The 71,754-nt window shown below is 45.4% G+C and overlaps 3 protein-coding genes and 1 pseudogene across 4 annotated transcripts; 1 reads left to right on the top strand and 3 right to left on the bottom strand.

Moving 5' to 3' along the window:
* Positions 1-18,318: 18,318 nt before the first annotated feature.
* Positions 18,319-20,873, bottom strand: LOC130387977 (craniofacial development protein 2-like; annotated as a pseudogene).
* Positions 20,874-24,968: 4,095 nt separating this feature from the next.
* On the top strand, positions 24,969-28,416 carry LOC130386975 (heat shock protein 67B1-like). Its single transcript, XM_056595897.1, has 4 exons — positions 24,969-25,756; positions 26,027-26,090; positions 26,172-26,292; positions 26,476-28,416. The coding sequence occupies exons 1-4, from the start codon at positions 25,390-25,392 to the stop codon at positions 26,992-26,994; spliced, it is 1,071 nt and encodes a 356-aa protein (XP_056451872.1). The 5' UTR covers positions 24,969-25,389; the 3' UTR covers positions 26,995-28,416.
* hspb8 (heat shock protein b8) lies at positions 27,427-35,226 on the bottom strand. 2 transcript variants are annotated; one of them, XM_056595901.1, is made up of 4 exons: positions 35,126-35,226; positions 34,508-34,922; positions 32,323-32,386; positions 27,427-28,845 (listed from the first exon to the last, which is right to left on the bottom strand). In XM_056595901.1, exons 2-4 carry the CDS (start codon positions 34,914-34,916, stop codon positions 28,668-28,670), a joined length of 651 nt encoding a protein of 216 aa, XP_056451876.1. In that variant the 5' UTR covers positions 34,917-34,922; positions 35,126-35,226; the 3' UTR covers positions 27,427-28,667. The 2 variants fall into 2 exon arrangements, with proteins under 2 accessions (XP_056451876.1, XP_056451874.1); XM_056595899.1 differs by having other exon boundaries at positions 34,508-35,189.
* Positions 35,227-35,327: 101 nt separating this feature from the next.
* Positions 35,328-58,247, bottom strand: LOC130387976 (serine/arginine repetitive matrix protein 4-like). The gene is made up of 14 exons (XM_056597269.1): positions 55,876-58,247; positions 49,348-49,500; positions 46,684-46,795; positions 46,225-46,250; positions 45,048-45,125; positions 44,897-44,923; positions 44,637-44,687; positions 43,940-44,023; positions 42,349-42,496; positions 39,072-39,358; positions 38,755-38,946; positions 38,053-38,154; positions 37,803-37,958; positions 35,328-37,587 (listed from the first exon to the last, which is right to left on the bottom strand). Exons 1-14 carry the CDS (start codon positions 55,950-55,952, stop codon positions 37,353-37,355), a joined length of 1,728 nt encoding a protein of 575 aa, XP_056453244.1. The 5' UTR covers positions 55,953-58,247; the 3' UTR covers positions 35,328-37,352.
* Positions 58,248-71,754: the final 13,507 nt, after the last annotated feature.

The following is a 71,754-nucleotide window of genomic DNA, read 5'->3' as shown; positions in this document are numbered from 1 at the left end:
GCCAGCCCTGTCCATCAGGCCTTTATGTCCCACAAGGTGGATTGTACGCTCACCTGCTCACCGTGCTGTTCTCAGCCAATATGGGATGGTACTAAGTGCACTAGAGGAGATGGCTGCAAGTCATTCTGAGTCTGCAAGCAGGGCAGAGGGCTTACATGTTCGACTGCAACAGGGTAATGTTGTACTGGGACTTCTGCTTGCTTTAGATGTGATCAGTGAACTAGAGGTTCTAAACAAATCTCTCCAGAAAAAGACTCAGACAATGGAGGGCATGCTCTCTGCAGTCTCCTTGGTCCAAGACAGCTTAAAATCCAAAAGAAACACAGAACACTTTGAGGCAGTCTTTAAGGAGGCAGACGGCAGGTGTGGGAATCTGTCTCTAGATCCCATTGTTCTACCCCGCACACATAGGCCCCCTAAAATATAATCTGGGCAGGCTCCTGCATACACACCTGGATCAGCTGTGGATTTTTACAGAGCAGAGTTCTACCATGTCCTAGACACAGTAGATACACAAATTACTGAGGGGTTTATGCAACCAGGCATTCAAAGATTAAAAGAACTGGAAAACTCACTCCTTACTCCCATTCCAAATGATGCAGCAGTTCGCAAATATCCTGAACTGAAAGAGGAAGACTTGAGAGTCCAACTGGCAATGTTTAAAAACAAGTACAAGGTCAACACAACTGCAGATGCTGTGCATGCTTTGCAAGAAATGCCCCCTGAAGTCCGTGGCCTGTTTGATCAGGTAGAGACACTAGTGAGATTGTTGATGGTGGTGCCCATATCATCTGCTGAGGCAGAGCGCAGTTTCAGTGCGTTGCGCAGATTAAAGACATGGTTGCGATCAACCATGACGCAAAAAAGACAAAATAGCATTGCTGTGTGCCATATTCATCAAGAGAGGCTTGACAGACTGGACAGACAAGACATTGCCCAGCAGTATGTTCAGGGTAATCAAAGGAGGAGAGATGTTTTTGGGTCCTTCAGTGAGTCTGCTTAGAGAGTATATTTTTTGTCTTTTTTCATTTATGTAAATATGTTGTTGTTTACACTTCTGAGTGTTATATACACAAATGCTTAAATAAATATTTTGCATAAAGTCAAGTAGGCCTTTGTTTAACAATGTTCACTGTTGTTTATCCATGATTTCAATTTAGAATTCTCCAATGGCTTTTTAGTGCAAACCATTGGCCCATAGGCTATTACGAAAGTAACTACTTGAGCGCTAGTTAAAGCCCAAATTACACAAAAATAACTTAATGAGTTGAAATAATTTGCTGACAGCTTGGTCCCCCCCAGTTCAAAAATCCCATCTGCGCCCCTGGTGGAAAGGCATGATCCAGTAAGTGCCCGTCGCGGGAATAATGGCAGAGACCGTGTTAATTGTGTTGCAGTCTCTGGCTCCCCCTGGTGGTTTTATTGGGGTAAAATACGTTTGTGTGGCGCATTAGGTGTGACGTAATAGAACGGGTGTGTTGTGGGTAGTGTAAAACGAAGGATCACGCGGGAAATCAGTCGGAGTCTACAGTGCGAACGGATAGTAGCCTTTTATGCTTTGTTAATGTACCATTGTGGAAATAAAGAAAGCCTAATTCATTGCTGCAACCCACCAACGCCTCACTGTTTGTGCTTCGGCTATGTTAACCGGACAACTAGACAAGCAAGTTACCTGCAACGAGCCAAGTAATATAATTCAAAACAGCTCGCTCCCAACTACGGTTCGGAGCAGGGAAGCTGAGGGAGGTAACACTGGGGGCTCGTCCGGGATTAACAAAGCAAGAAGAAAGTGAGAGGACGTCGGACGGTCGGACGCAGACTGAGCTAAAGCTAAAGGTACCGTTAATGCTTGAAATAGGAGGCCTGTCGAGATGGAGTCGAGATGGATAAGCACCAACCCATTTTTAATAGATGTAAGAGACACTGATATGGACCCAGTTAACCACATGGACGGCCGATATGCCGACGGCTTTAACCCCTTCACGGCTAGCATCCCTCCGTCTGCGTTAGCCGCAGACGGAGGGATTGTTCACGGCCATACGCCGTCGCTCAACCGAGCATTCCCCCCCACGCCACCGCCATCACGGTTGACTAACCTGTTCAACCCCGTGAATTGTACGGCACAAAACCCTTTTGACCCAACCCACTTACTGTCCCCTCAGTTCACTTCAACACCTTTTCCACCCTCTATGCCCCAGCCCGTGGAGCGTTGTGGAGTAAGAAGCTATGAGGATAACTATGCCCCACACCGCGACACCTACCAATACGGCCAGTCAGCTGCGAGAAGCGCCAAGCCGGCGCCACAGTCATCACACACAGCGCCAGATGTTGTAGCGATGGACAACAGTGACGATGAACATTATGGATATAGAGAGAGAATTCCAATATTGAAGCCAGGCCATTTTGATGGAATGGGCTCCTGGAAAGACTTTATTCACCGGTTCGAAAGCTGTGCAATGGCAAATCATTGGTCAGATGCAACAATGGCAGTGCAACTGAGATTCAGCCTGAATGGCGCGGCTGGAGCTATCGTCCATAAAAATCCCAGATCTGACCGTTGGAACTACCGGCGGATTGTGGCTGAAATAGAGACTGCCTACGGGCCGCGCTCCGAGCATGCGGCAGCCATCGGCATCGAATTGAGACAGCGGGTTAGGGGGCAGAACGAAGCGCTGCACCTCTTAAGGGATGATATTTATGAGAAAGTGTCCATTGTGTATGCTGACCGTACAGAGCTGGAGCAGGACGCCATCAGTGTGGAGGTCTTCACCAACGCCCTGGCCGACGCCGAGGTGGTGCAAAGGCTACTGGAGAAGCAGCCGCGCACCCTGGCCAGAGCATATGACATCGCACACAGCTATGAGACCACCAGGAGGGCCGCCAGAACAGTCACACAATTCATGCAGCCTGGCCAACGCAGCTTTGTAAATCAGAGAGCCAGGGCCGCCACGGTACGTGAAAATAACAGCATGCCAGCTTGTGTAGAGCCTGTGGGGGTAGCTGTCTGGTCCATCGACTCACCAGAGAGGGCTCCAAGATTTAGTCCGCAGTGGCACCAGAAGAAAACCACAAATGTCAAAATGCCTATGGGGGATGTTCAGTGCCACAACTGCTCCGGTCTAGGGCATATGATGAGAAACTGCCCTTCTCCCCGTCGACCCAGACAGCAAGCTCGGACAGTCAATAACAACACAGCCCCCGACACAGGTATAGTGGTCACCTGTACTGCAAGTCAGGAAGACGACATGTGTGTTCAAATATTGATACATGGATTGGAAATGTGTGCTCTGCTTGACTCTGGTGCTCGGAGGAATGTGTTGCCCCTCCATCTCTTCAACGCCATTCCCACAGAGTCCAGACCCCCAATAGAGCCATCTGTCGCGGAGGTCCTGCAGGGCATCGGCCCCGGTGGTCTGGCAGTGCTGGGGGAAGTCAACCTACCAGTACGAGTTGGGAGCCGAGCTACCAATGTGAACTTCATCATGGCCGACACAGCAGAGAGCACCGAGGTTATCCTGGGGCACCCTTTCCTACATCAGACGAGTGCCCAGCTGGACTATGGTCGCCGGGAGATAACCCTATGCGGAGAGAAGGTACCTCGTTTTAACCCAAGCCATCAGTCCCGGGTGCACATTGTCAGAGTGGCCCGCACAACAGTGTTGGAATCGGGGTGTGAGTATGTAGTCCCCGGCACCGCCCACCTCCGCCACGCTGACGGAGACCTGATGCTGAGCCCAACTAAAGGTTTCATCGAAAAACACCACGTACTAGTGGCTCACCTCGTCGTACAGGCGCAGCGGTCCACCAACGTTCCCATCAGAGTCTTCAACCCTGGAGCCTTACCTGTCACGTTGAAGAGAGGCGTTGTGGCAGGGATCCTACAACCAGCAACGGTGTTAGGGAAGCTGGAGCCCCAGCCACCCCTCGCCCCACCGGCCTCCGAACCGATTAACTCTGTCTCTGCTTCTTTGCCCAGCCACCTGCAGGTCCTGTATAATGAGAGCTGTGCTAGTCTGCCAAAGGGGGACCATGAGAGGGTGGCCTGCCTGCTACGGTCATACAGTGACGTCTTCTCCACGGGGCCCACTGACCTTGGCCGTACTGGCCTCGTGCAGCACGATATCCTCACCATCCCTGGTCCACCTGTGAAACAGCAACCACGCAGGATGGCTGGAGACAAACAAACTGCAGCGGACCAGCAGGTGCAGCAGAGCCTGGACACTGGTGTGGCCCAACTCAGCCACAGCAGCTGGGCTGCACCAATTGTTATGGTAAGGAAGAAGGACCAGACTTCGCGGCTATGTGTCGACTACAGGCTCTTAAATGAGAGGACCATTAAGGATGCGTATCCACTGCCCCGCATCCAGGACACCTTAGACACATTGTCCACCGCCAGGTACTTCAGCACGCTGGATTTAACATCAGGGTACTGGCAGGTGGAAATGACGCCGAGAGCCCGAAAAGCCGCTGCTTTCTGCACCCGTAAGGGCCTGTTCGAATGGAATGTGATGCCTTTCGGACTGTGCAATGCGCCGGCCACATTCCAGAGGCTCATGGACCGTGTCCTGGCCGGGCTGCAGTGGGAGACCTGTTTGGTGTACCTCGATGACATCATTGTCCTGGGGCGGGACGGCACCGACATGTTGGAGCGGCTGAGCCAGGTGTTCAACAGACTACGCGCCGCCAACCTGAAACTTAAACCATCAAAGTGTTTCCTGTTCCGAGAGCGAGTGGCTTACCTGGGGCACATCGTCTCCAGCAAAGGTATCGCTACTGACCCCCAAAAGATCCAAAAGGTGACTGAGTGGCCCGCACCCCGAAACGTCTCTGAAGTGCGTCAGTTTGTCGGCCTGGCCTCGTACTACCGACGCTTCGTCAAGGATTTCGCCACAGTTGCCAAGCCCCTCCACGAACTCACCAAAAAGTATGCACGCTTTAACTGGACGGATGAATGCCAGGAGGCGTTCGAGCAGCTGAAAAGCCGGTTGACGTCAGCGCCGGTGCTGGGCTATCCCCTCGACAGTGGCCAACTGCTCCTCGACACAGACGCCAGTGACTGGGGAATCGGAGCAGTCCTCTCCCAAGTGCAAGAAGGTGAGGAGAGAGTGCTAGCCTATGGGAGCAGGAGAATGTCGCCCACTGAGCAAAACTACTGCACCACCAGACGAGAACTTCTGGCAGCTGTCGAGTTCACCTCTCATTTCCGGCAGTACCTACTAGGGAGATCATTCATCATACGGACTGATCACAGCAGCCTGCGCTGGTTGACTCGGATGAAGGAGCCTGAGGGTCAGCTTGCTCGCTGGCTTGAGAAACTAGCAGAGTACGAGTTCCTGGTGATCCATCGTCCAGGGAGACACCACCAAAATGCGGACGCGCTCTCCAGAAGACCCTGCCGGACGTCATGCCCATGCACAGTGCCGGAGCCTAGCCTCAGTAACCAGTTCCAGCACAAGGGGATTCAGTGCAACATGGCCGAAGAGGATGAAGAGGATGCCGTGGAAACTCCTGCAGAGCAACCTCCAGTGGGGGTAGTGGTGCCTGAAGAGGATGCCGTGGAAACTCCTGCAGAGCAACCTCCAGTGGGGGTAGTGGTGCCTGAAGATAGCTATGGAGGCAGCCCTGCAGTTGAGTCTAAGCATCTTCCAGTGGGGGTAGCGGACGTTTTCAGTAATGATCAAGCTGGCTCTCTGTTCCGACCAGGTGTCTACAGGGTGAGTGAGCCAGCCCAAACCAACCTGTTCAGTGGTTGGACCCAAGAGCAGTTAATCAGTGCCCAAGAAGCTGACCCAGACATAGCACCAGTGAGGAAGTGGATGGACGAGGGGAGGAGCAGGCCACCCTGGGCGGACATAGCACCCTACAGCCCTGCCACCAAAGCCTACTGGTCGCAGTGGAAAAGGCTCTACCAGAAAGATGGCGTTTTGCTGAGGAAATTCTACTGCACAGATGGAAAGGTGTTCTATCCACAGATCCTGTTGCCTCAAGAGTACCGCACCTCAGTCACGGAGCAATTGCACGATGGCCCAGTCGGTGGCCACTTTGGAGGAGAAAGGACACTCGCACGTCTCAAGGCCCGGTACTACTGGTACAATATGAGGGATGACGTCACTCTGTGGTGCCGCACCTGCACCAGCTGTGCTGCAAAAGCCCGCCCGAAGAAAACACCTCAAGCCGCCATGGGCACAGTGCGAGTTGGTGCCCCCTTCGAACGCATCGCAGTCGATTTAATGGGACCATTAAATGAAACTGAAAGGCGCAACCGCTACATAATAGTAGTACAAGACTACTTCAGCAAATGGGTGGAAGCCTACCCGGTTCCCAATGAACAAGCAACGACGGTGGCCGAGAAGATTGTTTCCGAGTGGGTGTGCCGGTACGGAGCTCCACAGTGCCTACACAGCGACCAAGGTACCAATTTCGAGTCGGCTGTGTTCCAGAGAATGTGTGAACTGCTGGGAATCGACAAGACACGGACCACGCCGTTTCGGCCGCAGTCAGACGGCCAAGTAGAACGTTTCAATGCCACCCTGCAGAAAATCATAGCCACCACTGCGGAACGATGTCACTGGGACTGGGACATCATGACCCCATATGCAGTCATGGCCTACCGGGCATCCAAACACAGCTCCACGGGCCTGACGCCTAACATGATGCTGTTCGGGCGGGAAATTACCGAGCCAGTGGATCTTGTTGCTGGGTTGCCACCTGACCCAGACAACACTACTACCCCTCCATCCTATGTTGTACAGCTCCGGGAAAGGCTCGAGCTATCTCACCAGTTGGCCCGGGAGGCGCTGGGAAAATCTGTCGAGCGTGCCAAACGGCAGTACGACAAAAATGTTTGCAGAGTCCAACACAAAGTTGGTGATGCAGTATGGTTCCTAGTCAAAGGCACCAAGAGGGTAAAGGATAAAGTGCGGAAGTTCCTGCCTTCCTACGAGGGTCCGTACTTCATTGTGGGCGTACTGGACGACTTGGTCTACCGGATTAAAAAGGGTCAGAGGATGAAGATGAAAGTCGTTCATCACGACAAACTCAAAGCTTACCATTCCAGGACAGCACTAGACAACAGCTGGACATTTCGGGAGGCTGGAACGTGGGCACCAGTGGAGGCGCCACCCCCGTCGTCAGACCCCAGCCCTTCAGAAATCGACAGCAGTCCCCTTGACCTTTGGGGCACGTCACCAGAGACGGAGGACCCTGTTGTGGAGGCCCTTCCAGGCCTCTTCTCTCCACCACCATCACCGAGCAGCAGCCAGCTTCCTTGCCACCCCGCTGAGCCTTCGCTGGAGGAGGCTGGGACCTCGCATACGGCCAGGGGAGAAGCTGGTCGTCCTCTTTTGAGCTCCACCCCTCGGCGTCGACCCCGGAGGGTCCGCAGAGCTCCTGACATGTTTGGTGACTGGATTGATCACTGAGCATAGTTGCCTGAGGTTGGGTGTAGGCGGATCGCTGCCCTCCTCAGAGAAAAAGAGTTCCAGTAAAAGACAACAAAAACAAGAGTTCCTGTGTTGTCCAAACCAAAAAAAAAAAGAAGTTCCAGTATTGTCAAAGCAAAAGAGTTCGAGTATTGACAATAACCAAGATTGTATTTCCAGTAGTGTCATTGCAAGGTAACTCGCCTATGTTGAGGTTAAAAATGTGAAGCTTTATACGATTTAACGGTTTGATATTGTTGTTTGCTGTCACCAGTCGGTGGTTTGAAAACTAATGGTGCGCATAGTTTTATTGGAGCATCCTGGGTATGTTTACCGTTGAGGCACTTAATGGGCATGCGTGTGAAAAACGATTTGGAAGAAAGAAAAATGTTATTTGTATAATAGAAAATGTTGCCCTATTTTTGCACTTGAAATCCTACACCCTGTAGTACGCTATTGCACTTGAAATCTTACACCCTGTAAATTACGCTAATGTATGAGTGTTCATGCCATTTGCCTACATGTACGAAAGGAGTGGGGAATACGCTTTAATTTACGTTTATAGGCATTGCCTTTTCACCTTAACTTTCCACTGGAAGAGGACCCCTTCAGGGCCTGTGGGAAACACATGTTATGGTTGGATGCTTGTATAATGACGGTCTAATTGGTATTTTCCTGTGTACAGTGTAGTGATGCTGGAGATATGTTAAGGGTTTAAACATTCTCCAGAGTGGGGGTAGTGTTGCAGTCTCTGGCTCCCCCTGGTGGTTTTATTGGGGTAAAATACGTTTGTGTGGCGCATTAGGTGTGACGTAATAGAACGGGTGTGTTGTGGGTAGTGTAAAACGAAGGATCACGCGGGAAATCAGTCGGAGTCTACAGTGCGAACGGATAGTAGCCTTTTATGCTTTGTTAATGTACCATTGTGGAAATAAAGAAAGCCTAATTCATTGCTGCAACCCACCAACGCCTCACTGTTTGTGCTTCGGCTATGTTAACCGGACAACTAGACAAGCAAGTTACCTGCAACGAGCCAAGTAATATAATTCAAAACAGCTCGCTCCCAACTACGGTTCGGAGCAGGGAAGCTGAGGGAGGTAACACTTGTCACCGGCTGCCGTTGTATTCCCTGCGCACGAGGGCTACTGCATCTGCTGATCACCACAGTAGTGAGCGCTACAGAAGCGCCAAGTGCCATTCAGGCTTACATGGGGATCAGATATGATCAGATGAAAGTGAACGATACATCACCTGAGGGGCCCGACCCTTTCCAGCTGTAATATGTAGAATAGTCAACACCTATACTATTCTAGTAGAAGCACCTGTGTCTAAAATAATCAATATCCTGGATTTACTTGAATAACTAATTATTGAACCACCAAGACGGGTTGTGTTTGTTAATATATAGTATTGTTTGGTTGCGAGTGCAACCCGTTATTTCTGTATCGCTGCATTGATAATGGTACTGTTGATATTCTTTGAGACGGTTGTTTACAGATTTCCTGTTGCTGACACGACGACGATTGAACGCCTGAAGGAGGCTCCCATGATGTGAAAGTAACCTCTCTGTGAGCTGAGCCCTTGACAAGGAGGGACGAGTCTTGGGTTCATGAATTACAGGCCCCCACGGCGACAGAAGAAACAATGGCTGCGATAATAACAACGTCCAAAACCACCCACATGCAACAGCGCACCAATACACGAAGATCACCTGAACCACCCAAATCCATGCTAGCCTATCAATAATCTTGAATCTTTTAAAAAATGTATTATGCACATGTTGAACATTTTATGACCTTGTTGCACATAACCAAAAAGTATTAGCTTAGGATTTATATGGATACTTTAGTTTGTGTGCTGTTTGACCATATGATTGTATGATAACCAGGATATATGTTCATTGTTGTATTGTTAATATGACTTGTATTACCTATGAGACCCATCAGGGCGAATGCCGTTACAGTGTTATGGTAATCCGTGGTGGTTTTTACTCTGTAAAAACCGAGTTTTCCCACTCGGTTGGTGGTGTTGATGATTTATCCTACTTTGACTATGTTTCGATGTGGTAAATGGTGTTTATGATTTAAAATATTATTGTATGGTCATCTGAGATGACCAAGGAGGGATTGTTAAGTATTTTAAGAAGCTGCATTACCCTCACATAACCACTAGGAAGCAGGACCAAACATATAAGCCGTAAATACTATACATAGCCACAATGGGAGCAAGACCTTATTGAAGGCTTCTCCCTCCACAGAAGGCATCACCTTTAGTTAGGTGAAGAAGCCGAAGCCATTACGTCACCCCGGCCACGCCCACTACATAGGACACGCCCACTTGACGTCCCCTAGCTGGTGATTCGAAGCTAGGAGCCCAGAGATCAATAGGTAGACGGCAGAGAGCCACCGGGCCTAAGCCCGGGGGCTTGAAGTAGATCACGGTATTTTCCTCTCCACGCGTTAGATACAATTCCCTTCCTTAAGCTTCATAGTTACCATACCGAAACATGCCTACTTTATAACAAATAAAGTGAGTTAAAAGCAACCCGGGATTGGACAACTTTCTTCAAGAATACTGCAATAATATATATATATATATAGCATTTGTGGTTTTTGCATAAACATAACTAGGGTGCAATGTACTATCTGCGCACACCCTTTCTGAAGCCTCTCTCTCGCTCTCTCTCTCTGTCCCTCCCTCTCTCTCTTTCTCTCTCTCTCTCGTAGCGTTTTGTGGAGCACGTTAATTGTCTGAGAACACTCCCATTCAGAATGCATTGGTTTATATATCGTTCTGTGTAGCACGAAATAAGTCGGACTATCGTGCTCTGGAACACGATTCAATAGATTAACGTTCGTGAGCTAGAGCACGAAATCGTGTGATACCGGGTTGCACACACACACACACAGCGAGCAAAGACAAATCTACACTTGTGTGACCCCCAGGGGGTACTTGAGTCTACAGTTTAGAGAATGGTTAAACTAGACTATCCAACTATATCCAGGTGTGTCCAATGAAGGCACAGAAATGGGACTGATGCAATCAATAAACATTTATGCAATAATCAAAATACATGCTGATTAGCAACAAGGGCAAATAAAACTCATGCAGTTAGCAGCAGATGAAAATCAAACACTAAAACACTGCAAACAAATACTGTTCCCACAAGAGATGGTGAAAAAATGCCCATGGGCCACACAAGAAATATATAATAAACAAAAGACAAAACAACTTGGGTTAACGGGCTACCACTAGCCGGCCTTCCCCCTACTCTCCCAATTAGCCCACGATACGGGTGCCAGATGTCTATAGCACTCGTAGGTTACAATCAAATAGATAAAAGTAGACATTCGGTCCTGGGAAAAACAGTGGCTGGTCGAACAGACGACGGCAATCCTCCTGTAATTAAGAATCACAATCGACACTAGAGTTGGCGCTACCTCCTCTCATAAGAATCCTAGTGTTAGTATAGCCATGATTAGGTGGAATAAAAGACTAACTAAAGTGGATAACTTACGTGTTTGGGCCAGTCTAGATGAACTAGACCTAAAACTCCAGTACCAATGCGTTTACGTGTGGATGACGCGAAGCAGTGCACTCTCACCGACGTGAGCTTTCTGTTCCCACACAAATATTGAACATGAAATGTTAAATGCTAAAAACACTACGTCATACATTTGTACACTGCTCAAAAAAATAAAGGGAACACTAAAATAACACATCCTAGTCCTAGATCTGAATGAATGAAATATTTTTATTAAATACTTTGTTCTTTACATAGTTGAATGTGCTGACAACAAAATCACACAAAAAATATCAATGGAAATCAAATTCATTAACCCATGGAGGTCTGGATTTGAAGTCACACTCAAAATTGGAAAAAAAAAGTGGAAAAACACACTACAGGCTGATCCAACTTTGATGTAATGTCCTTAAAACAAGTCAAAATGAGGCTCAGTAGTGTGTGTGGCCTCCACGTGCCCGTATGACCTCCCTACAACGCCTGGGCATGCTCCTGATGAGGTGGTGGATATTCTCCTGAGGGATCTCCTCCCAGACCTGGACTAAAGCATCCGCCAACTCCTGGACAGTCTGTGGTGCGACATGGCGTTGGTGGATGGAGCGAGACATGGTGTCCCAGATGTGCTCAATTGGATTCAGGTCTGGGGAACGGGCGGGCCAGTCCATAGCATCAATGCCTTCATCTTGCAGGAACTGCAGACACACTCCAGCCACATGAGGTCTAGCATTGTCTTGCATTAGGAGGAACCCAGGGCCAACCGCACCAGCATATGGTCTCACAAGGGGTCTGAGGATCTCATCTCGGTACCTAATGGCAGTCACGCTACCTCTGGCGAGCACATGGAGGGCTGTGCGGCCCCCCAAAGAAATGCCACCCAACACCATTACTGACCCACCGCCAAACCGGTCATGCTGGAGGATGTTGCAGGCAGCAGAACGTTCTCCACAGCGTCTCCAGACTCTGTCAAATGTGCTCAGTGTGAACCTGCTTTCATCTGTGAAGAGCACAGGGCGCCAGTGGCAAATTTGCCAATCTTGGTGTTCTCTGGCAAATGCCAAACGTCCTGCACGGTGTTCGGCTGTAAGCACAACCCCCACCTGTGGACGTCGGGCCCTCATACCACCCTCATGGAGTCTGTTTCTGACTGTTTGAGCAGACACATGCACATTTGTGGCCTGCTGGAGGTCATTTTGCAGGGCTCTGGCAGTGATCCTCCTGTTCCTCCTTTCACAAAGGTGGAGGTAGCGGTCCTGCTGCTGGGTTGTTTCCCTCCTACGGCCTCCTCCACGTCTCCTGATGTACTGGCCTGTCTCCTGGTAGCGCCTCCATGCTCTGGACACTACGCTGACAGACACAGCAAACCTTCTTGCCACAGCTCGTATTGATGTGCCATCCTGGATGAGCTGCACTATCTGAGCCACTTGTGTGGGTTGTAGACTCCGTCTCATGCTACCACTAGAGTGAAAGCACCGCCAGCATTCAAAAGTGACCAAAACATCAGCCAGAAAGCATAGGAACTGAGAAGTGGTCTGTGGTCACCACCTGAAGAACCACTCCTTTATTGGGGGTGTCTTGCTAATTGCCTATCATTTCCACCTGTTGTCTATTCCAGTTGCACAACAGCATGTGAAATTGATTGTCAATCAGTGTTGCTTCCTAAGTGGACAGTTTGATTTCACAGAAGTGTGATTGACTTGGAGTTACATTGTGTTGTTTAAGTGTTCCCTTTATTTTTTTGAGCAGTTTATTAGAACGTGAGCAATTACACTTACTTGCTGCTACCCCGTGTGACTCACAAATCGCTGTTATGCGATCACGTCTCGGTAGACTCGTGCTTGTGTGCACCATTTACTGGTCACCATATGAAAAGACACCAAGCCAGGGTTACGTGCAGACACCAGGCTGAAGCTACAAACAGACAGTAGACCGTGTTAGGCGCTGCTTTATAAGAATAAGTTTGCATAAAAGGATAAAACAAACATTTCAAAAAGACTCACGTTCTGTCTACGCAGCTGCTACGGAGGCTTTTACTTCCACCGTCTTTGCACTAATTCTGAGTTCTCACCTCTTTTAAGACGTGCCACATGTGCCACCTGATCTAGATTAGTGCCAGTGGGAGGGGCCAAGGTGCATTACCCATCACTACCGTCCTACCTGCTATCTTCATAATATCAAAACGAAATTTCAATATCATTTATACTTTATTCAGAATAACAGTTTTAGTTTCATATTGGCTGCGTTTTAAGTTGGTCCCATTGAAGCCGTCTGGCCAGCCTCTGACACTTAAGACATCGTAACTTAATCATTTTCCGTTTAAATTCGTTCAAAAAAATGTGAAAAAAAATGCAATAATTTTATTCAAATTTCAATAATTTCCAAACGGAATTTCGATATAATTTATGCTTTCTTCAGAATCGCAGTTGAAAGGTTGGGTATGGAATTCTCTTTTTTGGCCATTTTTGCAAAATTTCTTGAAATCCTTATCATAACCCACTTACAGCCACTGAGTTAGAAGTACTGACATGACAATTAAACAGGTCAATCATCTGTGGAACGGGCAGGTCTCGAAAAACCCCAGCCAATGATTTCCAGAACCACAGAGTGGCATTGGACAGTATGTACGTCAATCAAACGGTCGTACTGCACTCCCCCTCCCCCACTCCCCGCACGTGACCCCTTCGTGCACATACTCAAAGCTCGTGGACCAGAGCAAGCTTCTGTTTGTTGTTATCCTGCGGTAGCTGCTGGAGCTAGCTTATTAGCTAATCCACATTTGGACCTAGCACTAGAAGACAACGCTAAACTCCAACCTAGCTAGCCTCACTCGCTCTTGCGCATCAGTGTTCGCGCTCGTGCATGATTGCGCGTCCACGTACTTGGAATAGGTGGAGTCAGAGTCAGCGTTGAAGGAGAGGGGACCATTTGAGTTGGGTGTTCTGCTGCTCTTCTGACCATTCTGCTGGCGTTTCGCAAATCCCATACTCAACCTTTAAGTTTCATATCGGCTTCGTTTCAGTTGGTCTCATTGATTTACGTTGACGCTGGGGGTGAGGAGTGAGGACGCTCAGCAGTGTTGCCAGATTGGGCGGTTTTTACCATAGATATATACAACACTAGTGCTGTGTTCGAAATCGTTCCTTATCACGGATATGGTGCACTATATAGGATGCTTGCCATTTTGTAGTGGTGTTCGAATTCTCTGTTACGTATTTTAAGAACCTGAGCTACCCACACATAGCCCCTAGGAAGCAGGACCAAACATATAAGCCTTAAATAATATACATAGCCACAAGGGGAGCAGGACCTTACAGAAGGCTGCAATAGCTGCTCTATCCACAGAAGGCAGCACCACAGAGTGAGGAAGCCGAGCGTAACGCCCCGTGCCCACTACCTCCGTCAGTTGACCGTTGCCCATTGACTTTGAATGGGGACGGACGCGCAATGCATTGTGGATCCGTCCGTTCAGTTGGAGCGTTCGCCACCGTCAGAAAGTTGAACAATTTTCAACTTTTTTGGCAGCGACGGTTCCTTCATCCAATCAGATCGCGTATGCAAATGTAAGCACTGTGACGCGACTCGGGCTCTGACGATACTGGAAAGCGGGAAAGCGGGTCATCTTGCCTCGCAACAAGCAGGAAGAAGCGGGAAGAACCCGGCGAACCGATTTGATTGGCTGACGGATGCATCTGCAAAGGCTACTCCCCCATCTGTCAGCCACGCCTTCCCACGTCCGTTGACTGACGGTGCAGTGGGCACAAGGCGTAATACGTCACACCGGCTCCGCCCACTCCTTCCAGGCCATGTGGATCCTACCATAACAGTCAACATCGAGCCAAAGCTCGTCAGAATCTTCTCGCTGCTAGTATACATAGGGTTAATGTTTTGATCAGCTAGGAGAGGCTCAGCACGTGCTCAACACGCTTCCACCTCCTTTTGCTCCGTAGTTACCATACCGAAATACTTTAACAAATAAAGTCTCTTAAAAGCTATCCTGGATTGGAACACTTTCTTGGAAGAACTCAGCATCTCATTGGTTAATTTCATGCACTATATAGTGCACTTAAACTACCCAAAATGTGAGTGTACATACGATGTACCCTACATGTTACTCCCGTATACCACAATGCAACGCGGTCGTGTTTTTCCGAAGGAGAAGAAGAAGCTGAATAACCGCAAAAAATAATACATTTAATGATGGAGTCTCTGGCTTTCGTTTAGAAATGTCAACAATTTATTAAACATAGAAAATGTAACGTTCAAAATTAATTGCAAAAAAAGTGGGCCCGGATTGTTTACATGATGTGGGTGCATCTTAGCCTGGCTCCGCCCGCCTAAGTACTTCCGCTCAATTTGAATTTCCCTTCATTACTAGGTCTGGACCTGCTGTATGTAATTTGGTTTTCTGGTGCCGCCACAGCGGCCCCCAATCAGCGAACAGAGGGCGTGTCTGAGAACAATGACGATAGTCGTGCGCCAGTTTGAGTTGTTGCAATTTTTCCCTGATAAATTAAATTTGACGAACAAAACCTGCAGCTGTCGTTGACGGACATTTTCGTGCAGACGCGCAAGGTGTTTGGTTTGTGTACAACCTGCGCGTGATTCCCGGCGCATGACATACGTCACAACCAAACGTTAGCGATTGGTTATGGCAGATCCAGAGTGGCACTGGGCAGATCCAATAATTTTAAACTTCAAGTGAGTTAACGTTTGTCAATTGATTAGGTCCAGACTCTCTGTACAAATGAAATGAAATGAAGTGAAGTACGAGAGTCTGGTAGAACCTGCTAGGTGCATCTGTCTGCGTCACACAAATACCCAGCGCATTTACTGATGCACATGACGTTTAGAAATGTTCAGCGTAGTGTCCGGATTCTCGTTTGTTCGTTCCCTATATAGCAGACATGGGGGACTCGAGTCACATGACTTGACTCGAGTCAGACTCGAGTCGCAAATTTGAGGACTTGAGACTTGCTTGACTAACACTGATAAAAGACTCGACTTGACTTTGACTTGGTCTTCATGACTTGAGACTTGACTTAGACTTGAGACAGATGACTCGAAATGACTTTTTTAAAGCTAGATTAAATGTTGGATATGGGATTTGCGATACGCCAGCCGATTTTAAAAACACACATCTCAAATGGTCCTACCCCCTCTCGTTCAACGCTGACTCTGACTCCACCCATTCCAAGTACATGGACGCGCAATCACGCAAGAGCGCGAACACAGATGCACGAGAGTGAGCCAGGCCTAGCTAGGTTGGAGTTTAGGGTTGTCTTCTAGTGCTAGGTCCAAATGTGGATTAGCTAGTTAGCTAGCTCCAGTAGCTACCGCAGGATAACAACAAACAGAAGCTTGCTCTGGGTCACGAGCTTTGAGTACGTGCACGTGCACGAAGGGGGTCACTCGCGGGGAGCGGGGGAGGGGGAGTGCAGTACGACCGTTTGATTGACGTACTTACTGTCCAATGCCACTCGGTGGTTCTGAAAATCATTGGCTGGAGTTTTTTGAGCCCTGCCCGTTCCACAGATGATTGACTTGTTTAATTTTCATGTCAGTAGGCTACTTCTAACTCAGTGGCTGTAAGTGGGTTATAATAATGATTTCAAGTGATTTTCAAGTAAAATTACACCGTCAGAGCCGGAGCGTCAGACTGGGCTGTTCTCAGCATACCGCAAAAAAATTAAGAGGGTTCAAGTACCAGTCCCCAAATTCAGTTGAACCACTACCTGGACATTTGTGATGGACAGAGCTGCCTTCAGTTTTGGGCCTATTCACATAATGGTTTTGGAATGGTTTGACTTATGAACCACTCACTCTACCGATTTTTAAATGTGGAAACTGGGTTAGATGATCAGATTTTTGTATGACTTGACTTGTGACTTTCTTGACCTGAGCAATGACTTGACTTGTGACTTGCTTGATTCTCACCACAGTGACTTGGGACTTGCTTGAGACTTGAAGGTTATGACTTGAGACTTGCTTGTGACTTGCACATGAGTGACTTACCCCCACCTCTGCTATATAGTGCATGTCGCGTTTTTGAATAAAGTAGTCCAATCCGTATCGCTTTTTACTCACTTTATTTGTTAAAGTATTTCGGTATGGTAACTATGAAGCAAAAGGGAAGGAATTGTATCTAACACTTGTGGAGAGAAATACTGAAGAGCTACTTCGAGCCCCGGGGCTTAGGCCCGAGGCTCTCTGCGGGTCTGCCTATGTTTCTCTTACCTTCAATCTCACTCCCGCGCTGGTAAGTATCAAGTGGACGTGGCCTATGTGAAGTAGGCGTGGCCTGTGTGACCTATTGGCTCCGCACTCCTCACCTGTGTGAAGGTGCTGCCATCTGTGGCTGGAGTAGTTATTGCAGCTTATGTGTTCGATCCTGATTCCTAGTGGCTATGTTAGGGTAAAGCAGCTTGTGTTTTCGATCCTGCTTCCTAGTGGCTATGTGGAGGCAGCTTATGTGCTTAAAATACTTAACATGCACTATACTACATGAACACTATACAGGGAATAGTGAGTGAGTGTAGGGAACGATTTCGAACGCCGCTTAGATGTCTCGTCCGCGTTCCTGGCCAATTAAGTCGAACGTCCTCACTGGCGGCCGTCTTGCCACAGTCAGCTGCTCACCCATAACATTGTGTTGGTAGTGGTACATATACTTTTTAAATAACCATAACTTGCTAAATGTTCAACGGATTTTCAAACGGTTTCTCTCTCTAGGTCGTCCTCAGACGAGCCCTCCATCGTTGCTTCCAGTCATCCCGATTCTCCATACATCTGGCCAGTTCATTGGTACTTTGCGCTCCTGCATCCTTCTTGAGTACATCCATGAATGTGAGTCTAGGACGTCCTCGAGACCGATGCCCATGGGTTGGTTCCCACAGTAACCATTTGCTGGCTGGCAGCTCTTGGTGTCTTTGGCAGTGTCCTGCCAGCTCATTCTCCTGGCAGCTACTTTCTCACTACACCTTGGTATTCCTTCATACAGGATCCTGTTGGTAACATGTGTACTCTTGCTGATGTTAAGTACTGCACGCAGCATTCTGGTGTAGCACCCGTCTAAAGACTTCTGCAGGGTTGGCTTCAGGGACCAGCATTCGCTGCTGTAGAGGAGAACAGACTCTACCGTTGCGATTGAAGAAGCTGAGTTTGATTTGACGGGGGAGGTTGGAGTTTCCACACACAGGTCATAGCCGTTCAGGGCCCTCCATGCGAGTGGCTTCCTCACCTTTAGGTCCTGCTCGGGTTTGAGTTGACCCATGAGCCCAGATACTTGAAGTCCTCGACTTCCTTCAGCACAGTGCCACCAGTTGTTGTCAGCGGTTGATGCGCTCCGTGAGATGTTGTAGGTGATGACCGTTGTTTTTTCTAGGCCAACCTTGGCAACACTCCAGCGCCACGCTTGTGCAGGAGGTCCTGTGCTTGCTCCACGTTGTTGGAGAGCAGGCTGATGTCATCCTCGTAGTCCAGGTCTGTCAGGACAACTGCAGGGTGACGCTTTGACCTCCTTGGGGTTAGGGTGAAGCCGATGCCCTGCTCCCGCCCATTAATGGCTTTTCTGAGCGCATAATCCAGGACAATGAATGAAGAGGAAGGGGCTTAGTGTTGTCCCCCTTGTGCATTACTCCAGCCAGGATATCAAACTCCTCAGTGCTGCCATCTGGGGTACCTGGTCCTGCGTACATGGGTCTCAATAGCCCGGAGTAGGTTGGAGGAACACATAGGCCTGAAGATCTTCAACCATCGTGCCTCTGTGGAATCGAATCAAATGCCTTTTGAAGTCGATAAAGCACAGTACAGCTGTCAGTTAATCCTTCTTCACCTCCTCGATCATTCTCCTTAGGTGCCAGGATCTGGGCTGTGTGGTTCTCACTCTCGCGAAAGCCATTTTGGTTCTCCTCAGGTGAGGGGCGATGGCGCTCCTGATCCTGTGTAGTCATCATGCGGTTGTATATCTTTGCCGTGATATATGTCAGGCTGATGCCCCGGTAGTTGTCTGGCTTTGGGGGAGAGGTCTCCGGATTTAGCACTGGGATGATGTTGGAGAAAGAGACCATACGTCAGGCCGTTTGTTGGCAGTAGCGCTTGGTTGGCAAACTCAGCATGATGTCATCGGGTCAACAGTTCTTTAAAACCCTCTGGGGGTATCCATCTGGCCTAGCCAGCACTTTTTCCAGCGCTCACTGTGCCTTTCGCCCGGCTAGCTCAGTGACAGTGAATGGACCATCATCGATGTCTAGGTTCTCCGGAGGACTGTGGAATTTCTTCTATTTCGGCCTCACCCCCATCTGCGGTTGAACCCAGAAGGCTTCGGAAGTGGTTGAACCAGGGTTGCCATCCTCTCCTCAGGGCTGTGACCTTCAACCTGTCCCTCCTTTGTCCGTTTCCGCCCAGTCATTTCGTTGATGACCCTCCAGGATTCCCATACTGTTTTCTCCGCTTGCGCAGCCTGCACCCGTCCACCTTCGCCATCAGTTCCTCCCCCTTGATGTTGGTTGTAGGTACTGAACAGTAGCTGCTTGGCTTCCTCCTCATTTTCCCCACGTCTCATGCTGTGTTGGTTCACGCTCAAGTTGAGGCGTGCTTCCTTCCACACTTCCTCGTGCCGCTACAACCTCCGGATGTGTGGAACCATGGAGGTTCTTGCTCTGTCCAACACGGGCACACACATCCTGGTTGCCTCCTCATTTGCAGCAACAAATCTCATATATTCGCTGCCGGGCTCCGCTCCCTTGTCCAGCGCTGGAAACCGATTCCTGACTTCCTCAGTGTACCTGGTTGAAGGCCAGGATCGTTTGCGAAGGCCTTCCAATCGTGTCCGGAATCTTGTACTTAGGCTTGGGGACCCTGAGGCTCAGTCGCACCATCATGGAACCACCGGTGGTCCGAACCCACCGAGCTGAAGGAACTGGATTGGTTCGGCATTAAGGATGGAGTTCCTCCATTTTCCTCCTCACAAGTATATAGTCCAGTTGCGTACCATACGTGTGGCTCGATCCTGGAAGGTCCATCTCTTGCCTTGTCTTTTCTGGAACAAGGTGTTCGCTTTCAGTAGTTCGTGCTCCATGAGAAGGGTGGTGGGGTATGCACCATTGCAGTTGGTAGAGTCGTGGTATGGGAAGGGTGTGTCCTCTGGTCCGAGCCTTGCGTTGAAGTCCCCCAGGATTGCCAAGAAGTTGTGTGCTGGAACACCTCGCACGGCTGTTGCCAGGTCCTCGAATAACTTCTCCGCCTCCTCAGTTGGGGCCACGTTGGTGGGTGAGTACATGACTATGACTGTTGTTAATGGGTTAGATGAGAACTCTGCGATAAGGATCCTTTCGGTGTGTTGGTAAACCCGACGGAGAGCCTTACGCGCCCGAGAGCCCAGCAGTAGCCCCACGCCGCCTGTTGCGGCCTGGGCCTCGTTTCGCCACGCAGACGAGGTGATGAACGTGCATCTCTCTACTTTGTGGTAAACGATCTGGTCATCAGTGTGCACTCTTCTGTGTTCCTGGACTCCCAGGATCTCCACTCCCCGCTCCTCAGCACAGGTGTGCTAGCTCCACCAATCTAGCTTCTTCTCTCACTGTACATGCGTGAAGGTTCCCATTACAAATGGTCTCCGACAGCGCATGAGTGCATTGGACGGGGTGCTGTGATCGGACAGGACCCTCCCTGGTTTCCCCAGGGTTTGAGGTCCTGTCGTCATGGTGTCCTCCAGAGGGAGGACCAGCACCACCGTCCGCTGCGTTGCTCCTGTGGACTCCTGCCGCTGGAAGTATAGGGTTTGGGATAACTTTGTTCTTCATGGTTGGCTTTACTATGCTAATTAAGGACTGTGGGGCGCAACTCCTCGCAGTCCCGGTTTTAGTTTAGAGTGTCCTTCTCCTAGGTGGGCTGCCATCCAAGCTATGAGCCCCTCCTGCCCAGGGATGCAGTTTTACGTCATACCCAGGACAGTTGGTTTGTTATAAACGTCAGAGATGTAGTTATGAAACTGCATACTTATGAATATTAGTTTAGGTTCTATAAAAATAACTAATGTTCTAAAATATGTACAAGATTATAACCACGTTAAGTTATGGTTATTTAAAAAAAGTACATGTACCACTACCAACACAATGTTATGGGTGAGCAGCTGACTGTGGCAAGATGGCTGCCGGTGCAGACATTCTAGACGCCGCCATAAGACATCTAGGGGCAATTGCTCTGTCGCTAGTTTAGCAATTTTTTTGAGTTTAACATGGTTTTAATCTCACGTGATGTCTTAAGCTCCATTGCTGTGTCATATGTACTTGTGGTTTAACCTGCAGCTGTGTTTTACCTTGATCTCAATTGCTGTCTACAGAGAAATTCAGATCAGACACTAGAGGGCGTATTTTGTGCGTGTTAGTCTAATCTCCAAACTGATGTGGTTTTAGAGGAGACTAAACCAGTTTGCAGGATGAAACAAGGCTCCATCATAACCGACACACACACACAGAATTAGTTTTATGAATAATTATTTATAGGTATGATACATTTACACTTATTACACCAGATAGGCCTTCAGTACAATTATTAATAATTATAGCACAAAATGCATACACCATTAAGTTAAAGGGGACATATTATGAAAACAACACTTTTCCTGGGGATTTGGGGTGTTGTTTTGAGTCTCTGGTGTTCCCACACGCACACAAACTTTGAAAAAAGTCCTTACATGATTTTTTGAGTGAGATATGCATTTCTAAAAGTACCCCGCCTACAGTTACCAAACGAGCGTGTCAGTTTCAGCGCCCCCTCCTACGTAGGAAGGGGGCACATTTGAATATTACCTCCCATTTCCCCACTCCCCTCCAATCAGAGCATCGCTAAGATTTTGTTGACCAGCGGACGAGCAGCTCCAGCGGGGGGAACTCGGCGCTAGCCCTGCAGCTAAGCTCCGGGAGTACAATCTCTGGCGCCGAGCTCTCCCCACCGGAGCTGCCGCCGAAGGGAAGTCGGGAGGAGGAGACATGGAGTAGAAAGGGATTGTACTCCCGGAGCTGAGCTGCCGGACTGCCGTTGAGCTACCCCAGCCGGAGCCGCTCGTCCGCCGGAGCTGCTACTCCGCTGGAGCTGCCACCTAGCTTCGGCGCCAGTTCAGCTCCCGGAGTACAGTGCCGGACTGCGGCCGGACGGCTTCGACGGCGGCCGGCAGCTCCGGCGCGGGGAGCTCGGAGGCAGTCCGGCAGCTCAGCTCCAGGAGTACCATCATTTACTTCTCCATGTCGAGGTTCATGGACTTCAGAGAGTCAATACCAAAGTTCCTTCCCCCTAATTCCTTTCAACCATGGCCAAGATATCCCCTACTACGAGTCTTTACTTGTGGAAGTACCAGAGACGTCAGACACAGTCTTTATTATTCATAATATCATCCGAGGCGCACATAGCTTTTGGCCTTGATATTAGATAGATTAGATAAATTGCTGTATATAATTTTATTATTATGGTTTATTATACTATATAGATATAGAGCTCCAGGAGTCAGCAAACGGCAACAATCCCTTCTCCTCCATGCTGTGGTTCAGTCTGACAGCTCATTGGTCAATAGGCAGCAGCTCATTTGCTTCAACGCTACAGACACCAGAAACAGTGTATTCTGAAGGGACTGAAACAGAGGGGAATAGCGGCAATATTTTTTTTCCTAAAAGCTATTTCCAGCAAACGGCTTCAAAAACATGTTTTCTGGAACTCAAATACTATGTTTACTTGTTGGGAAAACACCGTAATATGTCTCGTTTAAGACTGCATCTGCTGGGGTATACTAGAAATCAGAGTACTTCCGGTTTCCAAGCAGTTTAAACCGAGTCAGCTAGGAATCAGCTGATCCTGTACGAGTCGTTACACAGCAATCACGTTCAACCTCGTGCACAGCTGTGTGGTAAACTCCAAAACCTGTTTCTTCTTTTTTTTTTTCACTTTAACGTCAATTATTTTTATTTGTGCTTTGTATTTCTATTGTATTTTATTTCATCCTGTGTTTCCAACACTGCTGGTTTGTTGTAACAAAGAGATTTCTTTTCCAGGGGATTAATGAAATTGTTATCTTATCTTCAGTGTCCAAACTTTTTCATTAGACAAGAATGCTTGGGCTACTGCCATCCTATATTTGTAATTTAATCACACAAAAAAGGGTTGTTTCTTACAGTCTGCGTTAAAACAAACAGAGGCTTCTGTCAGTTCCATTTGCCCGCACTGAATTAGGAAAAAGGGCATTCGTCCACTCTGCTCCCACCACATGGAAATGGCTGCAAAAAGATTTTAAATTAACCGAAGTGATTTCTTTGAATGCTGTTAAATCTAAGATGAGAGCATTTCAGACCACCTCTTTTACTTGTAGATGTTTTTTATAAATTTTAATTTACTTGCAACTGTTTTTATTATTTTAATTGATAACAGCTTTTTATCATCTTAATTTCTGTCTATATGTTGTGAGTGTAATATTGTGAGTGTACATATGTTATTTGTTGCTGCCTATTGGCCAGGACTACCTCGAAAAAAAGAGGTTTTTTAATCTCAATGGGACTTTCCTGGTTAAATAAAATTAAAATAAAATGCACACCGTCACGTCGGCCTAACTCTTCAATATGTTGTATGGGCTCCAACACCAGTCTTTGGAGTATCGGAGGGAGGGGGTCTCCAACGGGCTCGTAGGGCCTCCCGGGGTCTGAGCAGAACCCCTGGCGGCCCCGCTGCAACCTCCTGCGGTTGTCATGGTACCAGAGGTGTCGCTCTGGGGTCGGACCCCCCTCTGCGTTGTGAGCTACGCTGCTCAATGCAGCGACCACTCGTTCCTCGCCGTCTTCGTCTGCTTTTGGATTCGGAAGGAGTTTTATTTGAATGAAACCCCGTGGGAATAGTAAGGGAACCTGTAGGGTCATCACTGCCGAGAGCCCCCGCCTGAGGCGCCTCGGGTCTCTTGAGTGGGTTTTGAGTTTGTCAAACTGTTTTAATCCCAAATCTCACAGTGAAGCAAACTATGCGTGATTTGATTCTTTTCAATCAAGCTCAAACTTTCTAAAATGTCCCTTCACATGTTAAACACATGTCAAGACACATGTGTTTAACTGTTTGTCTTACGTTCTCATAGGAACGAGTGATGTTTTACTTCCAGGCTCTGAAGGAGGCCATGGAGGACAAGCAGCATCCATTGCATTCCCCAAAATATCGACAGTTATTGACATTATGTCCTATCATATAAATACCTAAAAAAATAAAATAATGAAATGGTATTTTAGTCAAAACTTTAGTAAAATGTTTTTAAGCCGACGCATGACAGATGGATCCCTCTGACCATCTCTGTTTACATGGGACGGACCAGATTGGTGGTCATAACCAATCTTTTCGACAGCTCCAGCAGAGACGAGAATCCCATTTCAACCTCTTGGAGGCATTATCGTTGGGCAACGCAATCACACAAAGTGACAGAAACATCTGTTCAGTGTGATGTTGTGCTCCGGTGGACAATGTGCCAGGATGATCTGGGTGTACACGGCGCAATGGTTGAAAAACACTGACGGGTCTGTCTCACTTGATCAAATAGAAGGCAGTAATGGTCCTCATGAAAGGGCTGAAGAGAAATGAGTGAGACGGCTGCGCTGTGTCACCACACACTTAGGGTGAGGTGTTCTAGAAAGCAGTGGTTTGAGCCAGAAGTGGTTCCACTGGGGTCCCCTGAGATGTTCTAGACAGCAGTGGTTCCACTGGGGTCCCTTGAGATGTTTAGCAGTGGTTCTACTGGGGTCCCCTGATAGGGGGAGCAGATATCAGTGGTTCCACTGGGGTCCCCTGATCTGAACTGCATATTGGTGTTGCAGAATGGCGATCCATTTAGCATGCATTTTATTTGAAGTTCTCTTCGCGTTCCTGTATATATACGAATGACTATGGTTCGTGCCACGCTGCCTCAGCCGACACCACATGAGTCTCGAGAGAAGGAGTAGATTCTACAGATCCTGATGACACACATAGACAATGGGGAGGAATACGGGATGCAGATGTGGAGAGGCCCAGTCGGCTCCGAGAGACGTTACCACAGATAAATCACGTATCAACCACCGAGCTCAACTGTCAACTATTTACCATCAACCCTTTAAAAGTTAAAAATACACCTAATTACCATTTTCTTCCTTCTCCAGGCCAGAAGGAGGCAACAGCCTCCTCTCCGCACCCATCACCCCATGCTCACATTCCCGTCCCATGGGGTCAGGATTAGCGCTTAATAAATCTAGATTAGACAGGAGGTGTATATAAAGATCCTCCTGAGATGTCTTCAGCTCGCTGTTCTCTGCTTGTGTGAAGAGCCTCACTTTATCACGGCTATCCTACAGCTAATTTACACTTTCATTTACACTCATATTTACGACTTTTAACGGTAGCTTCCTCTCGGTCATTTCATCATTTTTCTTTTGTCTTTGGATAAGTTCTTGAACCATGGCCGACCAGGTAGAGTTGGATTGTCGTGTTGACGCCGAGAAGAAAAATGACTGGTACCCCTTGAGGAGATGGTGGCGGCCCTGCTGGGCATTCAACCAGGACTGTGGCCAGACACCCCTCCAAGACCCTGGGTGGTGGGGGATGGACCTGCTCCAGAGAGGGTGGTCCTCAGGTCGTCCCTGGCCAGAATGCACGTCTTCTCCGCTCATCGTGCCAATGCATCCCGGGTCTGGGTACTGGGGTCCCTCGGGCCCTGGGGTGGGGCAGGCGGAGCAGTACAAGTGGAGGGTGGTGCTGGACGTTGCTCACTTCGCCCCATCGGAGATCTGGATCGGCACCGCAGGCGGGGTCCTGGAGATTAGAGGTACACAGCGACATTGCACTCCCAGCCTGGTTGTTCCCTTAATAATGCCACATGACAAATAAACTTAACACACTGAGGATACACCCGCACTGTGTTAATCAATATAGTAATCACAGCAGACCCGATAAACATTGTTTGCACCCTTACATTCTCAAATAGACGGCAGCTTAACCTAAATGGACATGGAAGTAATGTAAAAAAAAGTGTGCAAAGCAAAGTGTTGTTTTGTATTTACTTGCTGAAAGGTTTTATCTGTACATTCATCCCAAGGTAAACACAAGGACAGGTCAGATGAGCATGGATCCATTGCAAGGTGTTTTACAAGGAAATACAGGTATGCAATATTAATTATAAGATAGTGAACTGTAGTTTATCTCTTTAGCTAGAGGTTATTGATGTTAACTGTTATTTCCAGGCTTCCAATAGGTATCGATTTATCTAAAATCACAGCAATGCATTCTGGGGATGGCATCATGCATGTAGAAGCTCCACTGACTGAATTCACTGCTCCTGCCAACATTGTCATTCCAATTCAGGTCAGAAAGGAAATTTATATGCTTCAAAAACAGCATTTAAACATTGTATACACCACACAACACTCACTTGAACTTTATCACAAAGGCCTATAGGCTTTGTGATATAGGCAATCCATTAACTAATCATTGAAACATCGATATATTAATATCATGGTGAAAACCTTTGCTTTCTCATTCATACAGGTAGAGAGGGAAGTCCAAGAGCTCAGGCAGGGTGAGGAATATCTAGAGGATAGAGCAGCTCCTACAGAGGTTGCAGCCACAGCTCCAGGGGACCCTGGGAGTGCAGCCCCTGAGCCCCCCACAGATGGGACTGACCACGGGGAAGAATCTCTAGCCAGTGTTGAGGCTCCCACTGGCAGCCCCATGGATGAACCTCTGCAGCATGACATGGGAAGGAAACAGGACGAACAGAAGGAGAAGGAGCAGGTGGAGGAGGGAAAGGAGCAGGAGGCCCGGGGTGAAGTAGCAAAAGAATCCTCTTCAGCACCTGGACCTGGGGAAGGCCCAGAGAATCTTCCAACACCGATGGAACACCACCAAGCGCCTGAAGAGAGCCCAGAGAGCCCTGGCACTACCCCGTCTGACCAGAAGGAGGAGGCTGGGAATGCTCTACTGGAGGGCCAGCCAGAAGTGAGCTCAAGGGAGACTTCTGTGGAGGCCACCCAAATAGAGGTGCCAACGGAGGGCCAAAGCCCCTGAATCAAGACATCTCCCGTGACGAGTCCTTGGCTGAGGACACGGAGCCAGAGCATCCGACGTAGAAGGGGAAATTAAACATAGGAAATAATTCTCATTGTTATCAGACCCATGATGCTGTCAGTCACTTTTACAGTTTGAATTAAGATTAAATAATCACAAGTAAGCATAATTACGTAGCTTCCATTCTTGTACGAATGAACAAAATATGTGGAAAGCTTGTGGTCTTGTATCGTATACTAATTATCTTTCTCCACACTGAAAATATTCTTAATTTTTCCTGATGCAAAGGTATCCTATCTTCGCATTGTGATATTATTCTCCATAAATATAGTAGTTTTTGGGAAGAACACACTGTGCATGCGCACTTTAAGCAATCCCACGCACGCTTAAGAAATCGTGTTAATTACTTAAAGCGCGTGTGCGACTTATTAAAAAATAATGACTACCATGTCGGTGTGAGGAATAGTAGTTTATCAAACTTTATAAAAACGGCATGAAGTATTTCAATACAAATTTTGAGTTGGGAGAAAACATTAAATTCAAAGGGCGTAACGGTATTCCACACCAGGCAACATTTAATTTCTCTTTATTCTCGGGCTTTGCTCCCTATGAGATGTTGTCCCAATCAGTCATTCATGGACATTGTCAATTCACACAGGGCTACATTTTTCTGCTAATCTACCCAAGGTTTCTTATATAACAAAAGACAACAGCACACCAGGCACACTGAATATATGGGGTCTGGCATTCAAACAAAAGATGATGCAAAAAACACAGGTAGACTGATGTTTAATTGACAAACCCATACAATGTCAGCAAAATAAAAATAAAAGGTAGAACAAAATCAAAAAGCTGTTCATAGAAAACAACATGTCCAAAGAATTTAAGAGATCAAAACACAAATCCAAATACACTTATTATCCAAGTACGGTTTGAATTAGTTTAGCAGATATAATTACATATCTTTATACATACAAAAATCACAATAAGGTAGAATACAGAAATATCGGTCTTCCACTCCACATTCAGGAGTCGAATCACGGCAGCCTGTTCTGTCAAAACAACATCTCGTTTTTGGAGGGCTTATGTTGTTCATCATACACGTATGTCATATGTCATCTATCAACATGGTTGTTGTGCGATATTGTTCTTTGTCTAGTTTACCCATGGTCATGTTCATTTAAATTTGGAACAGTACAAATATATGACATCAAGGTCATACTAAATACATATCAAGGCCTTTCAAAGTTGCTAAGACGCAAGCCCCAGAATTAACTTCAACTCTGTCCTTACATTTTTTTAGATGTTTCCCAATGGTACTATTGGCTTCAAGGGAAATTACACCTTTTATATAAAATCATGAATAATCATCAAATATTAAAGTGAACTCAAAATGAGCTCCATGCATGCATTGACTCCATCATTCACCACATGCATCCTCTGCATTCCGTAAGGCACAGCAGACTCATCATTGAATGTGGGTCCGCACCTCTATACATCTGTGCCTCTACACAGATCTACAACACCTCCCTTCCTAGTCTGCAACTCGGCCAGAGAGACATTACATATCAGACACAAAGGAGTCTCAACCCCATCTGTAAAAGTGTGTTCTACTACGTTGCTCTGCGGTGAGACCCCACCTGAGCCCCGCCCCTCTCTAGATTTCCCTGTGGCTACAGCATGGCCGGCTCCTGGGGCCCGGGGCCCTCTGTTTCCTGCATGATGCCCCCCTCAGCAGTGCCCTCCTGGCTGAAAAGGTAGTAGGGGGGGGTCTGCCGCGCCTCGATGATCAGCACGCCCTCGGGGGACAAGGACGCGAAGACCGTCACCGGATCCACATCTGTGGGAATCCTGAGGGGCGAGAGAGATGGACAAAGATAGAAAGAGACAGAGAAACAGAGAGAGAGAAGGGTGAGGAGGAAGAGGGGAGTGGGGAGCGGGGGGGGAGACAGGTGGTAAACAATGATAAGCGTCAAACTCCTGGTCTGGTCTACTTGGGTTCTTCTTGGGCTTGTTTTAAAAGAGTCAATGTTCTGCCATAATGTGTAGTTGCAAGATTGAGACATGTACGTAAATGGATGCAACAGAAATACACCAATTTATAATTAAAAATAATAAATTGCCAAACCTGAGAATGCTGGAAATGTGCTCTAGCCTACTTGGTAGAGGTCATAGAAAAGGCAGTCACTTTTTCACACTTTGGATTTTCCTTTTAACATATGAACCTCTGCATGTATTGGTATGCATAAGTGTGAGGACATTCGATTGACACCTCATCAGGAAAGCTAAATGGCCTGCAAGGTGTGAAACAGCATTTAACTCCAGGCGGAGGGACATACAACTAAATATCAGCAAGAATTGTATTCAATAATATTCCCCCTTATTTATCTTATCTGGCGACTTTTGAAATAATAAAGACCTTATTGCAAGTATCAACTATCTGTAAAAGAGGAAAAACGTATGTGTCCAATTATGTTGGAAAGCCTGCTTGCACAAAGTGTGAGTTTTCCATCACGGTACATTCCAGTTATCTACTTCAGGCATCTGGCAGGCAGACAGGTCAAAGCTAGTGTTCTGTCTTTCTCCCCTTCTGTTCATTATGTCGCTCTCACTCAGGTGAAGAGAATAGCTCTATTTCAGGAGCGTATTCACAGGATTGTGTCCCAGAAAGAAAGTGAGCAGTAACAGATGCATAGAAACATCTGTTATTGTCACTTTAAGATCCTTTAAATATCCCTCAATATTTGATAATTTAAAAAAAACGGATGTTTCACTAATTATGGTCTTTGAACGCTTCAAAGGAAGAGCAAACCCTGAAATAACCTATGGATGAAAAGTGGTCTAGTGGGTTACATATTAGTGCTATGGATTGATCCTCGTCCAAGTCTGGTAGTGGATAAGGTATCAGACTCAGACTCAGACTTAGTGAGGGCAGATCCCCTCAGTAATAAGTTGATAACCAACCACTAAAGAGTCCAAGGGCCCCGGAACGGCTTTGCCCAAACATCCTCAGCAATATGGTTTCTGAAGTGCACATTCTCCCATAAGAACGGTGGTCAGCCAAAGCACTTCAAATGAAGCTCTTTTCTAACATATTGTAGAATATAGCTTTTAATAAACCACCGGCTACTGGGGTGGCTGACCCAGCACTCCAGCGGTTTATGAATCATTTGGGATGGTGGAAACAATGTTTAATGAAGATGCTTCAAGAGTGACACAGTAGGTTCTGCGTCTTGTGAGATATTTCCCGCTAAGAGATGTAAGATAATAGAGGACAATTACATCATCAAAGGAAAGATCATCATTATTACTACAACAGCTCAAGATCACAAAAAACAAGTACATGCACAGCTACAAACAGTACCACCAGTACAGAAGTTGAGGAACAGAACCACCAGTACAGAGGGTGGGGAACAGAACCACCAGTACAGAGGGTGAGGAGGTACCATTAGAGAGGGTGAAGAGGAACCACCAGCACAGAGGGTGAGGAGCCACCAGTACAGAGGGTTAGGAACAGTACCACCGCTACAGAGGTTGAGGAACAGAACCACCAGTACAGAGGGTTAAGAACAGAAACACCAGTACAGAGGGGGAGGAGCCACCAGTAAATAGTTAAGACGCAACGAATAACTAAGTTTAGTCAAGGTGGAACCATGAGTCCAATGATTAACATCCTACAAATCGACTTATCAATATACCATAACTAGATGATCTCCACACCCTCACCCTCTCACACACACTCTTTTAAGGAACAAATAGCAGCACAGGGATGTTCTTCTGTAGTGGAAGTGAAATCCCTCAGGTTAGACCGTAACTAGAGAAAGAAATGGTATCTGTCTAGTGAAGAGGAGTGGGTTTTTTCCAAAGCAACGCTCTGAATTTTATCTCAAACATTGACTTTGCTGTTGCCAAAAACACTGCAGGGCACAGGATGCTACAGGGGGTACAATACGAGTGACACATACAAAAATAAGTTCAACGTGTGTGTGCACATGTGCCCACACCCACACACACACACACACACACACACACACACACAGTAGCAGCCGTGCTTCAAGACAGACAGATAGACAGAGAGGGAGAGAGAGACAGAGAAAAGACAGACAGCCAGACAGAGAGGGAGGGAGAGCCAGAGGGAGAGAGAGACAGACTGACAAACAGACAGACAGACAGACGGAGAGAGACAGAAAGACTGAGAGAAGACAGACCGATAGACAGAGAGGGAGAGAGAGAGCAAGGGAGAGAGACAGACAGACACATAGAGAGAGGGGCCTGAAATACTCCATGAGGCAGTAGTTGAGCTACATATGTTACATATTAATAGACTATTATTAATAATTTGCCAAAGAAAACTTGAAGTAAACATGTTGATGAACTAATTGAAACTCCACACTCCACTCGAGATGTGGAATCTTTGAGAATAACAATCGTTAAGTGAGTTTGAGTGTTTGATCAGAGATTTCATGCTATCAATCTCATGCCAACTCTCATTGGAGGTTTTTGTATTATTTAACCATTTATATATGCATCTTAATCTCCCTCTCTCTGTTGCTCCATGTATCTGCTGCTTGCTTCAGGTTGAGCTTAACTGAAGTACACAGACAGCCACTGGGAGCGTTTCAATTAAGCCACTGCAGTGAGATTGATGCTTGGCTAGCCTAGCCTAGCTGCTGAGTAATTAGCCAACAGGAAATTAAAAGGGGCCGGGGTGGCCCAGCGGTGAGACGGTAGGCTGCTATACCAATTAGAGCGACACTTTCAAGTCGTCCACTGTCCAATTAAAAGGTGAACTCATTGATCGTTATGGAATTTCCCATGGCCCGCTTTGATGGGATCAGAGTTCTGCTGCCAACAGAAGACGTCCAAACAGAAGGTGTTGAGACAGTAGCACTTGGTTAAAAGTTTCTGGGCAGCACTCAGTAAAGTGTCACGTATCCTTTCGATGCTGTCATGCGAGTAGACTTGTGAAATTAACCTTGGAAACTAGTCAGATGACTTCGGTCACTGAACCCGCAGTAAACAACTGCCTGTGATGGGCAGTAATTACTATCATTACATGAAAACGTACACGCTCACAAAAAGCCACATTTGAGTTTGATGTCTATATAGTGGAAGCAATGACTCAAGTTAAATTCTGCAATAGCAAGCCTTGTCGAAGGGATGATAAGGCATTGCAGTAAAAGTGGCCCTTTAAAAGACATTGGTATCAATGTTATTATTAACCATGAATAAAAAGAACAGAACACTATATGCCCTGAAAAGTACAGGACAATGTGATAAGTGAATAGGTGTACATTTGTTATTGTGTATGGCATAACAAATACTCACTGTATCTTCTTTGTGAAATTCTTGGTCACGATGCCTCCCTCCTCCTGCTTCTCCTCGTGTTTGCCTGTCGACGGACGATAGTGGAGCAGTGAGGGAGAAACCTGGATTGAATCATCTCTTGTAATGATTGGTTCTGTCAACGGTGCTATGTATTTCAAGCGAGCAGACAAGGTCAATAAAGATGAGAAACCGCCTTATTGCTAGCACATGTATCTCACACCGCCATCCGTAGATCTATATTCATTATTTCTTGCAGAGAATATAAAACAAGTTTTATCAGCTGTCAGCAAGGCAGACGTGCGGGATGCAGGACGGAACAAAACAAAGTTTCTCCTCGTTTGCCTTTAAGAGTCACACTACATTTCTCTGTTCTGCCAGATGGAGTCTCCATCTTGAGTCTGTTTTAAATCACCCCGGAGTCATCGAGTGTTACATACACTCTTTCGACACGCGAGAGAGTCATGTGTGTTTATATGGAGTGAACTCAACCAGACACCCATCTGCTCCTCTTAGGTACAGTGGGCAGACCCAACACAGAGGCTCCACCAGGGTGACATCTCAGCCTAGAAACCCCCCCACAACCAAGTAACCAGCCTCCAGTTTCCAAGTACTGTTTACGGCTGTTGTGTGGCTCCATACCAGCAGCTGCTCTGGGTCTGCTAAATGTCAGAGGCTGCACCACCACCACCACCACCCGCACCCCCCACCCCCACTCACCCCCTTGACCCCTATCCCTGCCAACCACCCACCCACCGGCCAATCAGTGCTGCGAGCTGGGCCCAGCGCTACCCTACACTCTGTGTAGGGTAGGGACATCCTGTGATGTCATTGGCTGTCCAGAGAGCTGCTGGGCGGAGGTGGAAGCAGCCAGGATGTGACATGATGTCTGACAAGCTTCTGGGAGCGTTGCGGTTTGCTGACCAGTGGGATCACATGATTAGCACCACTTCTCAATGACTTAAGGAGTAAAAACTTGCCATCTCCAAAGCAAGTTACGATGGAAAATTGGCCGAGAGGGATCAGCGTGCGGGCTGCCTCTCCCTGTTCCCTGTGTGCCTGACGGAGATGTCACATTCCAGACGCATTGTGTAACACGCCCAGGGAAAACAGCGGCCCACATCATCTGATCCCACTTTATTTAACAGACAGCACAATAAGCACGGTGCGTCTCATACTCTCCCCTCGCTCCTGTCGCTCTTCCCGCGGACAGTGATTGTTCTGACAGTTGGAACGTGAATCATCAAGTTGTTGTTTTTTCTATTTCTTCCATTGATGCGTTGCGAGAGACGATGGCGTTTCTCGTCTTTCTCCGGTACTGGGTGAACCATGCTTGTTACACGCTTGTCACACACTTCCTGTCGACTACTTTTAGAATGAGGTCGACCCACGGATTTCGTCTGTCCGGGATGGAATGACCCAACTAACACAGCGAGGATGTGCTTATCAAAAGCATAGTGTAGTAGACAACAGTGTCCTAGGTTTCCCTGGTATTTGTCTTTTATATGTTAGAAGTATCATGGCAGGACTGGCTCTTTAAATAAAGTACCTCGTCATGCCTTCACATTCAGAAGAATGGGAAAGCAAATGACTCAGGGTGGAGGTTGGGGGTAACATTGGTTTCCAAAGAGCAGAGTCACTACCGTTAAAGAGTGGTTGGGTATAGAGAGACTGTTGTCATGTGCCTGGCCTACATTCTAAATGTAGCTCATTGGGTGGCTGAATGATTCTTCAGGAATCCAAAACAGGTGTCCGAGCTGGAGAATGCTCCAGCCCGTCGCCTCCTCCGAGCGGTCATATGGTCTGGGCCCAAGGCACTAAGTATCTTCTAACTGACCATGTAATGTTCTTGGTGAATGTCTGCAACACTACATTCCACGAGCAATGTTATGTATGCCTTTGGTGTCATGGACGTCAGCACAGAAGCGTTGATCATCAAAGGACGGACTAACTCATTGAAGTACATCTGGTACATTCAGGGTATGGGTCGTTCATAAAAATAATGAACATTTAAAAGCGCTTATCTCAGACTGAAAGACTGTAGGCCTACATACACTAAACATCAACCTACCTTTTGCTATTTTCTTCATACTGCTTTGTTATTTTGTTTTATTGTCCTTTTAAAATTAGGTTTATCTGCTTAGGGCGTAAGTGTTCGAATTCATATATTATTGATGTGGAATCTCACCTGAAACTTCTACAAAGCCGTCTCTAGTCTTGACGCTGAGCTCCTCCGGCCTGAAACTGTGCACGTTGACGCAGACCTTCCAAGGCTCTTCACCGGGGGTCGTGGGGGGCGACGTCTCACTGTACCGGGTGGTGTACACCGTCGGACCCCCCGTGGAGGCGCGCTGGGAGAACCCGGGGCGGAGAGTGGTGCTGAACGGCGAGGTGCTGCTGAGACGGGTGCTGAGCCTGCCTGGTCGAGCCCAGCCCGGCCAGTCCATGGCCAGGTCGTCGGGGAACGGAGTCATGCCGAAGTCGTCCTCCATGAAGCGGTCTCTGAACGGGGACTGCTCCCTAAACGGGGACTCCCCGAACGGATCCCGAGCAACCCGCGGTCGGTTCCCCAGCGTGTAGAAGTCTCCCTCTGCCATGCCAAGCTGTGAGGAGTGTGACGAAAGGAAAATCCAAAAGTTAGGCTCCTTGTTTTACACCAACGATTTAAGAATAGGCCGCCTAGGGCCTATAAATGTTTCCTTGTGTGTCTTTATAGTAGGCCCACTATCTGTGAAGTACTCAGCATAACGTCACGCAACTTCACTAGAACTTCACTGCTCTAACTACAAGCTCAACGGCAGCTTACCGTTTTAAACTTCACTTGTAGTCGACTTCTTCTTCTGAGTGATTTTTATACGTCGGCTTGGCTCATAACAGGGGTCCAGAAAGTGCTGGTTGGATCTTCAAACCACCAGGCTCAGCAGCTGACCAGAGAACCGCCCCTCCTCACCAAATATAGCTTTTCGTGACCTGTCACTCACACACCAAGATATATCTGTCGAACAGACCCCTCCCCCCTGATGCAAATAGAGGACCACGCATTGGGCAAGACTGGTCAAACACACTGACATCACGACACGGATCCAACTGCAGAGGTAATGGTTGTTTTCTGTTTGGACTCGGCTCAGATTACTGAACCTGGAGTTGTTTATTTGTAGGCTTAATGCGAGCTATGTCAAATGTGTGTTACCCAGGCCCTAAGGTTGATAGTCAGCCGAGTCCCTAAGAATGACCACAAGAATGACTGCCGACAATATTGTTTTATTTATTTTTATAACATGGCCCTATAGTTTATAGTTTATTCTTCACATAAAGGGAATGTTATTTCCGGGGACACGTTATATGAAGTGAAATTCAGCCACTGTTAAATGGGTCAGGAGGAAAATCATATCATCTTGTAAAATACCTATGTTTCTTTGTATGGGTAGTAATGGAGTAGGCTATGCATTATTTAACACAGAAACACCAATTTACTATCAGATTTCTAGGACATTCTTAGAGCATTTTTGAAGAGGAACACAAAAAGTAAAGACAAAAAGTAGAACAATTATTTAAAATAAGATCACAAAGACGAAGAGTTGATGTCACTTAACAATATGATTAAATAACCATGTAGACCTATACAACACCCATCTTTATCTATACAGTTCATATCTACACCTCGTTCATCATACCATATTAAATTAATTTTTATTTAACATTGTGGAAGAGCTGATGTAGAAAAAATGGGACATCATTAAACTGAAAACTCTTCTATTTGGACGTGTGTGGCAGCCCACACTGTCAGACGAAATTATGAATCAGGAGTTACTACAATGGAATAATGGCTTTCCCTCATGTGGCCATTGGACTTGACATCCAGTGAAAGGAATGACCAGAGAGCGAGTTTCACTCCAAAGGTCAGAGAGCCAGATGATGATATTGGGATCAAATCAATCAGACTTTCTATAAAACTGCTGTAATTCGTTCAACAGACACACAGCAGACTACACAACAAGCGCGGGTTGCATAGAAAGATTGGCGACTACAAATATACACAAAGATAGAAATGGTACAAATGTTTGGATGTGCTTTTGGACGTTTCACCATTCAATCTGATCAGTGCAAAATCAAAAGATGAGGTATGTGTTGTCTTTCTCAGCGGGTACATGAAGAAATACAGCATATGAACAGTTGTGTCACAAATGAAAAAAGGACAAAGCAACCAAATAAACAGCTTAAATAGAAATATACGTTAAACCAAACTTTCAAAGCAACAATATATAAAAACACAACTTTAAAATATGTCTTACTCCGGTCAGAGTGGCAGACACCTGCTCCCGCCTGGCTGTCAAAGGAAATATGTCCTGAGATATTCTGGGGGTTTTTTTCAGCAGAGAACTCTCACAGACTCTCCTCTGCACGTTTTTGGAAGGCGTCCTATTATTTTACCCAGGGCTGACATTTCAATTGCTTTTCCACTTGATCAGAAGATAAATTAACCTGGCCTTTCAAGTGACAGGCCGTTTGCTTGCCGTCCGGGCAACCGCCTCCTTTCATTTTTCAGTGTTTCTTTCATTCTTTGTGTTCTGAAGTGCGGAGATCAAAGCGATAAACCTCTCCTTATACCTGATAACAGGCCCTCTACCACAGTATGAAAACACATGGATCAAACAGCAACCCTGTTACAGAATCAATCTTTGCAAAAGGTCTGCACGTGATAGCAAAATTGTGGTGTCCAATCAACGTTAAATTACCCCAAATTACCTTATCAACAATATAACATAACCATAGATTGACGGTTTGACAGCGCCTGACAAAACTTGACATACCACGCCATACACTTCCCAAGGTGTGTCTCTGAGTGCAGATGAGACAACATGAGAAGAGATGTAAGAGGCAAGGACACCCTCGGGGGTTGTTTCACTTCTTCAAGCCTAAAACCGATGCAGAGACATGCGTAGCTGATACAGTTCAACCATCCCTGCTTTTTACGCGAATGCAACACAAATAAATACGTTGTCATCATCAGCCTCTCGTCGTGCTCTGAAATACTACCGCCTGGTTTTGCTGCTTTTCTTCAACCTCACATAACTAGGACTCCTGCTGCGACTGCTCCGAGTCCCGAAGATGGAGTTCCAGGAGGAGCTGCGGCTGTTGCTCCTGTAGCAGTGGCCAGAGGTCAGACTGCGGCCTCGTGTGAAGATACTGCTCCACGACGATACGCTGGTGGAACGGCAGCTGGATGAGGGACTAGGCCGGAAGTAGGGAATGGGTCTCTTCCTGGCACTGTGGGGAAGGGGTAACCAGAGAAGGTTAACATGGGGCACGCTACAATGTTAGACAAACAGACAGAAGGGCAGGCAGGCAGACAGACAGATAGATAGCTCTATCAATCAATTTACTTCCATTTAACCCAGAAGGGCACATGTGGCTGCAACAACAAAGCAGATACCAAAATATTAATCTAAAAAGCCAGTGACTTTGAATCATGCTGCCTTCACCTTGTGATTCTCCGTGCTTCCAGGTGACTTGGTGAGTCTCTCCTCCTTTTCCTCATGGGGGAGTAGGACTTCCTCCTGCTCTTCCTCCTCCTCTCCTTATTCCTCCGCTTCCGTTTTTTTTCCTTGTAGTTGGACGACCGCTTCCTGTCTCGGGGTCTAAAGAGTTTGACATGACAAAACACTGTCTCAATGAGTACAAACGGGTGAGGGATGGAGAGCAGGGGGATGAATGGTTTTTGGCTCATGTTACCTGTCAGGACTGTATCGACAGTAGCTGTCTCTGGAGCTGGTGCTGGCCATGCTGCCCCTCTGCCTACAAGCATCCGAGGAGCTTGGAGAGCGGGAGTACGAGCTAGAACGAGATAAGATACAAGACGACAATAGCCTCAAACCATGAACATCACAACGTCAAGTCATGGACTTCTGGGTCAAGTTGTGGATTTCAGGGTCAAGGTGTGGAGTTCAGGGTCAAGATGTGGACTTCAGGGTAAAGGGGTGGACTTCAGGGACAAGGTGTGGACTTCAGGGCCAAGGTGTGGACTTCAGGGTCAAGTCGTGGACTTCAAGGTCAAGCTGTGGACTTCAGGATCAAGCTGTGGACTTCAGGGTAAAGGGGTGGACTTCAGGGTCAAGGTGTGGACTGCAGGTTCAAGGTGTGGACTTCAGGGTCAAGGTGTGGACTTCAGGGTTCAAGGGGTGGACTCCAGGGTCCAGGGGTGGACTTCAGGGGTGAGTCAGTGACAATTATTTGAACAACTTATTCAGCAAATTGCTTTTAACTGAAGCAACTTATCGTGAAACCAGATACAAGTCGTTAAGAAACACCCGGGGGAGGGGGGGGGGGGGATCAAACCTAGGACCTTTCGGATGGGAATCGAACACCTTCACTATCCTACCACCATATCACACATATAATACATAACATTATACATAAAGAAAGAGAGAGCTGTACCTGCAAAATGACAGTGACCGGCTCCGGGATGAGTGTCCTGTATGTGTGGAGCTCCCACAGGAAAAGTTCCTACTTGGACTGCGCCTGACGGACCTCTCCCTCCGCCTCCTACGAGAGGAGCGACTCCTCTTCAGCTTAGAACGCTTCCTCTTCCGTGGACGCACATCCTCACCTTCCACGTTCAGCGCCTTACTATTTGTTTGAAAGCAAAAAATTCAAGGATGTACAGTTAATAATGATCCACACTATCTAAGGTAGCCCTTAATAGCAGTTCTGTCATCTCAAGATTCAATCCAATCAATGGAATGCCGACCTACCTTGTCCCGTCGTAGAAGGTTGAACTCTCAGCGAGAGGATTGCACAGCGAGGCGTAACTTGTCACAGAGTTTCCTGAATCAGAGGCGTTGTCGCGCTCTGTGATCTTCAGCTTATCGGGAGATGCCAAACCCTGGCATTGTTTGCTGCTGTCTACGATGCCACTTGGTTGAGAGATGCTGTTTTTATTGGAAGGCGGGGAAGACGTGTCGTTCCCAGAATCGTAATCATGATGGCCGTGATTCCCTTTAGCGTCTAATATCTTGTCTCCAAATTGTAATGGCAAAATCTGCAGAGAGACAGAAAAGTAAAATCTCAAACCACTGATTTGCTATCTGGAGCAGGCTACCTGTTAGATTACACAAAGGCAGATATTCCTCCTTTAAGGCATAGAAAATAAGAAGTTCTACAGTTCAGAAAAAGACTTTGAAAGATGACATGCAAATTTTGTGGCATGCGAATAACCATGAAATCAATGTACACTCTGGTAAACCCTACAGGAAACTAAGAAATAATTGAGCTGAATTAACTCTAAGCTAAAAATAGATAAGATATGAAAGGAACAATAAACAAAACAGAAAGAAGAAGAAACTGCGTGAGAAGATCTACCGGCTCTATCTTGAAAGAGAGAGAAATAGAAAACAATACCCCCCCCCCTGCCAATTAAGTTAATGCTATTTTACAGAACATTGAACACACTTCAAAAAATGGGCATTATGTAGAAAGGAAAAGGATTGCAGACAAAGAGAGATCCCATGAGTCTAACTACTAACAGCCCTTCAGAACATTGCCTCTTTGTTTTCCTGCTATGTAAGACCCTACTGCGACCTACAGTAAACCCTAAACTGCGGATAGCATCGACTTACCAATCAAGATTTCCTCCTTAAGTACGTAAGGTGTAAGAAAAGGGGAGAGCGGGCAACATAAGTGCATCATTAGAGTTGTGAATTGCAAGTAAAAGACAATAACCCTCTCTTCAAACCCAGAGCCAGTGAGATGAACATCCGGCATGTTCCTTTTTCTTTCCTTCAAAAGGTAGCTTGATTTGTTTTATAGGGATAACAAAGTTACCGGCGATGTAGTGGTACTGAAACAGGGTTGCTTATCGCGTGCCATAATTTAAGTTCTTCTGAAAAAAAAAATGGAGGATTGATTTGTAGTTTTTAGAATATGATTTATAGTTTTCGTGCATCACTGTTATTACGATTTTTGGGTTCACGTATAGAAAAGTGTCTTTTGACATTAAAACATACAGTACATAAAAAAAATCACTTTCTATTACCATATGCATGCCAACTTTTCGCATAAATCTGAGCGCATTTCGAAGCACAACAAGGTTCAAATGAACAACAATTATTTTGCAGTAGTGAAATATCGATTTGATTTAAGTATACAAATTGTAGTTACCAGTCAATGTTTCTTTCAAATAATGCCATTTCAAAAGTATGTTATTGGTAAATGTATTTAGAAACACCTTGAAAATGTTGACAGAAATCAACACAGAAAAACGAGGGACTGATTGTATACTTTTCTTTTGTGTCTAACATAATTAATGTAAAAATATGCAAAATGACATGGCTGTAGGTTCTAGGAAAAGTGAATTCCTTATTTCTACTGATAAATTACTTTATTATTCATCAGAGAGAGGAAAAAAATCCAAACGCTTCTAAATAGGTATTTTTAGTGTTTCAATTTGGCTATGAAGGTAAACAAAATTGGAGGCACTTAACGCTAACATTGTGTCAACATGATTGAATCTCAATTGAAAGCCCTGTGGTGTGGGATTACAAACTGCTTGTCTGATTAACATAGTATACTGATTGCTGTTGGGGAGAATAATGTGTTTTGATTCCCAAGCATACATGAGAATAAACTAAATGATGCACATATTTTTCCAGAAGATTACTTTTGAGGGTGTAAATGCATTGATTACTGTAGTTTCCTGTAAATATTTTTTCAGATATATTTTTCTGTCATTTTGCTTGTCATCGTCTAATACAGTTATACAAGCAGGCAGTGGCGTAAATATCGACGGTGCAACCGGTGCACTGCACGGGGGCCCAGACACCGTCAGGGGCCCATGGAGCAAGAAAAAAAGGACTAGCAAATGTGTCGGGTGCGCCCTCTGGTGGCGCCCTTAATTAGTTAATTAAATTATACGAAACAAGCAAAATGAAACCACACATGTTCCCAAATTGAACGGACAAGGGAGGGGGCAGAGGATTCATTGTTAGGGCGCACTGAAACCCTCCCCCCCATACTTAGGGTATTCCAAGTATAGGAAAATACTGAGCTGTATTTATTACCGGTTTGCACATTTGTTTCCTTGCATTTCAGTTAATATAATGAGAACTTAGAGACAGTGTACTGTGTGCATCTTACTGCATTAGGCAGGGTCCAGTACTATAATCAACCCTTGCTGTCAGAATTGCTATGAGTGATCCAAATCTACAGATTGTATTAAATACAAAGCAATTTCAGTTTTTTTTTAATTAATTTTGCAACAAAAAAAGACAGCACTCTTCTTTTCGACCAATAACCTTTTGTCAAAGAATTAATACTTTGAATGAGAAACATTTCCTTGAAATATAAAAATTGTTAGAGCCTCAATAACTTTGAACTTGTTCTTCTACATTGACCTGGAGTATATGCAGCAATCGTTCAGCCTCCAAAAGTTTAATTTAATCCACAAGATTTCAAGGTATGTCTTCAGATGGTATTCATCAATCAATCGGAACATCAAGAGTAATTAAAATGGCATTTGATTTGCGTGGCTTTCTACCTTGTTTAAGTTAAAAAGAATACACATGGTTGCAGATAACACAAGAGACGATTTACTAATTTCTGTTCCTGAAGATAAGGGCTGTCAATGGCGGACATGTTCTACTGAAGCTTAACTACTACTGCAAAAGCTTCTCTGTTATGAACCACTATACATGGCAACCTTTCAAAACTCAAAGAATCTCCACATGGTCACAGTACATTTTGATGCTAAGTTAAAAGTTAAAATAAGGAGTTCATGGAAGGAGAGAAGGAAGTCATTTAGGCCATGTAAAACTTATGTTAGGTTTCAAAATGATATGGCTGCAAAACATAGTAGACACTGCATAACCTGAATATGTTAATGATTTGAAGTTTATCTATGTGTACTTGTTCCCAACCAACGTTGAATCTGTAATTACTGAAACATCTCCACATTGGTCCTCAGTGTTTGACATGGCCCCACTTCGTGAGGAGTTCAGATGAAGCTGCGAGTGGTTGTTTCCCAGCAGTACTTACGGTGCCATTGGAGAGGGCGGAGACATATTGTGGAGCAGTATTACACACTGACTTGACCGCTGGTCTCCAGTCCAGGTCTCTTTGGTTCAGCTTTGTCCTGCACTCCTCTCGCCCCGAATCATGCTCCTCCACCTCATGTAGATGATACCTTTGGGGCGCAGGAACAACACACTTAACACAACCTTCAAGATGACATTAGCAGAATAAGAAACCAATGTGTTCTGTTTTAATGGGCTGTTTGGCCTTTAGGGTCGTGGTGTTGACGACAGACAGGACAGTGTAGCACAGCTGATACTGATCAGTGATAAAAAAAAAGAAGCATTTTCCAACATTTTATTAAAGTAACATTTTGTCTAAATGATTATTAACAATTTCCCCGAAACGTATTATATGGGGGCCAAAACGGAATTTCCTTCCCGCCACCCCACGCTGTCTTAAGCTGGTTTCACACCGCCGCGCGGCAACTCGCCGCCTCCATTCATTTCAATGAGGGAAGGGTGGCAGAGGGGAGACGATTACAAAAGCGGCTGTTGCCCAGGAAGAGGTTGCCGCCAACGTGAACGCGCACAGATTTTCCCTGCCACTCAGCTTTCCTCGTGTTGAAACTTTCAGCGGTAGCCGCCCGGCGGCGGCAGCAGCCGCTTTTGAAAACGCCTGGCCCTTCACACCGCCGCGCGGAACCCTCCGGCAGCGAGGCGGTTATAAGGGCGGTTGCCGCGCGGCGGTGTGCAAGCACCTTTACTTAGAGGAATAATGACCGCCTGAATGCCATAAGGACTTAAGGAGGGATCCCAGTTGAGCCAGAGAGACTAATCTAGCCTGCCTCACGCAGTTACACTCAGCCAAACTGGTGATATCAAGCCAGGCGACAAAAGGAAAGCTCATTGGCTTGTCGTTCAACCATAGCAGTGGAGGGAAAAAAAAAGTATTGATTCAAGAAATCAAAGCATTTTTTTTTCTTGACTGACAGGCTTTTGTTCTTTGACTCAAATGAAACATGAAGCTAGAGATAATAAAATAAATCAAGCAAGAGTAAAAATTTGTGGAACTCTAGACGCCAACAACTGCAAGCTAATTTATAACATTAGCGAGAAGCTCATAGAAATTGATAGCATTACATTAGCAACATGCCACCTAATTGATATCAATCAATGCTTTAGCTGCAGCTAAATGTCAGAGATTGACATTTGCAATTTATCATCACATAAATGATAATGACCTGTTGGATTTATGAACTTGTATCTTGTGTCGATGGAAACACGGTTCACAGCAATGTGCCTTGCATCAGCTGGAGGGGCACGCTTCCTGCTCTGTTCACAGGACTATTTATCCGAAACGTAATCCTTCATATATACATCCCTCATTGCCCGGGTTCCTCAGTCATTTCCTCTGAAGAAAGTAAGATAAGAGGATGGGGGGGCAGGGGAACGGGTTAGCGGGGGATGGCCGGAGGCGTGAGTCACCTCTCCCCCTATCAGTCATCAGTGTGGTATGGCCGGGACGCGGCCGATGCTCGGAGCTGATAAGATAAATCGGAGGGAGAGGAAGAGCCTTGGGGGAGGAGGGTATGGGGAGAGACACTGTGCTGTACCTGCTCTCTGCAGATGACCGCCAGGACGAACTGTCGGACTCAGACCTCCGGTGACGGTGTCTCCGGTGGGGTCGACTCCGTGAGCTGGAGGAGGTTGAGAACAGAACAGAAAAAAGACGCAAAAAGAGACAATTGATCAATGCAAGTTATTCACAAGGAATACCAACAACAATGGAATTATACCAAATTATACCAAATCTGAATCATATCTGGGAATAAGACTATACACACTACCAAAGTTGATTTGATCCTGATCTGCGCAACAGACATACTGGAGCTGTACTACCATATGCATGAGGCTGAAGCCACCAAAGGCATTTAGCCAAAGAGGAACAACAAAAATGTCACCACAGCATGAAATTGGTTGCTCTTATTCTCCCTGGCACTTTGTCCCCTGCTCTTGTGCTTCGTGCTTTCAATCCGTTTTCCTCCTGACATGCAACAATGTTCACACCTTGATCAAAACATAAAAGCTCCCATTTTGTGTATACCTGAAGTAATCTCAGAGCATGTTATCTTGTCTCAGGCTTTTAGGAAAACACTATTCCCCCACATTAGGGGGTAGAGAGAGGAAGTCAAACAAGAGCATTGGATCATTTGTGATGCTTTTAAAAGATAATACGCTAGCCTTTATAACCTGATACTGTAACCAAATAAGCTCCTTTGGTAACCTTTTTTTCTACCACCAAATACAAACCTTTTCTTGTGCTTGCGCTCATCCTTCTTCTTATGCCTCAAACTGGATGAACTGTTTGGATGAAGAGAAGAATTAAATATAACATTAAATAAGTAACTCCACAATTCCACAAGAAAGTTTGAGATCTAATAATATACATATATCATTGATTCAGACTAGATAAACTTCTTTCAATCGTAATTATTTTTAAGGATTTGTAGCAGTGATCATGGATTCCTTATGATAGTAACACAAATTATAAAAAATGCTGTTGCACATACCTGTGTTTGGACTTTTTGTATGAATACCTGTAACAGAAATCGGAGAGAATTCATTGTTTAGTGGTCTACATGGTCTGCATTTCATCTGGATCAGACCAGATCTGAGTGCTGGATGGTCTACAGACCAGATCTGAGTGATGGGTGGTCTTACCGATGCCGCTTGCTCCTCTTTGAGCTCTTCTTTCTCTTCTTCTTCTTCCTGGGCGGTGACAGACTGTAGGAGGGAGACCTGGGGACGTCAAGATCCCCGTTGATCACTACTGCTCTTTACTTATCACAATCACAGACATGTTGTTAGAGCGCAAGAGGGGTTTCAAAGCCCCTTCTCTTTGTCTCTCAGATATGCCGGCATGCAGTGTTGTTCAGTTCACAAATTTTAAATTGAACTAGTTCAGTTAAACGCTCATAATTCAAAATTTTGAACTAAGTTCACAGTTCCAAAAAAATTAACTAGTAGTTCATAGTTCTTTTTTTCAATATGTTGCTGTGAACTATTATTTTTTTTCCGGTATTTAGAACATTGGATGAAATAGAGTGGTTGAATCAAGTATCGTCGCGAAATACGGTTTCTATCATGTTTATTGCACATTTAGCGCATTTTGTAAATCCCATCGATTTCTGTTGGAAGACTCATTGCTCGTTGACCGGAAAAGTGAAGGGGTGATGTTCACGTTTGGTTGTAGTCCTTTCGCTCGGTTCTAGACCTACTGTTGAGACAGAGAACCGAGCGAAAAGACTACAACCAAACGTAAACAGCTCCCCTTTCCGTTTCCAGCCAACAACAAGCAATGATTCTATGAGGTGAGCTATGAGCCAGAGAGCTAACGTTATGGACTGTACATATTTATAATTCGAAATTCGTCTCAGCCTTTATACCACAGATATCCTAGGGTATATAGCATATAACCGCGTTGTCTGATTACAGTTTAATTCATTTTTCACAATTTAACAGCTCTCGTTTTAAAGAATAATCACCGCGCCATTAGTTTCAATGGGAATCGCGACGGTCTATACTTTCAACATCAAGTGTACATATTTATAATTTGAAATTCGTCCCAGCCTTTATACGACAGATACTATAGGGTCTATAGCATATAACCGCGTTTTCTGATCACAGTTTAATCTAACAGTAAACTAGCCGCGTTTACATGGACACATCTATGCCGCATAGATTTCTATGCGGCATAGAAAATGGTCATGTAGGCCTATACGCCTCATTCGGAATACAATTATCTGTTCGGCATAGATTCTATGCCGAATAGAAGAGGTGGTGTATTCCGTTTTAAATCGCCATGTATGCACTTATTCCGCATAGATTGGGGTTTAACTTAGTGCAGCCGCAGTAGTTCGCAATTGGTCCACTGAGTTCCGTCGGTACTTTTAAGCACACCGAACTTCACCGCTGTCAAGAAAAGTGGCTTTATTGCCTGATTCACGTCTTTGTTATCACTCCGTAAAAGTAGTCCGGTAAGCGTGTCCGGTTGCTAAGCGACGGGACACATGGGTGTTTATTAATGACGTGTTCTCGCCGCCGGTCCAGAGATGTGTCAGCAGGTGTGCGCGAGAGACAGAACGGACACTTTTGTTACTGCCATCTATACAGTACATTCGGAACACATTTTAGGAACAGATCTATGCCGCATAGAAATCTATGCGGATCAGATGTGCCATGTAAACGCGGCTACAGATGTGTCCATGTAAACGCGGCTGCCAACAGCGCAACTGCAAATTAACCACACGGATATAACCATGGCAACCGGTCAAACAACACGGCGTTCTGCGCGCGCAACAGAACCTGTAGTTCTGTTGTTATAAACACACCTTTTTCTCTCAGACTTTCTCTTCTTCTTCTTTCCTTTGGCTAAGTGTCGGGGAGAGACGACCTGGTCCAACGAGAGACTGAAATCAGAGAGAATTAGTGAGGTGGGCTCTGAAGATAACGCCAAACATAAATGGTGTGGAATTTCCAGTCAAAGAAAACATAAGCACAGTCAAAGACTGTGCCCAGGCTTTACTCAATATTTGGTTTATGACTTTGATGACATTGTCCAAAATATATAGAATTCACAGTGTGATTTTGATGGTAACCTTCCATGCATCACTCTCATGATCAAAATCCAAGTCAAATCAAATCAGATAAAAAATGTGGGTCAACTCAACTATCTCAGTAGTAGGCCTACTTACTGACACTTAACATTCCTCAACAGTGAGAATCAAAAATAGCGCAATTATCACACAATAAATACAAAAAACATAACTAAACCTCATCCTGGTCTCACTCGAGATAGCAGTTGAACATGATATACGGAGTGAGACCAGGCTAAGGTTAATTTAGCTAATTTAGGTTAACTAAGCCTGGCGTATATTAATATTGATGACCTGCCAGGCTGCCACTATGCAGTACTGTGGAATAAGGATTACAGCCGATCAACCACCATCCTTCGCCCACCCCACCCAAATGTGTTTAGGAAGCGTTTCAGATTCTAACTCACAATGTGTGTTGTTTCAATTTTCATTAGTTTCAAGGATGGCAGAGAAAATATTCATCTCTTCCTCACGCACGCACTGATGAGCGTACACACACGCACACACATACACACACTCTTGCAATTTGCTTGGCTCTGTCTATACATTTATCTTACATGATTTCATCATGTTTTCATGATCTTATTTCATCGGCCTGGCTGGCTCTTAGAATAAGGGTTTCTTCATAGTCTACTTCACACTGGCAGGCCACTGACAAGGTCTGTGAAACTGTAGACTCATTAAGGGACTTTCTGTTGAAATACAACAGAAAATGTATTGAGTAGAAAGAAAGAGAAAAGTAGAATTGCATTTATAATTCAGCATGTAAGAGTGCTGCTGAGTGAGTTGTAAATAATGTAACCTATTCAAAGAAAATTAAATAAACAAAAAAATTGTCATTACCTCTGCTATTCATTTCAACATAATAGTATCTTCAACAAAGCATAGGCTTCTGGTAAAGTGCTGAAATACCGCCTCCTTATGGCCTAACACCTCCCGTAATATACCCTCTATTTCTAGACACAGACATTTTTACATCCATTATTCCACTGTTCACGGTAACCCAAACAACATTTCCAGCCACAGTGTGGATCTAACTGATCTTGACTGACAGCACCAGCTGATTTTCAGCTCAGTCTGGCTCTATGCTTGGGTTAGGAAGATGCTGTCGTCAAAACGGTTGAGTTTGGCTTCCACATTTGGCAGTTGGGGTCGCATTAGCAACCACACAAATTACAGCTTATAAAAGACACAGTCACCCCGGTCCCTTGCACGGTATAGAGCACAGTCACACTAGTAACCCAGTTATTGTGGGGAAGGGATTTCAGCCAATGCATAATTGTGTTCTCTTTTTTTGCCAGTAGCAGCACTTTTTGTTTTGTTTGTATTGTCATTGGATCCTGGTAATAAGAGGGAGAATGAGAGAAGGGTCGATTCCTCATTAGGCTGATGGGGCATGAGGACATTCTATTGATCGTGGATACTGGTTAAAGGCACTCCAGTAGGGCTCCTAAAAGAATAGATATACAAGAATATAAATAAATGATTCTATCTTTTTATCTTAAATTCTTGGTGTATGTTAACAAACATAGTGAGGCGTCGAGGTGCTCATGAGGACCGGTGGGGAGGCTGAACCCTTTAATGGGAATCCTGGCTTGGTGCATTCTCCCAGCCCTGGTGTTTGCTTACTGGGCCAGGCCGGTTGAGGGCGGCTACAACCCGTATGTTGAATCAGGGACATACTGGGAGGCGGTTGGCGTGAGCTTGTGGGTTTGTTGATTTGTTAGCGTGTTTTCTTCCCTATCTGTTAGATAGTGTGAGGTAATCACTTTATGTCCTTATATATTTATTTAATAGAGGGAGAACTAATCTTGACAATTTTTATATTTATGTATGTTTAAATATTAACATAGTCTTATTCTAGAGTGTCGGGTAAACTCGACAATCTTTATATTTATGAATGTACATATGTATTAGTTAACATGTATGTCCTCCTTTGGAGAGGGCTTACTGTTTTACATAATATATGCTCTAATCTAGAGCATCGGGTAATATCAACTATCTTCATGTGTTTGTATTCATATATATTTGTTAATCTGTATTTTCTGCATCTTGTGGCAAGGGTGAATTGATGTTGACTGTCTTTATATATTTTTTATTTGATATAAATATATATATATATATATTTATTTATTTCAAATAAAAAAATATAGAATATAATATATAATATATATTATATATATATATAATAAAATATATGTCTAAATACTGCATATCCCCGTGTTTTTTTTCCGTCATCTGCTGGAGAGTAGTGTTGAGATCCAGTCAGGAGCGTCTGGAGTGGTGAAGCTCTTGAATGCTCGTGAGCGCTTGTGAACGCTTGTGAACGTTTGTAAAGGCTTGTGAAGGCTTGTGCTGGCCAGTACCTCCTGACTCTTCGGTGGCCCCTGTGCTTGTGGCCCTTGTGTCGCAGGCAGCCGTCCCTCTCCCCCACCTCCACCCTCTGGTCCCTTTGGTCTGAGGCGTACGCTGGCCCTCCATCGGTCTGCAGCGGTGGCTGGCCTTCAGTCGTCTCTGAGCTGTTTAGACAACGGGAGACCAGATTCACTCACTTAATTATTTTTATTTTCCATTGAAGTTTCATGTTTCCATGAAGAATTCCCTAATTTCTGGTGTGACTACATCAAAAAAAGAGATTTGTTTGAACACAGAGATTGGACATTGTAACAATTTTTCTGTAAATTGTTTTTTTACAACCCATTTGTATAATTGGGTTACGGAAGTCAAAATATGTTAATAGCTTGGACAGCTTTGCCCTGCATTATACAATGCAGAGAGTGTTCATATTGAGTCTTCTATCTACTCACCTGGCCTGCACACTGTAACTGTACACAGCCTACCGAGTGGAAATGTTTGCGTATTTATTCCCTCTGTAACTCAGCAGCCCTCCATAAAACTTGAGGTCAGCCCTTCAATATTCAAATGAGCTGGTATTTATAGGCTGCAGCTGCGCTGACATTTGAGAAAAAAATATGAGTTTCACTTGACTCCCCTTAATTCTGCCCTGTCCGCCATGAATCAGGAATCTAAAGAAGATGAAAGCAATGATTATATTCTTTTATGGCACATCACTCTGAATAGCAACGTATAAAAGTGTGTAAGAAGGTTGTGGCTAAGGTCAATTTAACTTTTACTAGTATATGCATTTAAAACTGCGCACGAGAACGGTGTGATGCAAATATCTCCCGACCCTTTCTATCACCAGGTTAAAATGTGGGCTGCAAAATGGAAGACTTAGTTAAGGAACTTAGAGTTATGATTATTTAGTCATGGGAGATTAAATAGCAGTGTCTCCTCTTGTGATTGCAAGGAGAATATAAACGCAGGGATTGAGACCAGAGCTCCACCAAGCCTCCCACCAACAGCCAGTCAAGGGAGAGCAGGGGACCCAACAAGCCCCTGAAAAATGTTAGATATCACTCCACCTTTATTTGGCAAATATATTATTTTTACATATAAGACCCCAAAGACCCTAAGGTACAATAAAACAGAACTACTAGGAAAAGTTTCCCCCTAGCCCTTTCTCCTGATCCCCCCGCCGCTATCTCCAGTGCGCCCGCAAATGATGGAAACGTGAATCAAAGAGAGATAACAGGAGGAGGTGATTGAGACAGATCAACAGGAACAAGGCCTTGGAATATTCCCCTGATTTGCTGATGTTAGACCCGTGTTATTGCAAATGCAAATTTATGTTTGCCTGTTGGATCCACTAATTGGCTGTCTGAGACTTTACAGGTGACAATGTGATTTGCAATTCATTAACTTTCACAGGGTAACATACAGCCCCCGACATCAGCATAGAACTTGAGCAACAAATATTTTTTTATCAATTTCCCCGTTTGTTTTGTCTCCCTCTTTGGTGTGAGGACAAGAGTCTTCTATCCACACTTCTGTCATCTCACTGAGATCTAACAAAATAACAAATGAGAAATGCCTCAGTGTACCTGTTTGAAGTTGACTCAATTGGTGACAATTAGGTTTGATTTCTTTGTCATTATTCATCATTAGTCAGAATTCTACCGAACACAAACAAACACAGAAACACAGGGCCTAACCATCTTTGACTCAATGTAGAATTTCCAAAGCATGAGCAATGCTTTACCATAGCTGTTTGGCTTCTAGTCGTAGGTTGGAAGGAATTTAAAGACTCAATTCAAAGAACTGCATTGGCAAAAAAATAAAATAAACATCTCCTCCCTCACGCAAACACTGAGCGGATTAAAGAGAAGAACTTGATGATGAAGAATTATGGGGACAGTAATCCTGTAAACCTTGACTGAATGTGTTTACCATAAGACAGGTACGATGGAGTCCCTGGCCAGGAAGGTTGACTCCACAAAGAGTCCTGGAGTTCAGTTGAATGATGTAAGAATCTCTGGTTCTCAAAGTAACAACAGTCGTATTTGATTACTTTGGCCGTGAAGGATGTTTTATCGCACACAGTTGAGTATGAACCAGAAAGAAAACAATACTAATTTCATGATGTAGACTTGTAGAAAGAACATTAAAACTATTTGTCTGCTACCTCCTTAACCTTGATTAGCACCTTATATTTCTGTATATTACCAATGGCACCTTATGTTTGGAATACAAAATACTCTTTGAAGACAATTATGATGCAACAGGCTGGGCAGTAATTCAATATAATCGTCAACCTTGAATATTATTGTATCATGAAATTAAGATATAGAAGCATTCTAATACCCAGTCGCTGATATAATTTATTTATGATGGGAAAATGATCCCAAATGTGATGTTTGAAATGTCGGGAGGAAGGAAAGGTCTCATACAAAAAATGCCCATTTACATCAATTCAATGACCCTTAATATAGACCTCTGAAGAATAAGTCCCGCCTCCGAGGCTCCCGGTTCCCTCAGTCAAATGTCTATGGGACCGTGAGCCTCGGAGGCGGGACTTATTCTTCTGAGGTCTATTAGACTGCTTAGAATGGTATTTCGAAATCCATACGTATATCAGGATATTTAGCGTTATTGTGTATAATTCCCCCAGATTTTTGCAATAGTATATTTTTCCATAAGGCCAACTACTTCATGTGCCAGAGATGGCTACGAGCAGCCATCACCAGGATAACAGTAATAGTTGGTAAACAACACACACAAGCAGGACGGCAGGACTTTTGGATTGCAGGATTTTCAACACAGCATGTTTCGATATTGGGCTACAGAGTGCGTGCCTGTGTGCGTGCGTGTGACCATGTGTGGTACAGTTGTACTCCAGGTCCCTGATAAAGCCACACTATGCTGTCACCAACAGATCAACATGTGCCAGAACATGGTTCCAGGGTTTTAATGTGCTCTAATACTTTTCATCACGTCACTACGGACCACTGGAGCCACAGAAGGGCCCACAGACCTAATCTAGGCCAACACTTCATTGTCCACACCTCATTTAGCAGGTAGGATTGATATGAACTGCCGCAATATCTGCCAAAAAACTCTTGGATAATCTGACAGATGGTTTGGCAAAAACCTACCAAATATTAGTTTCCTTAAAAAGGGTTCCAACTCTTAGCAGCAGCTGATCCATGAGGCCCACAGGACAGACTGCTTTCCCTTTAACAAACGACGCTGGATGGGAAAACCTGTCCTTTCTGTGTGAAGAATGGATGCTAAATAAACTGAGGATTGAACAATAATTTATCATCAAAGCTCGTCTACACCAACGCTACACCTTTTCCACTCCCAGATTTGTTCATGTGTGAACCTGAATGAATATATACCTTCTTTCCTGTACATAGGGTACAGTACTTTTTGCAATGATACAAATAGCCTTGGTGTTATCATTGTGTACATTCGGTATCAACGAGAACTCCCTAGCAAGCACTAGTCTGTGTCTCATCTTATCTCTGGATGGTTGTATGCTTCAAAGACCTCCACAAGCGGAAGGGTGTGATTCTGAAACCAGATGCTGTTTGGATCAGGATGTATTCCCCAAGTGGAATCACTGATGCACAAACATCGGCCTGGTAGCAGGTATCCTGTTCTGTAGTCACAGCCTGTATACTGATGGTATACACTATGCTGAACACACAGTTCCAAAATAATCTAAGAGCTCTGGTCCGCTTATGTATGAATATGCTTTACAATCATTCATGATGTACAAAAATAAATAGAAAAGTACAGAATAGCCATATTAAATATTAACATGAGTTACTAGCCTGATGCACCAGGTACCTATACTTGATAGTAAACATACATACAAATTCATATATACAAATACTACTAATGATTCAGTCCCGCCAAAGAAAATCTACACTGAGAACACTCCCAGCATGTAGACTGAACTGGGGATTTCTCCAACTATTTATTTGGTAGAATTAGGGTGCCATGGTCCATGAGCAGTTTGGAACACATCCCATTGAATTCTGTGAACATCCACACCTAATGGAGCAAATAACAGCTCAGCAGGGGTGCAAGGGATCTGCAGAGAGATCGATAGCTCAGACCAAATCTGAGATCAAACCTAAAAACAAGACACTATCCGGCCATTTCAAAGGTTCAGTTTAGGACATGTAAATGGTATTAGTTTTTTTCTGTATCAATACTGTACAAGACAATCACCAAACAAATGGACTGGTAATATATGTAGGAATCCAAATATATTTGTATTACAGCCAATTACATACTACATAAAGTACTAAGAAAAATGCTTAGATGGAGATTCATGTGTGTATCTGTGTCTGTTTCTGTCGGCATTTGAGCATGTGAGTATGTGTGATAGAGAGAGAGATCTAAAATATGCGCAAGAGAGGGTGAAAGTAGAGAGTAAATGAGAGACAGAGAGAGTGTGACAGAGAGAGAGACAGACAATGAGAGAGAGAGACCCTCTATGCCTCATCACTCCATAGGTAATCGTATAGTTCCCCAGCACCCTTAGCTGTTCAGAAAGGCACACTAGTTTCATTATCTATGTCACAGCTAACAGTAACAATTGATAATCATTATGTTAGAAATAATGGTAGTAGGGCTCCTCGCCAGAGAAACATGATCTAGTGCCATAATTAACAGTCCAAGCTGTGAGCTGCTCCACGGCACAGTGGTTAAACTACACTGAACTCTATGAACACCTTCATCAACACCTACAGAAGACCGTCATGGTTTAATTGCATTCATCCTTTTAGCTGCTGAACAATCTTTTAATGGAATTTGGAAAAAATTGAATGAAAAATGTATATCGTTTTTTTTAAACATATATATATATATTTGTTGTGGTCCTGGCTCCAAAATTATTTTAAATGAGCAACATACTTTGCTTCACTGTCTATGCCGTACCCTATTTCACTCCCAGACTCCAAAGCCATTTTAGATGTGTCTAAGTGCATCAATAGATGTATATTAAACTACTGTGACATTTCTACTGCAGAATTCAAATTCATTTGGGTAGCTATGATGGACCTGGACCGTCCATGCGTTGCATTATGGAAAGGCAGGAGGGTAGAAGTGGAGAGAAATTGTATGGCTAGTCACAGCCAATCACAGGGTTTTGTTGGTCCGATCTGTATGTAATGTCCCATCAGAAATGGAACAAATATCCAACATTACCCCCTGCAACTTTGACAATCAATTTGACTGTATAATATAACACAATGTCCTGTTTCTTTAAGTTGTATGCTGTAAAGTATATTTTATACTCATGGCTAAAGCTAGTATTATTTGCAATTATACAATGGGGGACCTAAATCCAGCGATCTGATTGGTTCCCAACTGTTGTATAATTAGCGTATACACAACTGCTATGACGCCCGATCATTTTGTGAAAGTATCACTCCGCGCCTTGAAGAGGAAACCGTTACAAAGTATCGTAAGAAACTATCACACGGAGATTTAACTTGACCATGGAGGAGGGGATTCACCAGCGGGGAAATATATCCTTCGACCTCCGGGAAGGCGTAATCGGCGTAAATAAATAAATTGCCGGCGAACCGCTCTATCGGAGCCTTCTCTCGGAGGGACGCTAAAGTGTGTTGCATAGCGACCGTCGATGCATAGCGGCAGCCAGGAGGGACTACTTTTTTGTATTCTTTAATAAAAACGGCTATTTTGACTTTCTTGGTTTCTTTTTAAATGTAGTGTGTCTATGACTTTCGTTTCGCCATAACAGTAACCATTGTATAAAAGCAAAAAAAAGTCAGTGGCATGTGCACAATATACCACTGTGAAGGGGGTCGCCGGCCCTCCGCTGCGCGTCGGGGCCGGACAACGCCCCTTAACAGTGGTATAATGAGCACATACCACAGCCTGGCGTGATCTATTGCTTAAGTATAACATAAGCATTTCATAGGGGTTATTTCTATTTTTTCTGCACATTTTTAAAATCGCATATTCATGTAAAAAATAAACTATATTGATATTTTCGTCACATTACAAGATGACTGGCCATGATGAGAGGTTGTTTTGAACATGTGTATTAAATATGTGACACATTTTGAGGAGAACACGGCACGGTGAGTTCACTCCCATCGACCGCGGCCGTCTGTTAGCCTCACAAAGGTGAGTCAGCCCACTCCCAGTGAGCCACAGTCACTTTGAAGACAAGTCGGTTTGGTTTATTCAATTATTTTGTCCCAGTGATAGAATGGGAGCAACATAATGGCTTGATTAATTCCCTTATCACACTGAGCACAAAGAGTAATTACAACCAAATCCATCGCTCGTAGCCACACATCAATCAAATTACATGCCGTCTCCCACTCCAACCGCAATCCCAGGCAAACACAGTAAATTAGCAGATTGTCTGCGATTCACCCCTGGCCATGAAAGTGTTTACCTGAGAGCCGTGCCTGCAGGGTACACTCAGCCAAAAGGTCACACCATACTTGATTGGATACCTTGGAAGGCTGATGTATTTCTGATCGAGTGAAGACGCCAATTACCTGACAGCCTGAAGGTCATCCAGGGTCATCCAGGGGTCGCGGTCAACGACTTGGCCCAAAGTAATTGGTACGTTCATATAGCAATAAAGAATTGCTGGTGAATTATAACCCTCCGGTGGCTCCACTGCAGGGACTCTCACATTGTCAAATTATATCAAGTTGATATATATACATATAATCAGATGATTCAGAATTCTATGACTCACTTTCAGAATAAAAAACATGGATCCAATTATTTGCTTTACATTTACTGTGACCGAATAAGGGACTATTAGGACTTTAAAAGGTTTAAAAGGGTCACCAAGGCTTTTAGAGATTTAACTATTGGTAACACGGCTATGTGTGTTAAAGACACGCTAGAGGAGAAAAAGATTGATACAGCCAGGAAACAACACACTGACCAGGCTAACCATCATAACAAGGTGTTTGTGAGGACTTAAGACCTCATCACATGATCACATCACTCATGGAGAGTTTGCGCAATGGCAACACAATGTGCACAAACTATTTATCTCAAAATGAATAAGTCAGAAGAAGGCCGTTAGACTTTGCAGGTTAGAAGGTTATGCCTATGTAACCAACTGTATTTTTAAAGGTAATATAACAATGCAGTGGTGCATCAATCCCAGGTTATAAGGAGACTGGCTTGTATTCTTAATAGAACTCTGATAAAAGGAATAACACACAGACACAGTGAGGCACGTTTGACCTTGTATCTAACGATCTAACCATATCTAACCATCAGAATCAATCAGATTATTTACACAATAATAATAATAATAATAACAACACTGAACCTAAAACACTGAACTCAATACACTGAACCCAAAAGAGGTCCCCAAGAAAAATAACAAACTAAATAAAATGGGTACCCAGCAAGTCTTTGAGTGCACTCGATTCAATGAAAGGGGGCGTTCTGTTCCTACCACTACCGCTACGGCCGAACGCTCTTGAGCAGGGGCCAGTCGATGACAGGCTGTCCTCTTGTTCAAAGTAACGTCAAATCTTCCTCCATATCTTCTATTTCTTCCGTGATAACCTTTTCTTCGTTTCTCTTCTAGTCTATATGTTCACTCAAGTCTATGTTCGCTCTTCAAGTCTATGTTCGCTCTTCAAGTGTATGTTCGCTCTATTAGGGAGCGTCAACAAAAACACGGTCTCCAGGCAACCGTTTCAGTTAGCGGCCGTCAGGAATATAACTTTTTCTTCGTTTCTCTTCTAGCCTATATGTTCACTCTTCAAGTCTATGTTCGCTCTTCAAGTCTATGTTCGCTCTTCAAGTCTATGTTCGCTCTTCAAGTCTATGTTCGTTCTTCAAGTCTATGTTCGTTCTTCAAGTCTATGTTCGCTCTTACGCGTCCAGCAGAGAACCACTTTTTGGGAGCGTCAACAAAAACACGGTCTCCAGGCAACCGTTTCAGTTAGCGGCCGTCAGGAATACATTGTAGCACGTGAACACTGGTCGCTACAATATACTGGGAATATATATATATACTATAGATATACACCATACACACTACATTATATATATTATTATAATATATACATTCATATAAATTGACATATACATATATTAGCAGAGAGAGTGAAATAGCATGGGTTACACCTACTACCAACTACCAAACTATTTCCATGGGACTAGGTTTACTTTAGTTAAATGGGCGTACACCCAGCAAATAGTTTTTACAGATCGAACTGAAGTTTGGTTGAACACCAATCAGATGTGTTTATCGTAGTCCTACAGACAGCACTCCTCATCGTTAGACCCAGAGCAAAAAGCCACCACATGAGTTGCCTAGTAACGGGGACGCTGGCGAGTCTAACGCCGCTCTGTAAGGCTTGTTTTTATTCAGTATTTCCAATATTTCTCACGATTACATTGAACATTTTGTCGTTTTTTTTTGGTTTTTAGTCGTTTAGCTAAGTTTACTAGTTATATATAGTCACTTTTCGCTATTGTCAGTGCGCCAGTTTTCTTTATTTTTACGTGTTTTATACGTGAGGTCGTACAGTTGGTGGACGCTGTTGCCTTTTGAACGCTGTTGCTGCTGCTGCTCACCGGAACGTCATTCTGAACATTATTTTTTCGCGATTTTCTTTTTCTTTCTAGTCTTTTAACTTTTTATCAGTTTTCTTTTGCTTACTTTCAACACCTTCTGTCTGAAACCCTTCTGGACCTCGGGTCGGACTACAAAGTTAAGTTAAGTAACTGCGTCAGTTTTCTTGATTTATTTATTTATTTCTGAACGTTAAACGTCTGCGTGTTTTGTTTGGTGTTTTGTGCGTGGAGTCGTGCAGCTGTTGGTGGATGACACCTGCTGGCCGGCTAGACTGCTGTTAACCCCCGGCGCCGTCCAACTGGCTTGCTCCACTCCTCTGCCTCCGCTGTGCTGGCTCTGTGGCTTCACCATAATCGTCTGGATCTACCGCTGGCTTCTTCCGACTGCACAACCTGTGGATTTTAACCTGTTCCTCTGGATTGCGCTATGTTTGACTCTCACGTAACGAGCGCATCTCTGCCGCGCCGTTACTCGGTAACGGAGATGTTACGTCTACGGATCTTCTCAAGGACCCAACCACCTCAGCTTGCATCCCACCAGGACATTCTCAAACGACCAAAATACATCCACCGAGGCTCTGGACGGAATTTTCAGTACACTCACACCAGCAACAAAAACATCCGCTCCTTCTGGTCCACTGGGCCCCGCCCCCCTCCTCGCACAGCCCGTACGGTCAGTCCCGTCAATCACAGTGTACTGTCCCCTCTGCTCAAAGCAACCTGCTACACTCCACTCACCTGTCTGAAACTGTCTGCTGAACACCAGATCCCTCAGTAATAAGGCCCTCTTGATAAATGACTTTATTGTTGACCAGAGCCTAGATATTCTCTGCCTCACTGAGACTCAGCTCCTAGCCCAACCCTCCCCCAGCTTCCTCCCTGACTGACCTGGTGACTCACTACAATAACTGCCTCTCCTCCTCCCTCACCACCCTGGCCCCCCTGAAAATCCGCTCAGTCTCATTCACCCACACTGCTCCCTGGTTCACTCCTCATCTGCGCCAGCTCAAAGCCACTGGTCGTCGACTGGAGCGACTCTACAATAAGACTCAACTCACTGTACACCGCCAAATGTATTCGGACCACCTCCATCACTACAAGAATGCCCTCACCACTGCCAAAACCTCATACTACTCCAACCTCATCAACACTGGTACAGGCAACAGCAGAGTCCTCTTCTCAACAGTCAGCCACTTACTTCAGCCTCCTAAATCTCTCCCTCCAGACATTTCCACCACCCAATGCACTGCGTTCCTTGACTTCTTCAGCTCTAAAATCAACACCATTCACCAACAACTGGCCTCATCTCGCACCCCCTCTGATGACCCACCCTGGATGATCACCTCTGGCCAACCTCTCATCAGCTCCCTCTCTGACTTCACCCTAGTAACAGAACAGAATTCATCCGCAAAGCCAAAACCACCACCTGTCAGCTCGATCCTCTTCCCACCTCCCTTGTCAAAGCATGTCTTCCGTCCATCTCCCCCATGATCACCAACATAATTAACTCCTCCCTCACTACTGGTACTGTACCCCCCACTCTCAAGCTGGCTGCCATCACTCCCATCCTAAAAAAACCTGGTGCTGACCCAACTGACCTTAACCATTACCGGCCCATCTCCAATCTCCCTTTCATCTCCAAAACACTTGAAAGGGTGGTTGCCGCACAACTACAGTCCCACCTCGACACTAACAATCTCCACGAACCGTTCCAATCTGGCTTCCGTCCAAAACACAGCACTGAAACAGCCCTAGTCAAAATCCCCAATGACCTCCTCCTTGCAGCCGACTCTGGATTACTCACCATTCTCATCCTCCTCGATCTCAGCGCAGCATTCGACACCATCTCCCACCCTCTGCTCCTGGACCGCCTAGCTGGTATTGGGATCACTGGTGCTGCACTCTCCTGGTTTACATCCTACCTCACCGGCCGTCAACAATTTGTTCAACTAAGCAACCACAAGTCTGGGTGTTCAGGTGTCTCACTGGGTGTCCCCCAGGGGTCAGTCTTGGGTCCACTCCTCTTCACCACTTACCTCCTCCCGCTGGGCACACTCCTCCGTCACCATGGGGTCCATTTTCATTGCTACGCTGACAACACACAGGTCTACATCTCCACCAAACCCACCGCTGCCATCCCCCCCACCTCCCTCATCACGTGCCTGGAAGAGATCCGGAGCTGGTTGAGCAGGAACTTCCTGAAACTCAATGGAAACAAGACCGAGGCCCTGCTCATCGGATCCAAATCCACCCTCACTAAATCACAACACACCCCAGCTCCACTCATAATTATCGATGGATTCCCAGTACCCTTCTCCTCCAAAGTAAAGAGCCTCGGCGTCATCCTGGACAACACCCTCTCATTCGCACCCCATATTCACAACATCACCCGGACTGCATTCTTCCACCTCCGCAACATCGCCAGACTCCGCCCATCACTGACCCAATCCAGCACTGAAATCCTAGTTCACTCATTTGTCACATCACGCATAGACTACTGCAACGCCCTCCTCACCGGACTCCCCACCAAACTCATCAACAGACTGCAGATCATTCAGAACTCAGCCGCCCGGATCATCACCCGCACCAAATCATCTGACCACATCACCCCTGTCCTCATTCAACTTCACTGGCTCCCAGTACACTACCGCATCCAATACAAAACCCTACTCCTCACCTACAAAGCTCTCCACAACCTAGCCCCCAGTTATCTCTGCGACCTCCTCCAAGAATACACTCCCTCCCGCTCCCTCCGCTCAACCTCTGCTGGACTACTATGTATCCCCACATCACGACTCACTTCAATGGGTGCCCGGTCATTCAGCTGTTCAGCACCCAGGCTCTGGAACTCCCTCCCCCCACACATAAAACAGTCAGACACCATTACAACCTTCAACTCAAAACTCACCTGTTCAAACTCGCACACAACGTCTAACTGATCACTGTTTTGATTTTTTTTTTTCTTTGTTTTGTTTTGTCTTGTTTTTGTTTTATTTATTTCTTATTGCTTATGTTTATTTATTTATCTATTTATTTTTTTCCACAATGTCTTGTTTTTAAAAAAAAAAATGTATGATGACTATATGCTATGTAAGGTGACCTTGGGTGTCTTGAAAGGCGCCTCTAAATTAAATGTATTATTATTATTATTATTATGCTCATAGAAGGTACTTCTTCACCATAGCAACATTGACTCCATTGTTAATTCTCTCAGGCTGCTGTTGTTTCAGCAGCCAGCCCACTGGACTTATCACAACGGGGGTACAGCCACAGCAAGTGGAATAATCAACCTCAATTCAGCTCCCCGCTCCTGGCGGGAAAGCACAGAACGGATTTCCTTCTGGGCCGTCAGCACAGCAGCCTTTCTTGGCACACAACAATAGCCACCATGAGGAACCCAGAGGGGTATTCCACGAACGGAGGTTTAACAAACACAGCGTTAACGCTGAACTCTAGGTTGATTGACCCTGTGCCAACTAAACCAGAGCTGTCGGTTCCACCGCACGGGTTATGCATTAGTTCAATCAACACGGGGTTGGTTAACACAGGGTTGTGCGCGTTCACGCCGAACCTATAAAGACGTGATGTATGGATCATGGAAACCCTGATCAAAATGGCGAAACAGGCCGCTTATTTCAATGAAATGGGTCTCCAGGTTCTCCTGGAGAGCTATGACGAGGAGAAGGACATTATCACAAGAAAAGGGAACGCTAAAGCCTCTGCAACCCAGAAAACCAAAGCCTTCCAGCGGATCGCTGACCACGTAAATGCGTAAGTTATATGTCAAAAGCATGATCCTTAATATTTGAGCCATGAATCGATTAATATCTCAGAAAAGCATTCTTAATGTTCCTACCACATAACCCTTTTCTTCTAAAAAAATATGTACTCCGATGGGTCCCAAGCGGTCAGCGGATCAAGTAAAAATGAAGTATAAAAACATCATACAAACTGGTAAGCTTTTCCCACCATCGTATTGGTATATCTTGTCAGTCCAGCATTTAAATTGTCATACCATATTTGTCACTTTTTTTTTAGCCATTCGTAAAAAGGCAGACAGTCGGCAGACTTGATCTGGCCCTCAAACTGTCATGACCCCGCTGGAGGAGCTGGCCATAGACATAAATTCAGGGCGCCTTGGTATGGAGGGGGTACCTGGAGGTACCTCCTCAGAGAGTCAGGGGCCGTGTGAGGGTACCCCACCGGTTGAATGTAGGTTTTTCTGTTTTTCTTGTATTTTATATATTTTTTTGTCTTCGAAGTAACACATGCAGATCGTGTGCTTGCCACAGCGCAAATGTTCCAAATGTTTTTTTTTGGTAACTGGGTAGAAACCTAAAAGTGACAATTCATCAACTTCACAGATCAAGATGGATCAGTGCTTGCAATGGAGCCGCCGGCTACGATCGAACATTCTCCAGTGGATATAAGTCCGTCAGGACTATTTTATACTTTCTTTTGTTAGTGCCTCTCGGCATACTCCACCAATATTGCTCTTTGTATGATAGGAGTCCGATGACAATCTTGGTCCGGACGTGGATGGGTCATCTGAAAGGACTGAGATGTGCTCATCATCTCCAACATTATCGAGAAAACTCCCATCTGCAAAAAACCGAGGGCTACGCAAATAGTTTGGAGTGAACTGAGGCCAGGTCCTCGATTGGTAGTGTTGGCTATGTAAGGCTGGAGAAGGATATTTAAATATATTAAAGATTTGCGCAACAATCTATATCTCTCCAGCAAAAAGTCATCCGGATATGCCAAGATGTCGAGCCGTGGTCTTATTAATCGCTCCCGTTGGTTTGCACGAATAATTTGCACTCCGATACCACCTCTCATCAATAGGGCATGCCATTGTGAACACATGAAATCTGCGGTGAACGCGGGTTTAAATACCCAAAACCGGGTTATGTTCCAAACTTAACCTGCGCAAAACCTGCTCCGACCAGGTTTGATTCAGAGCATATGTTTCTATAGTAACTAACACACCGTGTTCATTTTGGAACGGGAAACCTAGGGTTACCGCAAACCCTGGGTTAACTTACCCGGTTATGTGATAAAACCGACTTTGTGGTTTTTCAAACAAACTCCTCAACAGCCCCTCTGGCTGTTGAGTTTGTTTGAATACAAACGCATCATCGTTGACATTATCGTCTTCAATGTCACACAAAATTCGACAACCATAGAGACAACCATAGAATCCAAACAAAACAAGAAAAATAGACGTCTCAACTGAACACGACGTTCACATAGATGCGCGGCAGTGATTTCTTTCCTTCCTCCTCACAACGACCTCCTGCTCCTCCTAAAGTGTGTCAATTAACGTGACCCTCTTCCAAATCAAGTTAGCCATGATTATTAGGTTCTTTGTCGGGGGTGAGGGAAAAGGCGCATGGAGTTGGAACTGCAGGAAACACAGTTGGGTTTAATTAGTGCGTTTCCTGCTCTTCTTGTTGCACGTTGGAGGAGCAGACAAGCGAAGAGTCTGCTGCAGATGCTGCTATTGTGTGTGTGGAGTAGCCTACAGTGTGAGCAGTAATCACCACGCAGCCGGTGACCAATTAGCAAACACGAGGCTACGTCAACCGAAACGAGTGCCACTTGAGCACCAGCGAACAGTATGTAGACGTGGAGGTGTTACCACACCTCCAGAGGATGCGAACACTAAGGGCTACAGACAGACATATGAGGATATATTTAACATTAAGAGATTTAACGGTGAATAAGCATTAGAAGAGTGAGACAACCAGCAGTGGAAAAGTGTGTTGACGGTGTAGGTGTACATCTATTGCAAATCAATTGACTTGAAATAAAGTTTTCAGTTCTTATTCCAATGTACTAAATAATGAACTTTTTACGGAGCAGAGGGGTTATAAGTACTCCCAGTAATTGATGCACAATTAATAATGGCCAACAGTTTGTGTCCATTTTGAAATTATGTTTGAAAATCACTATAAGACATTCTTTAATTAAAACACTGATTTGTGTTTGCCATGTTCAAAGTCATAAAAATACTGTCACCAATTAAACACTGCGTGCAGATGGAGAATACAATGGCCAATCAGCTCAGACTTATTCAGCCAATTAGGCAAATAGTATTTACCAGCATCTGTAAAGAAATCCTTTAGTAATGTTTTTCCGCAGTGATGGAGCTCATTTAAAATGTGCTTTGACAGTGCGTCAAGCAACTATCTCACTTTCGGTGAGTTTCAGCACTGCCTCTCTTCCTGTTGCTGCCACCAATTATCCCAGTAGTTTATTTTTTTATGTTCACTTTGGGAATAATTCTCCAAATCAACAGTGTATAGTGCACATAGCACACCCACCTGTCCAGACACATGGACATGGAGGGAGGGGAGTGTCCCCCTGACCCCTCCTGGGGAGACGTGGCCGTAATGAGCCGTCAGAGGCATCACGCAAATTGTTGCCAGATAATCTGAGTTTTGCCCGGCCATGGCAATAAAACGACAACTCATCGGACCCATAGACGATATACCAAAAGAAGAAAGGAAAAATGTTGTTAAATGCTGAAAATGGTAATTATCTGGCAATTTAAGAGGGCTGGGAAGGCTGCCCAATTTGTTTTGTTACCGTGTCTCTGTTTATTTAATTTCCCCTGGTGACAGCATTTGAGCTGCAAAAATCTCTTAAAATATTCCCTTTTACTTTTACTGACACAATTTAGCAGATGTCTTACCCCGTGAATTAATGACATGGATGATGCGCTCAAAAACCAAAATACTTTTGCTTTACTTGGGATGGATTCACCCTTCTATAAAGGCTCTTTGGGAACCTGGAAAGGCAAACAGAAGCAGGACTGAAATATAATATAATATTAAAGACTGTGTATTATGGTATTATGGACAGTTTCCCCAACTGATCATTCTCAACTGTCTTAAGACCAAATCACTGATATGTCCTTGGGATATGCAATCGCCCTTCACTCAGCTGTGTGCTGCGAATAATAAAAATACAGTTTCTAAATGAATTCATAATTCAACCAACCAACAACCATCGTAGAATGTGTTTTTTAACAAGGTGAACTCAATATCCTGTGTGATTCCTATTAATCTAGTTTGACTGAGTTTAATTTATTACTCTATCCAGCAGTGACTATGCGCTCAGAGTTAGCCCTGGTCCCTCGGCAGGACTCAGGTGAGTGGCTCATGCCCAGTGTGAACAGGTGAGCTCTCGACAAAACCTCGCCATATTGTTTGTTTTCCCTGCTCTGTGTGATGACTCCGGGAGGGAAAGAGGGGGATTCTGATCCTGTGACCAAATATCAGTGGCAGAGTACGGAGCCAGGAGGCAGAGACCAGGTGTGATCCGCTCATCAACCACATACAGACCTCTTCCTCTCTGCCGCCTCCCCTCTCTCTTCCCTCTCACCCTCACTCTCTCTACCTCCACTCTCTTTTCCTCCTCTCTCTCCACTCTCTCTCTGTCCCCTATCTCTTCCCTCTCCTCCCCCCTCTCTCTCTACCTCCACTCCCTTTTCCTCCTCTCTCTATCCATCCACTCTCTCCTCCCTCTCTCTCCCTCCCCTATCTCTTTTCCCTCTCTCTCTATCTCCACTATCTTTTCCTCCTCTCTCTCTCCCTCCACTTCATCTCCTCTCTCTCTCTGCCCCTTCCCCTATCTCTTCCCTGTCCTCCCTCCACTCTCTCTCGATCCTCTCTCTCCCTCCCCTATCTCTTCCCTCTCTCCATCCTCCTAACCGTGTGTCACGGCTGCAGCCCAGAATGCTGCTCTTCCCATGCTCTAATCGATATCCTAACCGCCTGCAGCTGCCCGTGCCAAAGTCACGCCCTCCACCCAGTTTGTTTATCTTTTGCTCTCATTTTTTGACTCCTCCATTTCTTTCTCTAAGTCTCTACAGTGTCCCTCCTTCCTAATGATAGGAGGTGTGGCTACACATCAACTAATAGCTTTTTACCTTTCTAATTCCTTCACTGCACTAGTAGGGACCAGTCTCGATAAAGGAGGGGGACGGTAGCAATGGAAACTTTCTTGTGTTCTTATACCCTTCACAATTCTCTTATTTTGTTTTACAGGGGACCATGTGAGCTGATACTACTAAAAATAACCAAATAAAAATGACAAAGTAAAATGTGAGTAGTGGTGTATGTGTTGTTGCCAACTGATCTGAGACCAGAAATGCAATAGTTTGAAATCCCTAACATCTCTCTGCAAATGTACAGTGACATAGTGGTCTACATTCGGTAGCCTAAAGGGGACACATTATGAAAACAACACTTTTCCTGGGATTTCGGGTGTTGTTTTGGGTCTCTGGTGCTCCCACACGCATACAAACTTTGAAAAAAGTTGGTACATGATTTGAGTGCAGGTTAAGTTTGGAACATAACGCGGTTTTGGGTATTTAAACCCGCGTTCACCACAGATTTCATGTGTTCACAATGGCATTCCCTTTTGATGAGAGGCGGTATCGGAGTGCAAATTATTCATGCAAACCACCGGGAGCGATTAATAAGACCACGGCTCGACATCTTGGCATATCCGGACGACTTTTTGCTGGAGAGATATAGATTGTCGCGCAAATCTTTAATATTTTTAAATATCCTTCTCCAGCCTTACATAGCCAACTACCAATCGAGGAACTGGCCTCAGTTCACTCCAGACTATTTGCGTAGCCCTCCATTGAGTGCATTTCTGAAAGTACCCCGCCTACTGTCACCAATGAGCGAGTCAGTTTCGACGCCCCCTCCTACGTAGGAAGGGGGTACATTTGAATATTACCTCCCACTTCCCCACTCCCCTCCATCAGAGCATAGCTACGATTTATCTGGACCAGCGGACGAGAAGCTCCGGCGGGGGGACCTTGGTTGCAGCTCAGCTCCGGGAGTACAATCCCTTTTTCTGCCGGACTGCCGTCAAAGCTTCGGCGGCAGTCCGCAGGAGGAGACATGTAGGAGAAAGGGATTGTATTCCCGGAGCTGAGCTGCCGGACTGCCGCCGAGCTCCCCCAGCCGTAGCTTCGGACTGCTGCTGGCGGCAGTCCGGCCAACGTCAAAGCCGTCCGGGCGCCGCTGAGGCTCCGGCAGTGTACTCCGGGAGCTGATCTGCCGCCGAAGCTTTCCGGCAGCTCCGGCGGGTGTACCCCGGGAGCTGAACTGATACCGAAGCTGGCAGGTCCGGCAGGGGGAGCTCGGCGGCAGGCCGGCAGCACCGGTGCGGGGAGCTCGGCGGCAGTCCGGCAGCTCAGCTCCCGGAGTACAATCCCTTTCTCCTCCATGTCGCGGTTCATGGACTTCAGAGAGTCGAGGCCAAAGTTCCTTTCCCCCAATTATTCTCAACCATGGCCGAGATAACCCCCACTACGAGTCTTTCCTTTTACCAGAGACGTCAGACGCAGTCTTTTGATTAATAATATCATCCGAGGCGCACATAGCTTTTGGCTGTGATATTAGATATAATATTATATAAATACACATATATTATATAACATTATTATATTATATTTTATTATATAGCTATAGAGCTCCAGGAGTCCGCAAACAGCAACAATCACTTCTCCTCCATGCTGTGGTTCAGTCTGACAGCTCATTGGTCATTCGGCCGCAGCTTCATTGCATTAAAGCTACAGACACCAGAAACAGCGCATTCTGAAGGGACTGAAACAGATGGGAATAGCGGTAGGCGAGATTCTTTTTCCTTAAAGCTATTTCCAGCAAACAGCTTCAAAAACATGTTTTCTGGAACTCAAATACTATGTTTACTTGTTGGGAAAACACCATAATATGTCTCCTTTAAAATGTTACCACCGAAATTAGACTAATAAGCGAAATTAGGGCTTTTTCAAAGGTAAAGGTTTATCTGATTCTGTACCAAGCAAACCCAGCAGAACAGAAGGATTACCTCAGACAAGGGAAGACACTCAGAGGCATCTGCCCCTACAGGACTTCCCAGAGCTGCCTTTGCAGTATTGCTCTGTATCCAGGGGACCTTGTTCATGTGGTCTAGAGGGGACCTGGTCCATGTGGTCTAGAGGGGACCTGGTCTATGTGGTCTAGAGGGGACCTGGTCCATGTGGTCTGGAGGGGTAGACCTGGTCCATGTGGTCTGGAGGGGACCTGGTCCATGTGGTCTGGAGGGGACCTGGTCCATGTGGTCTGGAGGGGACCTTGTCCATGTGGTCTGGGGGGGACCTGGTCCATGTGGTCCAGACGGGACCTGGTCCATGTGGTCTGGAGGGGACCTGGTCTGTAGGGGACCTGGTCCATGTGGTCTGGAGGTGACCTGGTCCATGTGGTCTGGAGGGGACCTGGTCCATGTGGTCTGGAGCTGGAGGTGACCTGGTCCATGTGATCTGGAGGGGACCTGGTCCATGTGGTCTGGAGGGGACCTGGTCCATGTTGTCTTGAGGTAACCCGCCCCCCTCACTCACACACACACACACACACACACACACACACACACACACACACACACACACACACACACACACACACACACACACACACACACACACACACACACACACACACACACACACACCTGAAGACACATAATCCATTGCCTCATCACAGCCTGCTGCCCCCACCCTCCTGGTTATTTAGTGGGCTGTAAAGGCCAGTCCATTACACCTTTATGGAAAGGCAGCTCGTTCCAGAAGCTGGTGACCCGGTTAAGAGTTGTGTCTGGCTGAACAGAGGCTGGCTCAAGGGCAGCTGGATTATCCCATTATCTTTAATGGTTGGAGCTCCGCAGCAGTCATGGCCCCGGGGGATTTACTTAGCTATGTCCCCCCCCGTCCTTTCAGAGGAAGACAGTAAACAAAAGACAGCGACAAACAGGCTCCATAGATTCCATTCCCAGGCCCTTAATCCTTTTTTCATGAACACATTCCAACATTATATGATCCAAATGGAGTTTGATGCGGCAAAGTGTCAGATGGTTCATCAAATACGACCCACACAGCAATGACTCGATGGAAGTCAAAAGCCTTAGTTTATGTTTCAAGTAATTGGGTTTTGAAAGCTGATGGGGATGGGTAATTTAATGGGAAGAATTTAATTACATTTAATTTAAATTAAATACTGTTGCTAACGGGACTAGCAACGGCCCATTATTCAACTGTCTTCTTACAGGTGGTTTAAACCCCATTACACACTAATTCCTCTCCCAGTCAAAGTGACATTGAATATATTCACATCCAGTATAGCGAAGCTGCAAATGACAATGGGAACTCAAGCCACAGACCTCTTTCTCTTCTTTCATTGGTAGTACAAAAAAAAACTTCAAATGTCAAACATCTCTGTCTATTTCATGAATTCATGAATAGGAAGTCTATTATATTGAGTAAAAGTTAGTATACATGAAATATGCATGACACATGTTTTTACATTATCCTATTCTATTCTATTATCTGTTAGGCATTTGTCCTATCAAGCTTTAGATCCAACTTGGCGGTGAGTTCTGCTGGCTATCCCGGTGATCCATGGGGAGGTAAAATGCGCCCGCCACATACTCCTCTCGTCTTCCTCATCAACGCCTTGCTGTCCTTGTGGATACATACCTGCGGATCTATCATGGCACCGCAGGTCACAGTGGATTTAACCTACTCTGCAACTGACTTGCTTCAGTTAAACTCCTCGTCCCGTCGGCTGCTAACTGAAGTTTACAAACTTTGCACCAGCCTCTGCATCGCACGTCGGCCCCGGTTCCTACACCGAGGCGGTCGGCGTAAAATCCACTTCCATGCCGCATCTGATAGCACCATTCCATCTGTGCTGTCGGCACCGCTCACCCGATCGTCGATCAGACAACGTAGAAGTGGGGGCATTGATCCCCGAAAACCGACTGGCCCTGGCGGTGGAGCTAATGAGGATAACCTTCGCCATCTGGAGTTTGTACGATGTACACAATCTTCTATCGCACTGGCGGCAAAAGTGGCGCTACTCAACACCAGGTCGGTGTTCCTTTTAAATTACTTTTTCACTCAACGATGCCTGGATTTACTGTTCCTAACGGAGACTTGGTTAGGTGCGGGCGCGGTGAATCATCCGTCTTTGGAGAACTTTGTCCAACTAACTGCTCCTTCCTTAGCAAGTCTAGGTCTTCCGGGAGGGGTGGTGGTTTTGCTTTGGTTTTCAGGGATACATTCAATTACGGCTACTTTTTGTGGGGTCCTATTCCACCTTTGAAATTCAATGCGTAATGGTGGAATCTACTTCAACTCCGTTAGTGTGCGCTCTGGTCTACAGGCCCCCGAAACTACTACTACTTTCTGTCGCATTATATAACATTGCATGATCGACTGTTGGTTTTGGGTGATTTTAATATCCACGTCTGCTGCCCAGATAAACCTATGGTAAAGGAATTCTGTCATGTGTTGGATTCTCTTGGCTTTATGCAACATATTAATCAGTCCACTCATGTACTCGGGCACACCCTAGACTTAATTTTATCCCATGGCCTGTCCATTGATAATGTGAATGTCGAGGATGCTTACTTATCTGATCACAAACCTATTGTATTCAATGTTAACATTTCTGATCCTCAATGCACAGCAAAATCCCCTGATCGCTATGCACGCTACATAGGCCCTTTCACTGCCGAACAGTTTGCAGATAGCTTTCTAACTAGTGATCCCCCTCCTTGTGCAGATGAACTACTGAGTATTTTCAACTCCTCATGCTCAGCAATCTTAGATTATATTGCCCCCTTTAAGCTCAAACGCCCCAAACTCATATCACAACCATGCCCGGATGACACTACCCGCTCTCTCAGGCGAGCCTGTCGGACAGCTGAGCGAAAGTGGAAGAAAGATCACCTCAATGTCTCTTTCCAGATTTTCAAGAATTCTCTAGCAACATTCCAAACAGCAGCTAAAGCAGCTAGAGTTATACACTTTTCCAATATTATCAGTAAACATGTCCATCGTCCCAAAATCCTTTTTAGCACTCAATCATCAATCCACAAGTCGAGCCATCCACTGACATCTGCATGACATTTATGAAATGTTTTACTGACAAAATCAATCACATTAGGCAGCCTTTCACCCCCTCATCAGCAGTCACTCCCCTGCATCACTTAGGCGTTAGGCCTTCAGCTCTTTTTGACCATTTCCTACCGGTGTCACTAGAGGAACTGAGGGACATTGTTAGGGTCATGAAGCCCTCAACTTCTCCTAACGATGCTGTCCCCTCCCAAATAATAAAAGACGTCTTTGACTCCATCGGCCCAAGTATTCAGGTCATCCTCAACTCTTGCCTGACCAGGGGTTTTGTTCCAGCAAGTTTTAAGCAGGCGGTTGTCCAGCCACTGCTTAAAAAACATAACTTGGATGCAAAATGTCAAAGAAACTACCGTCCCATCTCAAAATTACCATTTATTTCAAAAATCCTGGAAAGGGTGGTTTTATCACAACTATTGAATTTCCATTTACGTTAACATTTAGGGCATTTAGCAGACGCTTTTATCCAAAGCGACTTACAATAATTACATTTGTCATAAGAATTGCAACAATATATCGCTGTCGGTACAGAAAGGATTTTCATAGAACCAAGTGCAAGTACAACAATCGCTAGGCTAACCAATTCCCGTGTTACAGCAATGATAGCAGCTACTGCAGTTGCTACACAGTTAAGTACTATGATACAATACTAGGGCTGCAGGATATATCGGCTATGTACGATATATCGATATAATTTCCAAGGGGATACAAGATTTGACAATATCGTTTATATCGATATGCGTTAAAATGGTCCGTTTCCCGCTCAAGCGTCTACAGCGCTTGCCTTGGAGACTGTGAGCGCGACCCCTCCCCCTCTCACTCTGTCTTTCCGAACGTGCCGTGT

This window comes from Gadus chalcogrammus, chromosome 8 (assembly GCF_026213295.1).
Source record: "Gadus chalcogrammus isolate NIFS_2021 chromosome 8, NIFS_Gcha_1.0, whole genome shotgun sequence".
Taxonomy (NCBI): Eukaryota; Metazoa; Chordata; class Actinopteri; order Gadiformes; family Gadidae; genus Gadus; species Gadus chalcogrammus.
This window is presented reverse-complemented; position numbering and strand designations above follow the sequence as displayed.

Excerpts from the sequence above, each read along its gene's own strand:
- hspb8 (XM_056595901.1), bottom strand. The coding sequence starts at position 34,916 with ATGGCAGAGGGAGACTTCTACACGCTGGGGAACCGACCGCGGGTTGCT. Across the intron at positions 32,387-34,507 it reads CGGCTTTGTAGAAGTTTCAG|GCAAACACGAGGAGAAGCAG; the intron begins GTGAGATTCCAC and ends GTCCGTCGACAG. Across the intron at positions 28,846-32,322 it reads AATTTCACAAAGAAGATACA|GATTCCCACAGATGTGGATC; the intron begins GTGAGTATTTGT and ends CTCGCCCCTCAG.
- LOC130387976 (XM_056597269.1), bottom strand. The coding sequence starts at position 55,952 with ATGAACGTACCAATTACTTTGGGCCAAGTCGTTGACCGCGACCCCTGG. Across the intron at positions 46,796-49,347 it reads GGCCACCGAAGAGTCAGGAG|TCTCTCGTTGGACCAGGTCG; the intron begins GTACTGGCCAGC and ends CTCTGATTTCAG. Across the intron at positions 38,155-38,754 it reads CGGTCACTGTCATTTTGCAG|CTCGTACTCCCGCTCTCCAA; the intron begins GTACAGCTCTCT and ends ATCTCGTTCTAG.
- LOC130386975 (XM_056595897.1), top strand. The coding sequence starts at position 25,390 with ATGGCCGACCAGGTAGAGTTGGATTGTCGTGTTGACGCCGAGAAGAAA. Across the intron at positions 25,757-26,026 it reads CGGGGTCCTGGAGATTAGAG|GTAAACACAAGGACAGGTCA; the intron begins GTACACAGCGAC and ends ATTCATCCCAAG. Across the intron at positions 26,293-26,475 it reads ACATTGTCATTCCAATTCAG|GTAGAGAGGGAAGTCCAAGA; the intron begins GTCAGAAAGGAA and ends TCATTCATACAG.